The sequence below is a fragment of the Myotis daubentonii genome, chromosome 3, assembly GCF_963259705.1.
Source record: "Myotis daubentonii chromosome 3, mMyoDau2.1, whole genome shotgun sequence".
NCBI classification, from domain to species: domain Eukaryota; kingdom Metazoa; phylum Chordata; class Mammalia; order Chiroptera; family Vespertilionidae; genus Myotis; species Myotis daubentonii.
This window is the reverse complement of record NC_081842.1, coordinates 193,439,940-193,512,028: the sequence shown is the minus strand read 5'-3', so window position 1 is coordinate 193,512,028 and position 72,089 is coordinate 193,439,940. Positions and strand designations below refer to the sequence as shown.

The 72,089-nt window shown below is 43.3% G+C and overlaps 2 protein-coding genes, 1 non-coding gene and 2 pseudogenes across 13 annotated transcripts in view; 1 reads left to right on the top strand and 4 right to left on the bottom strand.

Annotated features, from left to right (window-relative positions):
* The window catches only part of LOC132229517 (activated RNA polymerase II transcriptional coactivator p15-like), a 726-nt pseudogene extending 651 nt beyond the window's left edge, over positions 1-75 (top strand).
* Positions 76-12,830: 12,755 nt separating this feature from the next.
* TRIT1 (tRNA isopentenyltransferase 1) lies at positions 12,831-54,880 on the bottom strand. 10 transcript variants are annotated; one of them, XM_059690097.1, is made up of 12 exons: positions 54,683-54,880; positions 31,353-31,493; positions 25,868-25,966; positions 25,023-25,168; positions 22,859-23,001; positions 20,520-20,631; positions 20,033-20,145; positions 19,705-19,782; positions 16,857-16,966; positions 16,418-16,535; positions 14,269-14,318; positions 13,821-13,958 (listed from the first exon to the last, which is right to left on the bottom strand). In XM_059690097.1, exons 1-11 carry the CDS (start codon positions 54,854-54,856, stop codon positions 14,311-14,313), a joined length of 1,242 nt encoding a protein of 413 aa, XP_059546080.1. In that variant the 5' UTR covers positions 54,857-54,880; the 3' UTR covers positions 13,821-13,958; positions 14,269-14,310. The 10 variants fall into 10 exon arrangements, with proteins under 10 accessions (XP_059546078.1, XP_059546085.1, XP_059546084.1 ...); XM_059690095.1 differs by lacking the exon at positions 14,269-14,318 and having other exon boundaries at positions 12,831-13,958; positions 54,683-54,879; XM_059690102.1 differs by lacking the exons at positions 14,269-14,318; positions 54,683-54,880 and adding an exon at positions 54,592-54,609 and having other exon boundaries at positions 12,831-13,958.
* LOC132232104 (U6 spliceosomal RNA) lies at positions 30,466-30,573 on the bottom strand. Its single transcript, XR_009452261.1, has one exon. It is a non-coding gene; the product is annotated as a U6 spliceosomal RNA (small nuclear RNA).
* A 7,845-nt stretch (positions 54,881-62,725) lies between the features above and the next one.
* Positions 62,726-62,824, bottom strand: LOC132232081 (U6 spliceosomal RNA; annotated as a pseudogene).
* Positions 62,825-68,120: 5,296 nt separating this feature from the next.
* MYCL (MYCL proto-oncogene, bHLH transcription factor) overlaps positions 68,121-72,089 on the bottom strand; it is a 6,736-nt gene continuing 2,767 nt past the window's right edge. For both annotated transcript variants that reach the window (XM_059690056.1, XM_059690055.1), the window contains exon 3: positions 68,121-70,560. In XM_059690056.1, the coding sequence (XP_059546039.1) occupies positions 69,962-70,560 (599 nt within the window). In that variant the 3' untranslated portion in view covers positions 68,121-69,961. The remainder of the gene's footprint in view (positions 70,561-72,089) is intronic.

Genomic DNA, 72,089 nt, shown 5'->3' with positions numbered 1-72,089 from the left:
GAAAACCGTAAAATCTGAGCCATATAAACCTGTACTGTCCTAGTTGTTTTAACCTGTCTTTTTACATTGGCTTTGTTTTTTTGTTTTGTTTTGTTTTTTTAAATTAAATCTTTATTGTTCAGATTATTACATTTGTTCCTCTTTTTCCCCTGGCTTTGTTTTTTAAATGTTGTTTTGCAGGCTATTGTATATTTGGATTGCAGAACAATTTGTAAGAATACTTTTTTTTTTAATGTACATTTTTTTTAATATATTTTATTGATTTTTTACAGAGAGGAAGGGAGAGAGATAGAGAGCTAGAAACATCGATGAGAGAGAAACATCGATCAGCTGCCTCCTGCACATCCCCCACCGGGGATGCGCCTGCAACCCAGGCACATGCCCCCGACCGGAATCGAACCAGGGACCCTCCAGTCCGCAGGCCGACGCTCTATCCACTTAGCCAAACCGGTCTCAGCTTAATGTACATTATTAAAAATGTTCTGAGTGAAGCTAATTGTCAACTTTATTAAGGGGGTTGCTTTGTGACCACCACCTAGTGTAAATTTTTTAAAAAAATCAATAAATAAAAAGAAAAGAAAAAGGATGATATTTAAAAAAATGATATTTAAAAAAAATAATATAGGCAAGAGCATTTGAGATCTTGCTTCCTGCATATGTCATCAGTTTGGCTCAAATAAACTCTTATAAAAATCCTTTAAAAAAAAAAAGATAACATTATAGGCCCATAAAACTAGAAGAAACAAAACCAGGCAGCAAAGCCCTCAGTTGGTGAGGCCACGGGAAACGAGGGCACCACCAACCTCAGAAGACAGCAACAGTGGCCACGAGGGACAGGAGCTATAATAAAGTGCTTGCCCCGGGACAGGGTCCTGGGGCTGCACATAAAAGAGATCCACGTAAGCGAAAACAGGGATTTTGATCAGGAAACAGAGGTATCTCAGGAGCCCACAGAAGCACCTTCAGCCTCAGGAGGGTCAGAAACCAGAAAGTCCACAGGAACCTCTTGCTCTCTCTCCTCCTCGTCTGGACAGACCTCACCCATGGCCTCTTCTCTCCTTCTCTGCAGTCTTTCTGCCGTGCACCCACGTTCACACAACAGAGATTTATTTTGTGTCTGTGCCCAAACAGCAAGCTGCACCCGGCAAAGACTGAGTTGCAATTTGAAATACTCATCCAGGGTCTTCCACTGGCCTCATCTGCAAGGACCCAGCCAGGCAGGGGAGCTCCGACCTCCACGGGGTTGGAATCTGATCCCTTTCCCTCCACAAGAGGACCCTTCATCTTTATGTAAATTTGGGAGTGTGATTAGATAAACAGGAGGAAATGCCCCCGGGTGGAGATCAGAGATCATTAACCTGCCTAAAACTTCTGAGCTCCAGGCCCTGGGTCCAGACAGAACACCCGGTTAAACTTTTTCCTGCTTCCACATTCCACATCCTCATTATGCCTCACAGTCCATTCTGCACCTAGCAGCCAGACTTATCTCTTCATGTAAATCAAGATTACATCCTACCCCTGCTAGCACACTCACACACACACACACACACACACACACACCAATAAAACCCTCTTCCGTTGCAATTAGAATAAAATCCAAAATCCTTACCTCAGCCTATCAGCCCCCCCTGACCCAGCCGAAGGCTGCTTCTGGGACTTTATCTTTTACATCTCAGCGATGTTTCTTTTTTAATGTATTTTTTTATTGATTTCAGAGAGGAAGGGAAAGGGAGAAATGGAAACATCAATGATGAGCATTATCGATTTACTGCCTCTTGCAGGCCCCCTATTGGGGATCGAACCCATCACCTGGGCTTACACCCTGACCAGGAGTCAAACCAGCAACCTCTTGATACATGGACAATGCTCAACCAACTGAACCACACCAGCTGGGCACGCTCTGGTCCTGGTCCCTTCCTCCCTATAAAATCAATAAAAACATATTTTTTAAAAAGTATTTGTTGCAGTCTCCCCATATGCAAAATGGGGAGAAGAGCACCCACGATATTGTTTGAGGATTAAATGAGTTCACACAGGTAAGGGCTTACAAAATGCTTGCCGCAGAGTAAGCACTCAACATGTTTTCATGCATCATTCATTATTGTTAGGCCATTCATTTGAATTTTTAAGATATATTTTTTATTGATTTCAGAGAGGAAGGGAGAGGGAGAGAGAGATAGAAACATCAGTGATGAGAGAGAATAATTGATCGGCTGCCCCTGACCAGGAATTGAACCGTGACCTGCTGGTTCATAGATCGACACTCAACCACTGAGCCACGCTGGCCGGGCTCATTTGAATTCTTAAAACTAACCTGTCACTCTCCTGCCCTCCATATCTCCTTTATTTTCAGGTCTCTATCAGTTCCCTCTGTGCTCTGAGAGTCCATCTCTAGTTTGTTTTCTTTGCTAAATTTAGCCCTGGTGCTCACCTGGCATTTGTTGCTTCCCTGCAGTTTTTTTAAAATATATTTTTATTGATTTTAGAGAGGAAGGGAGAGGAAAAGAGAGATAGAAACATCAATGATGAGGGAATCATTGATTGGCTGCCTCCTGCACACTCCCCACTGGGGATCAAGCCCACAACCCAGGCATGTGCCCTTGGCCGGAGTCGAACCTGGGACCCTTCAGGCCATAGGCCGACACTCCATCCACTGAGCCAAACCAGCTAGGGCTTCCCTGCAGTTTTTATTTTAATTTTTAAAATATGTTCTTACTGATTTTAAAGAGGAAGGAAGAACGATAGAGAGGTAAAAACATCATTGATCAGCTGCCTCTTGCATGCCCCCTACTGGGGATCAAGACCAACACCCGGGCATGTGCCCTGACTGGAATCAACCAGCCAACCTCTTGGTTCACAGGTGCCACTCAACCACTGAGCCACACCAGCTGGGCTCCATACAGTTTTTAATTTAACAGCCGCATTTTAACCTCCTCCACATCTCCTTATCTCAGATTATTGCATTGGCAGGATTGCTGGTTGTAAATGAAATAGGTACCATCTTTTTGAAGCCTATTGCTACACCAATCAGGTAGTGCCTACACTTCCTTCTGTTCCTTGCAACAGGTCTTTTTCTGAGGCAGGCAGCTCCTCCCGGTCTTCAGGGAAATGGTAAATTGCCTTCTGCCACGGTAGACTATTTCTTACTCCTCCTTAGGGAGGAAGTCTACAGGACGTGAACAAACCATCCTGGTTTGCCTGGCCTGAGCGGCTGCCCAGGACAGGGAACTCCAAGTGCTAGAATCAGGAACGTCCCAGACAAAACCAGACGCGTGGTCACCCTCCCTCCTGCTCTAGACAACATCAAGGAGGAGGGCAGCCATATTGGCACAGACGTTCCTCCAAATCTGTCGCAAAAGGAGGAGACCATTTTCTAGTATTTAGCACTACAGCCCTTCCAAGTGGCATTTACACATGTGCAAGTCTCTCAGAAATAAAACAACTTCCTTCAACCCCACGCTTCCCTTTGGCAACCACCCTCTCTCCTTTTCATAACTTAAAGAGCAGGCCACGCTCACTGTGCCTACCCGCCTTCCTCCCACTCACTCTCCAAACCACTGAGATGCGACTTCCACTTGCTACCCACCAACTGAGCCTTCCCTTCCCAAGGCTACCACAATGCTCTCGTCACTAAAATCCACGGAATGTGTCTCTTTCCTTATGGACATGGCCTCTCTGCACAGCCTCCCCCGCTGCTTACTAAAGCTCTTTCCACTCAGCTTTGAGATCCCAGCAGCCTCCTGGTCGCTCCCCTCTCTCTCCTCAGTTTCTGATGCAAGCTCCTCTTCCACAATTGTTGGATGTTCCTCCAGTTCTGTGCTGGACCTTTGCTCTTCTCACTACACCCCCTGCTCAAGTGACCTCATTCTCCACAGCTTCGAATGCCATCAACGCTGATGACTTAGAGATCCCTATCTCTAGCCCAGAATTCTCTCTGGGCTCAACCTGAATACCCAGTTCCTCGCTGTACTCCCCATTAGGATTCTTCACAGACACTTCAAGCTCAACCACTCCCAAACTGAACTCATCCTCTGCCCTCAGCCCACTTCTGCTCTTTCTCCAGTGCTCCCCATCTTGGCCAAAGAAACCACCATCAACCAGTTGCCCAAGTGAGAAACCTGAGCCTGTTCTTGACCCATTATTCTCCCTCACCGTCAATATTTAGCCAATCATTAAGTCCTGTAAATTCTACCTACCCAACACTTCAACCACCGCCCCCCTGCCTCTAGTCTGTTTCAGCTGATTCATTCTCCACACTGAAGCAGGGATCTCCCCAGCAAACATATCTGAGGTTGTTACCTTGGGGTTAATGGTTTACAAGGACCTCTATGACCTGGTTCCTGCAGACCTCTCCAGCCTTTCTCCTAACACTCCCCTACCTGACTCACTCCTGTTTCTTCTAATGTTTTCTTAGATGCCGTTTCTTCAGAAATTCTTCCCAGACTTCCCTGAACTGGGTCAGGAACAACTGTGCACGTTCCCCTCTCTGTTATAGTATCATCACATCCACTGACGTAGCATGGAAGACTTGGAACGCTCTGAGGACAGGAATTGTCTTGTTCACTGATACATATCTCTAGTACCTAGCATGGTAAGAACTAGCAGTAAGCACTCATTAAGTCTGCTGAATAAATTAACAAACGCTCCTAATTATAAAGCTCTTATCTGTTTATTAGATCAGGTTCCCAAAGTCCTCTATTTGCCGTCATCTTTAGTCCAGTTCAAGCTATCATGGACCTGAAGAAAAATGATGAAGTGATCATTCAAAATAGCTAGAAGTTATTGATACAATAGAAAGAACACAGCTCTGAGGCCAGGAGACCAGGACTCAGGTCACAGCTCTAATATTCTTCATGCTGTGAACCACTCAACCTCTGTGGGCCTCAGTTTCTCCATCTGTGAAATCAAATGGCTCATCTAGATCAGTGCCTTTCAAAGGGGAGGAGACAATCAGAAGGCCCAGAGGCCCCTGTGACCTGCCCAGACCCCACACGACTCTGCTTCGATCTATATTATATACTGGAGTTCAGGTAGGACTTTATTTGGAGGAAGGAACAAAAAAGATCCACAGCTAAAACAAGTTGGAGAACTGCCTGGCCGGCATTGTTCAGTGGTTGAGCGTCGACCTGTGAACTAGGAGGTCATGGTTCGATTTCCAGTCAGGGCACATGCCCAGGTTTCGGGCTCGATTCCCAGTGTGGGGCATGCAGGAGGCGGCCAGTCAATGATTCTCTTATCATTGATGTTTCTATCTCTCTCTCCCTCTCTTTTCCTCTCTGAAATCAGTAAAAAATATATTTAAAACATAAATAAATACAAATAAAACAAGTTGGAAAACAACTGAACCAGGTGATCACTGAATTCTCTGCACGCGCTGACATTTAAAACAACCGAAAGCCAGGAGTGCCACTATTAAGGGAATTCCTAAAAAGCATGTGAAGATTCTGACTGTAACGTTCCGCAAGGTGGGCTGGCGCCTCCATCTGCCATCAGGAACGCACTGGTTTTCATGGGATTCTACCTCATTGTGCAGGTCTAGTAGGACACAGAGATATTTTTGAGTCCACAATAACATTTCTATAAAAGTCTTCAGCCCTCAATCCCCTTGATATTAACAAGGAAGCTCAGGAAGAAGACAGCCTAAATGATTTTAAGTCTCACTTTCAGGTGGCTCATCACCCCCATCTGGAGATTCAAAACCTGAATGAGGTCACAGCTGAGAATGCCCTGTCCCGGGCGCTTTGCACAGCAAGGCCTTCCTTTTGTGTGGGAAGTACTCGTAGTTACCAGACGCCACTCAGGGTGCAGTCGGAAGACCTGGGCTTCTCTCTTAACCTGCCAGTAAGGGCTCCGTGTCACTGCTTAGGATGTGTATTGTTTGGTCTATTTAGCATCAATCCCACACTCACCCTTTCTGAAAACGGTTTTTGACCTCAGCCACGTTCTAGTCACATGGCTCTATAGGGAACTGCCATGTTCTTGGGCAACCAGCTTTCCTGCTTAATCCAGGGGGAGCGACAACAGAACTCAGCTCTGCACGGAGTCCTTCCTTAAGATCTTTAAATTTGGGACACAGGCCCACTTTGCGGTGGGGAAGAGCTATGAGAAGCGAGGTGTGGAAAACGCCAATGAGCATTTGAAGAAAACTGGTGTGCATGGAGAAACACATGGAGTCAGCACGCAGAGGAGAGCAAGGAGGGAGAGGCAGTGCCGGTGGTGGCAGGCCTGGTGCCCAGCTGCACCTGCCCTGCCCTTTTGTAAACTGTGGTACAATGCACCTAACAAAATTTATGACCTTAACCATTTTTAAGTGTCAAGTCCAGTAGTATTAAACATTGCACAGTGTTGTGCAACCAATCTCCAGAACCTTTTCTGTCTTGCAAAATTGAAACTCTATACCCATTGAACAACTTCCCATTTCCTTCTCTTTCCTGCCAACCTCAATTCTACTTACTGCCTCTATGAAATTGGTAACTTTACAAAAGTGGAATCATCCAGTAATTGTTGTTTTTTTTACTGGCTTATGTTATTTAGCATATCTGTAGGGTTCGTCCATGTTGCAGGATGTGTCAGAATTTCCTTCCTGAAGATTGGATAATATTGCATTGTACATATAGATCACATTACGTCTATCCATTCATCTGTCGAAGGACGCTTGGGGATTATTTCCACCTTTTGGCTATTGTGAATAATGCTATGAACATGGGTGTACAAGAAGGCCTCCAACATCCTCCTAGCCCTTCTGGATATGTACCCAGAGGTGGAATTACTGGATCATATGGCAATCCTACTTTTAATTTTTTGAGGAATCTCCATATTGGCCTTTTGTTTTGTTTTGTTTTGTTTGCTTGTTAATCCTCACCTGAGGATATTTTTTTCTATTGATTTTTAGAGGGAATGGAAGGGAGGGGGAGAGACTAACATCAATGTAAGAGAGACACATCGATTGGTTGCCTCCTGCTCGCACCCAGATTGGGGCCGGGGATCAAACCTGCAACTGAGGTACGTGCCCTTGACTGGAATCAAACCCAGGACCCTTCCATCTGAGGGCTGACACTCCAACCCCTGAGCCAAACCGGCTAGGGCTCCATACTGTTTATCAGTGGCTTCAGCATTTTACATTTCCACCAAAAGTGCACACGCCTTCCAATTTCTCCACATCCTCATCAACATTTATTACTTCCTGGTTTCTTAATAGGTAGGAGCCATCCTAATGGGTGTGAGATGTCCTTGCACTTTTGAACTTAGAACCAGAGAAAGCATCGCACAATCCCCAAGTGTCCTTTTACACCCCGAGAGGGATGTAAAAGCGCTAAGAGGTAAGGGTTCGGTGCTACTGGCAGCCCTGTCTCCCACCCTCTACAGAAAGTCTGTTTGAGGGAAGGGAGAGAGGAAGTCTCCACAGCGTCAGATTAGGCAGTACCAGTTGTACGTGGGACCTTGATGCCCTCTCACCCTTGAATTTGATGAGACAGCCTATTATCAATTCACCTTTCCGCTGGAGTTTGGTTTGTGGTTTCTGCTTGAGTATGTTTCACTTGTGAGCATGGGTCTTAACATAAACATCTTAGTAGAAGAGCTAATTCTTCAGAAATCTTTCTCTTTTCCTTTTTTTGGGGGGGGGGGTGTCTTGATTCCTTCTTCTAAGGAGATGGACTATAAACACCTCCTATCTTCCCTCCCCACCACCTTTAGAGTGTTAGCACTGGCCCTCAGTCTCCATCAGTCTCTCATTCCCTATAATGTTTTTTAAATTCTCCTCTTTAAGATCTCATCAGACAAGATTTTGTCAATTGAAATATATCAGAGGTCAGCTCCGACAACTCGCTGATTTCACGGCTGGGGACGTGGAGAGATTTGCCCCTAGCAAGCTATTGGAGCTAATTGGTTAAAGCAGCCTGGAATTCGGGCTCTTTCCATGTTACTAACTTAGTGGAGACTGCAAGTTGCCCACCAAGATCTGTTCTCCCATTCTTGCTTGGCACATGGCTAGCCGACATTTCTCAGCCTCCTCTGCAGGTAGGTGCCGTCTGACTGAATTCTTGCCAACAGAAAGTGAGCAGTCCCCACACCACGGCAGGGTCTGGGCAGTACGGCATCAGGGTGTGCCTCCTCCATGCTGTTCCCTTCCCACTGGCTGGAACCACTGATGACCCAGCTTCAACCGTGCAGGTTATGACAATGCTCCCAAGAGATTGCAGGCAACATGATATAAGGAGCCTGTGTCCCTGAATGACCGCTTGGAGCAAAGCTGCCCCACTGACCTGGACTGCTCACTTCAGAAATGTTAACTCCCCTCAGAGTTGTTATGTGAGAAACAAACCTCTTTGTTTTTTAAGCCACTGTTTTGTTGAGTCTGTTACAGCAGCTTAGCTTTTTACCCTAATACAACCATGCAACTTCCTTTGTGTGTATTCAGAATAGCTTTACAAATGGCCAGTTAACCATCTTTTTAGAAAAAAAGCCCTAACCTCCCAAGTATGTGATAATCAAATAATGACATTCCTTCCTGTGGCTACTATCCCAGAATGTCTTCATCTGGTTAAATGCTATTTAACAATTGAAACGGATCATTTATGGAGAGACTCACTTGGTTTTTATGCTTTCATGCAATTAATTCAACAAATATTTGACTTTCTAGATGCTGGGGATATATAGAAAGGTTCCTATATTTATAAAAGCTTGCTTCCGAGTAGTGTTGTTTTTGTTTTGTTTTTAATGTTGTGTTTTGTTTTAAGCAGAAAAATCTTTGTGGAATGTGGAACTGAGTCTAAGAATACAAATAATGACTGAAAGTTACAAAGGATCAAACCATGTGCCTACATTTCAACTGTTTTCTGGTTTAGCCTTAAAAATCAATCAAAATACTTTAAGGACTAAGAATCCAGTTTTCTTTTCAAAGTATTTCCTAACCGCTTAGAACTGCATTGTCTGAACTGTAAGAAGTGTCCAAAGCCTAGTCAAGATTTTTACTTTGTCAATTACATCTCAATAAAACTGGGAAGAAGACTTTACTGACAGGTAGACGGACCTAACAGCTTGCCGAGTGTTGGAATTAATTGCCCAAGCCATTCAGACTGGAGATGCTGAGTACCTGGACTTGCCTGGGGATTAGCTAAGGCCAGATGGTGTGAGATGGCGCTCCTCATCCTCACTATAGGCTGAAACAGCCCAAAGCTAGTCTCTATGGTCTTTCCCTTGCCCACTCTCAAGTGAGATTTGCTGAGATTTAGTAGTTGAATGAGAAGTCTGTCCTGGCTTTGCCACAACTTGCTTCCTGGCTACGGAACATTCATGTTTCGGGCCTCAGGCACCCCATCTGTACAGGTGATATGGCTCCTTCCGTCTCTACATTCATGACAACCACTAGAACTACTTCCCTTCCCTACACTCAACGGCCATGCCATTCAGAGGGAGCAGGCAGAGAAGGGAACGTCTACCTGAGGGCAGTGCCGCAGACCCCGGCACCCAGCAGATCTCTAGTGTTTGACTTCCCCAGGTTCTCTGCTGCTGGTGGCGAAATTCTGAGAACAGGGGCACTGGACACAATCACAGTGCCTTAAACTTTGTAGGTGCTTTCTTAATAGAAATTCATTTCCACTTGCCAAGAGCAGCAATTTTCAACTGATGTGCCACAAGAATTTTCAAAACATGCAATACCTAGTCAGGGACACTGACCCGTTTCTCCCTCAATTATCAAGTTAAAAAATTACAACAGCCAACACAATAGCCATCCGGTGTGAATGAATCCACGTCATACCCTTCTTTTGGTCACACCGGCAAAAAACTGTATCTGGTATGTTGTAGAATTTTAGTAATTAGTTTATGTGCCATGAGACGAAAAAAGCTGAAAATTGCAGCCAGAGATAGCGATGAGTTGAATGGGAAGTTGCTGCACCAGGTATTTCAGATGGAAGGATTAAAGGCTTTTTGAGGGTGAGTTGTTAAAACTAGTTTTTCCTGCTTGTCCACTGAAGCTTTTTAAAAGCTTTAAAACACATTTGGCAACTCGAGTGAAGAGCATTTCAGAAAGACTAAGGTCCCCCCTGAAAACAGCCGGCTTCACACAGCTCCACAGCCTGAGCACTGGAGTCTGCCGGCTCCGCCACTCACTAGCTGCACTCTCTGCCGGGCCTGCTTCCCGTTGGCCAACAGGGACAGACGTGGCATCTCCCTCCCAGAGCTGTGTGAGAAGATAAGTATACAAACTGTGGGTCCTGCTTGACTCACAGTAAGTACATCCCACTTCCAGTGGGAAGATGTGGCTTCCACCATGTTAGCTCCTGAAGTAGTTAACAAACTGCGAAAATTATGCCATGTTTAATGTAAAGGCCAACATGGGGTGAATACGATGCTAATTTCATCTTTGACCTGAGAAAATTTTATTCTTGAGATTCAAATCAGATAAAGGGGGGCGGGGGGGGGGCTAAGGTGCAATAAAACTCAAGGGAGCCAGGACACCCCACAGACTGGGAGAAGAGGGAGAAAAGAAGCCACTGAGGTCAAGTAGCAGAACCCAGCTTCCCAGGTCACATGGTAGCATACCTGCTGCCCTGGCCCCGACTCCTGCCCTGGCATCAAGCCGTGCCACATCAGGTGCCTCGACACAAACCTCCCCCAACACACACTCACTCCCACACACAAAGGTGAGGCAGCTGCTCACACTGCCTGCTCTTGCAGCAAGTGTCCTTCCTTTGCAGACCTTATCACAGATATCCTATCTAATAAGGCGGGAATATGAAAACTGACCATCATGCCATAACAAGGTGCCTGTGCCCACAGAGAGGCCGAGTTCCCATAATGAGCCTTAATGAGCAATCAGCAGGGACCTCAGGCCGCGTCCCCCGCCTGGCAGAGTTTGATGGGGGACCTCAGGCCATGCCGCCCACCCGGCAGGGCTTGACGGGGGACCTCGGGCCGCACCCCTCCACCCCAGCACCAGGCCGGGGGACCTGAGGCCATGCCTCCCACCCGGCAGGGCTTGACGGGGGACCTCGGGCCGCACCCCCCACCCCAGCACCATGCCGGAGGACCTGAGGCCGCGCCCCCCACCCCCGTACCAGGCCAGGGGACCTGAGGCTGCGCCCCCCACCATGCGGGGCTTGACGGGGGACCTCAAGGCGCACCCTCTACCCTGGCCCAGGCTATGGGACCCAAGGCCCCCCCCACCCCACCCCTGCGCTGGGCCAGGCGAGCTGAGGCCGCGCCCCCCCAACTGGCAGGGGGTGGGACCTGCCGGGTCTGGATCTAGCCCAATAGGGGTGGGGCCAGCCGGGTCTGGGTCTCATGTGACTTCGAGGCACACGTGGGTGGGCAGGGACTCAACTCTGGTTCCCCTGGCGGGCCCCAGACTGACAAGAGGAAGATTTTCATGCACATTTTACTAATTTTCTTTCATCTCTGACACTTCTATTACAGAGAAAGGGCAAATAGCAAATTAAAATATTTCCTCTAATTAATTCCCTTTTAATGTGCACGAGTTTTGTGCACCAGGTCACTAGTAATTCTATAATTATATGATCAATGTGGATTTTTTTCATACCATGTATTCCCAGAGCCTAGCATAGCACATGGCACATCATTTCTAAAATGTGTGCTGGCTGAATGAAAGGGCTGGCCATAGCTTGAGAATTTATCAGAGGCTGCTTTCAGCCTAAACTCTGCATCTGAATAAAGATCACTATACAATGGTGAGTACACTGGGAGACCCTAGGGTGGTGGTCAAGGCCAAAAACAGGAGAACTGACAGAGGTGGCAGGAGAAATCCATGTGTACCCAGGTATTGCCAATAGGTAAGGTGACAGATAAACACAGTATGTGCTATATGCCATTTTTTTGGGTAAGGGAAAAAAAAAAAAATATATACATTTGTATTTGTTTGGTTTTGCTTAAAAATTCTTGAGATATGTGAGAAATTAGTAAGTGATTATCTATGGGGGCAGAAGGGCATGGAGGTGGGAGTGAAATTTCTCAATGAATGCCTTTACATCATTTTGATTTCTGAACTATGTAAAAAAAGTCTGGTAAAAAATAAAACCTTAAAAAAATATTCGAAGAAAAAGAAAGGAGTGAAGCTATGGAATTCAGCGCTGTTTAAAAGCTCAATCAAGTTTGATAGTTCTTTTACTTTACCCTCTCCTTATATGCACAGCTAACAATACATTTACTAAGAATTGCTTTTTAGTATATTGTTAACCTAAAAAAAAAAAGAAAAAAAAGAATTGCTTTTTAAGGTCTAGCAAAAGTGATCTTTCTTTCACAATCCCTTCCTCTCCCTCCAAAGTGAAGTTCTACACAGTTCTTAGAGCCTTTGATATTCTCTTACCTAGGTCAGTTGTCTGTGTATATATACGATATTTATAAGCTTCCTGAAAGCAAGAATCACCTCATTTTTAAAAAATACTTTAAAAAAATATTTTTATTTTTGATTTCAGAGAAAGGAGACAGAGAAAGACAGAGAGAGAGAGAGAGAGAGACAATATCGATGATGAGAGAAAAATCATTGACCAGCTGCCTCCTGCACTCCCCACATTGGGGATCGAGCCTGCAACCTGGGCATCTGCCCTTCACCAGAATCAAACCTGAGACCCTTCAGTCCGCAAGCTGACTCTCTATCCATTGAGCCAAATCAGCTAGGGCAATAATCACCTCATTTTATCTCTGTATTCCCTCTTGCCTAGTTCAGGGACTCTCATATAGTAGGCTCTGAACAAATAAAATATTACTTGCGAAGAGAGTTATTGCTTAATGGGTACAGAGTTTCTGCTTGGGGTGATGAAAATGTTTTGGAAATAAATAATGGTGATGGTTGCACAACACTAAGAATGTAATTAATATAAACTTAAAAATGCTTAACTTTATGTTATATGCATACATACATACACGTAACATTGTTGGCAGCTCAGGTCATTCCAAAAAGAGAGCTTCAACTGGTGATAACTTAAATCTCTAATAAAATGAACAGACAGTGTGATCATATGAAGAATGTCAAATTTGAGAAAAAGCCATCTGTTGGTAACAAATCAGACTGTATATAAACTAGATATATACATATATATCTTTTTAAGGACTAAAGAGACTCTTTCAAACTTTTTCTTTATTTAAAATGTAGATTCCTAGAAATAAAAAAACAAAAAATAGATAAAATGTAGATTCCTAACTCAATAGAGACAGTAGTCACAGTAATTACCACACAAGAGGACCTCAATAAATATTGATGCCCTTCGTTTTTCAAATCCCATGTCACAGCCACCTTGGTCTGATTCTCTCCTCTATGGAATTCCAAGAACTGGTTTGGTTCACCTAATCATCTAACTGGGGCCAGTCCTTTCCTGCCATTCACTCAAATCCAAAACTCCTGATTTGTGGGGCGCACAATCCTTTGGTCATCTATAAAAGTGTCTGGAAGTTATCGATATTTTTAGTCAAAGTCAGGGACATAAAACTCATTTTTTAAGGGATATAGTGAATCCTGGCATTCATCAGCAAAAAGAGCCCCTCCAGTGTGAAAAAGTGCAATCTGTCCCTCTTTTAAAAATAGAACCTTTAAGGTTAAAAGAAAAAAATCCCTTCCTGAACTCACATTGCCAGACACATCGGCCACACAGGAGCTGACAAGACCTGCTGTTTCCATGACAGAGAACATGACACTTTGAAACCACACCACTGAATGAAAGAAAATGGCGGGAGCTTTCTGCATAGCGGTCCTCCGCCCAGACTGGGGCACAGACTAACCCTCCCCCTGAACCAGATCCCTGCCACTTTTGCAAAGACCACTGGACATGTCCCTTAAACACTAGATTTCAGGTCTTCATCATTCTGCCCTACGGATCCCTTCTCTTCAAGCTCTTTGTCACGGTCTGGGGAAATACTCTGACTTCCTATGGTGGTGAAGGCATCTGAGTCCAATCGTCTTCTTTTCTTCAGTTGGTGTAAATGGGATTTGGATTTCATATGTGCTAAATAAAACAACAACAACAAACAACTCATTAGGCTTTTCTAGAATTAATCCTAGCAGCATATAAAATTAGCTATGCAAACCTTCTGTTTAATAATAACAAGAACAACACATGTATTGGTATAGCTGCTTAGCAATTTTAAAGGAAGAATAAGTTATATGGCCAGCGAGCTAGCAAACTATAGCAAGCTACCACGTATCACACGCACCCTGCTACGTGCTTTATATCACTAATCCTCCCCAAAATCTTGCAGACAGTACTATGCAGCTCATTTTATACAGGAGGAAACTGAAGCTCAGAGATGTCTTACATTTTGTCCAAGACCACACAGCAGGAGAGCTCCTCAGCTTACCTATAGTTCTAAAAGGGGCCAAATTTTCCAGAATCAGAACTCTTAACTCCATTTTTTTGGTATAGGGCTCCCCTGTTACAGGTACATTTCAACTCACATGACTAAAAAGTTACAAATTCAAATCCTTGTCTGTATTGCAGGACAGCCTGCCACAGGCCTGGGGCACCCAGAGACGCCCTTCCTACTTCTTCCCTGCTCTACAGGTTGCCCCTCCTGCACTGACATCCCTCTGCCTGGGTCAGATAAGCCATCTGAATGACTAACCCACAAGGCTCACATTATGCAGACACACAATGCTCTGGGCAGATAACAAGAAACCTTCTCTGACATCCCTTCTGAGGGTCCACAGAAGCAGTAAAGCTACTATTGCCTGATATCAATTCTGACCTCTCACTCCAGACAGTTCCCACCCTCTGACTAACTCACACAAGCTCCTTTTCACTAGCCTGTTCTTTTTCAAGGAAATCTTATTTGGGAACACCTAAAAAAATAAACAGCTAGATTAAATTCTATTTCTACATATTTAAATAATCATTTTTAAGGGTTTAGAAGCAAAAATAAATAAGGAAGAGGTTAGAAGTCAAAGAAAAGCTTACTTGGGGGGAAAAAGTCAGCTTTGTTCTCCAGCTAGAGGCTAAGGCAAAAAAAAAAAAAGAAAAGGGGGGTGGGGACACTCTGGACTGGCTCTCCATGGCAGCAGGAGATAGGAGCAAGGACTTGACAGATGGCACTATAGAAGGGCTTATACAAGCTAAGCTCACAAAGGCTCACAAATGTTGCTTCTCTACGGCTACCCCTGAAGGACACTGGACAAATCGAACCACTAAGTTTCCTTTAGAAAAAACAATCAGACTCTCTCTCTCTTCCCCTTTCATCATTATAAACCAATGACAATCGAGGCTTCTTCTGCTGCTTGGGCAATCACAGCCATCCCCAGTCTCTGACAATGGAGTTCATTTTGCCAGAGTTACCAGTTAATAGAACTAATCATTCTACTGGTTGGTATGGGGAGAAAAATCAACTTCTAAAAGAATCCCATGCAAAGCAGTACTCTGAACAGAAGGATTCCAGCCATTAGGTAATCCAGCTGTGCATAAAAGGAGTGAGCCTTAAACAAGTTTCTAAATGTGATATAAATTCAAGGCTTGGAGGCTAAGGCCCTTTGGGATTTGACTGGGTGACTACAGAAATCCGACAGGGAGTGCAGTGTGACTCTGGCAGAGGCAGATCCAGGCTCTAGAACAGAGCGGAGCCTCCACGCAGGGCTGATCCCTGGTTGGCCGGAAGTACCTTATAAAGGAGACGTTATCCATAACCACCTTCTTTATACATGACTGATAGCCTTGCTGTCACACTTTGCTAGGTTGAATGTTAAGTCTCCCTTAACACTTTTCATCAGTTTTAACAACCACCACCATTTCAACATTACCTTAAAAATTACTGAAGAGCCCTAGCTGGTTTGGCTCAGTGAATAGAGCGTCGGCCTGCGGACTGAAGGGTCCCAGGTTTGATTCTGGTCAAGGGCACATGCCCGGGTTGCGGGCTCGATCCCCAGTGGAGGGCGTGCAGGAGGCAGCCGATCAATGATTCTCTCTCATTGTTGATGTTTCTATCTCTCTCTCCTTCTCCCTTCCTCTCTGAAATCAATAAAAATATATTAAAAAAAAATCACTGAAGAGACACCACTTCTGAAGAATGTACTCAGGAAGAGTAACTGTACTTCCTGCTCCTTCCACCTTTGTTTGGGTGAGTTACCTGGCTTCCCTTAAAATCCTACCCCATCCCACTGAGGTCTAAACATGAAAGGCCAAGGAACTCCTATAAGGCAAGACCACAAAGGACTCTGGAAAGTTAACTGTAGACCCTTTAGTATAAAATATCTACTCTAGCTGTGGGCATATGATCTTCCTTTGAAATTCAGAATACAGAGATAACTGTCCAATTTGGGAAGATAGCCATGAAATTTGAGTACAGGCTCTCAGAGGAATCTGGCCCTCCCTTTACAAATACGCAGACTCTAGCATTCAACCTAGCAAAGACCTTGAATTTCATGAAGTTCGTGTAACACACCCTTACAGATTTCTCTGTGCCATTCCCCAGACTCTACCTGCCCATTCACGGTCCCCAATGATGATTCGACCACAGAGGTCACACATGTGAGAACTTCTCTTGTTCTCCGTGTTACTGTATGGCATCTTTACTGGAGCAGCGTCAGGCTTACGGCCCTGAAATAACAAAGGGGATGGGGTGGCAGAGAAGCATTCAGTTCAAAGAGACTTGGATATCACTCTCTGATATTAAGGATAGAGGGATAGTCCCAAGATTCTTTTTTCTCATCCCAGAGAGCAGGTGGACTGTGAACAGATTTTAGCAACAACCTTTCTGAATGTGAAAGTAGAAACACAGCCTCCAGGGATCTAAAAGCAGCCAGCCCTTCTGCTCTATTCCACGGAAAAGAAGGCTTGGTTCCCAACACAGCAACAAAGGTATAAGCTAAGGAAGGTGTTTGAAAACCAGACAATAGACAGTACCATGATAATAATCACCTGGATGAAACTTTGCACAATTTCAAGAGCAGGTTCAAGAACAGACTCCTCCCACTTCAAGGTATCAGATACTTCTAAGCCATATATTGGGGGGACACCGGGACCAGGTCCTAAAGATGACAAAGAAAAGCTGTGAGAGGTCAGCCCCCAAGACATAATCTATTCTGCTTCCAGGACTTCAATTCAAGAAAGACCTAGAAGGCTGACTGGTCTGCAGCCAACAAGTCTAGCTATATAATCCAGAGTCTCGAGTGTAGGATCTTCCAAATCAGAAAGCAAAACAATATAGAGCAATAGCTCTCATAACCACTGTGTGGGCTATAATGTAAAGACAGTACAGCAAAGGAGGAAATAAACTAATAGCTTGAAGTACTTCTGAATGGAGATGAGACCAGAGGTAGCCAAGAATACAGCTGTAGGCATTTCATCCATCTGAGCCAACCAGGTTTGGTCTCTGCTGGTAGCTTCCCCAGTTTGTGGACACACTGAATTGCCTTGCGCAGCTAGGTTAAGTCAGTTGCCTAAAGGCAAAGAGCATTGCCCCATGGACAAAACATCAAAGTCCTCAGGATGCCAACGGCAGGCAGGTGCTAGCCTTTTGATTGTGCCAACCACAAATAAGATTCTTCTTAAAATGGACTGGGCTGCACCTGCCACCACACGGAAAGGTGAGACTGGGAGGGTGCAGGCAGCATCCACAGCACACCTGGCCTTGGCTAAGCTCTGCACCTGTTTCCAGGCCACTCTATATTTTCCTTTCCCTCTAAGTCCTTTGTTGGGCTTCTGTGCCCTGTCTAAGCACCTTTCAACAAGTTCTCGGCTCCCAGCTGCTATTCCTGGCTTGAGTCCAAGGCCAAGCTGGGGTGGGGAAGTCCCTCTGGCTTCTTGCCAGAACCATATCCCAGCAGACCAGCCCTGGCCAATCACACACAGCTCCTGATTTGCAGGGCAGCTGTGCCTTTCACACTAGCACCAGGACTGTGCGGGCATATGCATGAATGAGGAATGGGCATATGATGCACTGTGCCATCAACCCCTCCTGACTCGGAGATGGGGGAGTTATTGTGGCTTTACCACAGAAGGAAGCTCCAAATCATTACAGAAAAACATCTTTTGTTACAGACTAATTGTAGCCCTGGGGAGAAGAGAAGCTGCATTAGAAATTCATAGTAGTGAACTTCAATTTCAGCTGACTCAGGCTTCCTCTATCTAACAGGACATGCAAAGAAAGCAGGATAAGTAGAAGAAAGTGTCAAGAGCCTCTTGGCACCATAACAACAATGGAGAGCTCTGTCAGAGAGTGAGAGCTGGGAGAGAACTTCAGCAATCTGGTGGTCAACAACATGAATCAAGGTGTTTATGTTCAGAGGCACTGAGGAGCAGGGTGGAAGGCCTCGCTGCCCTTATCTGAACTGAAAGCAGAAGTAAAAGGTAAACAGGGGATGATTCAGAAGCATATTTTAAAAGTGTCCACAAGATGAAACTGGGGTTTCACTTATGCTTAATCTATATGTATAAAAGGCTAATATGCAAAGTGTCCCCTTGGGAGTTCGACCAGGAGACCAGGAGTTTGATTGCTCGCTATGATGTGCACTGACCACCAGGGGGCGGTATGAAATGAAGGAAGGCCCCGGCTGGCAGCCGGAAGGCCGGCCCTGATTGCCAGCCAAGCCTAGGGACCCTACCCATGCACGAATTTCGTGCACTGGGCCTCTAGTATCTTAATAAGCACACAATTTCTTACCCAAGGCCAATACAAATGCTGTCTAGCTAAAGTTATAGCTAAAGGAAATAAGAAGAATGGTGGAAAAGCAGAGCATGGGCTTCAGAATCAGGTCTGCATTCAATCCTCTATTGCTTAATAGCTAGGGGATTCCTAGCAAGTTATTTAACCTGTCTGAACCTCCATTTCCTTACCTGCAAAAATAAAAGAATAACAACTACCTGGAAGACAGAATAACTTATGTATAGCACCAAATTTAGTACCAAGGATCAAATGAATGAGATTTTCCTTTCCTTTTCCTTAAAAGTGCTATTCAGCCCATGTGTTTAGTGGTTGAGCATCATAGGTTCAATTCCCAGTCAAGGGCACATACCTGGGTTGCAGGCTCAATCCTGGGCCCCAGTCAAAGGGCAGGTGGGAGGCAACCAGTCATGTGTCTCTCTTGCATGGATCTGTCTGTCTCTCCCCCGCCCCCGCTACCCCACCTCCCTCCCTTCCACACGCTCCAAAAAAATTGATGAAAAAAATATCCTCGGGTGAGTATTAACAACAACAAGAAAGTGCCATCTAGGGTGCAGGTGCAGGGCAGAGGGTGTCAATGGGGAAAAGGAAGGGGGACATCTATAATACTTTCAACAACAAAGCTAAAGTTTTAAATAAAATAGTGCTATCCAACTAAAATTAAAGGTGAAGCAGTTTGAAGCACCACATATCTGAACACAGAACACTATGGTGAAGGTTTTATCTTTATATTGCTCATCTGGCCCAAAAACCATTTTAATTAGGAAAGCCTTCCTATAGAAATTTGATTGCTCTTCAAAATTAGAACCTAAAACAACCCTGAGCACCAGCTCTGCTAAGATGTTGCTATTTTGCTCTTCCCAGTTTGCAGCCAGCATGCATATGTTCAAGGCATAAGGCAGACTTCTCATTGGAAAGATTTGTTTTCTGAGACATCACAAGAAAATATCCCTGGACGATCAATTATGCAGTAGACACCCACCCAGGTCATGTCTCCAATCTTAATACAGGTCCAGAAACTGAAGTTCATTTTCTGGGTGAGCTGAGGGCATCTATAGTCTATTGAAAACAGACCCAGGGGATAAGGAAAAACATGAGACTTACTGCTCAAAAAACGATTTTTAACCCATCGGTTTTGCTTCCGGGCATATCTCTTAGTCACTTGTTTCAGGGCCTCAATACCTGAAAGATAAAGTAGATATAAGAACCTCTAAGTACTTTTCACCCTGCCAAAAGGAAGGCCCATCCAGCCCAGCATAAGAGAACATTAGCCACAGCAGCACACTAGGGGACACTTGGTCGACAAAAATCTTAATTCTGAGCTGCAGGCCATTTGGGACTCTTCTAGCCTTAGCTCTTTCTCAGACCATACCGGCAGGGAGCTCTGTCACCCAAGGATGTCCATGGCTAGGTTAAATGGAGAAATTCACACCTTTCTTCAGGAGCTGGTTACTAGTCTCTGGTGTGCATTTTCCCTCAGTGATCAGGTACTCGTGAAATTCCTTGAAGCCAATTGATTGGAAGATACCATGTTGATAGTCCTGGCTGGGAACAGGAGAGCATCAGCAGATGAGCCATTGCATCTGAGCACTAGCAGGGGCCTTGGAGATGATCTAGCTGAGCCATTTCATCCCTCAGATGAGGAAATTGAGATCCTTAGCAGTTATTGCCTCTCTGAACTCCTTCCTCCACCACCCCCACCAACTGCCAGGTTACTTCCCTTGAAAATTAACTCCTGAGAATGTCTGACAGATTAGAAAACTGCAACTGTAACAAGTACACCAAACCTCCTCCAACAAGCCTTGCCAAGGACAAGGGCTAACAAACAAAAAGATCCAAAGCCAGTATTATGTTTATACAGTCTTTTGACCATAAGCAAAGGATGGAGAGTAGGTTAAAGTAGTAAGTCAAATCCTCACCTATTTTCTTCAATTTTCTTCTGATTATAGCGTCTGTGAAAATCCCTCAGTTCATCCAAGAGCCCAGCAGCAAGCATGTCATCCACCCTTTTATCCAAGCGCTCATCTAGAACTTGAATCAAATTAACCCATCACCAGTAAGCCTATTGTAAGTGTGTACTATATACTTACATGATGAATGGACATGCTGCACAAAGAACAGAATTTGTGCAAATGGAAGAAAGAGTTCAAAGTCCAAAGATCTATAATAATAAAGGGTAATATGCTAATTAGACCTTCTGGATGAAGCCGGGTCTGTGAGGGAAGCCTGGGTCCCAGGTGCCAGCAGCCGGAGGGAAACCCAGGTCCTGGGTGCCAGCAGCCCGGGAAAGGAAGGCCTACTCTTGCATGAATTTCGTGCATTGGGCCTCTAGTTATATGATAAATCATTTCATATGACATTTAGTCACGCTAAGACTCTGCAACTCCAATAAAAACAGCCAGAATGAAACACACATCTTATTATTATATAAAGAGAAAGCATACAATTGCACCTTTTAGGGAGAACAAATATTTTTTATTTTATTTCATTTATTTATTTTTTAAATCCTTACCCAAGGATATTTTTCTATTGATTTTCAGAGAATGGAAGAGAGAGGGAAAGACAGAGAGAAATATCAATGTGAGAGAAACACATGAATTGGTTGCCTCCTGCACACGCCCCGGCAGGGCTGGGGAGGAGCCTGCAACCAAGGTACATGCCCTTGACCAAATCGAACCCAGACCCTTCGGTCCGTAGGCCAACGCTCTATCCACTGAACCAAACCAGCTAGGGAAGGGAGAACAAATATTTTATTCTCACATGGAATGTATTTCCATTGTTTATTTCTGAGGCAGCAGAAAGCCCCCTGGTTTACCCTTACTTTTTTTCATCATAGTTGTTACTCTAACGTTGTGTTATTTCACATTTAAGAATTCTCAGATGACTCCTTTGATAGGAACAAGGAACGTTAGTCCAAAGCCATCCTCAGTGTATCCTGAACTACTGCACCAGACAATTGAGTAAGAGGTCATAATCATTCAGATGCGGTGGTCAAACACAACTTTATTATAAATCAGATACTATTATATTATGCTAAATTACAGGACATATTTTAATTTACAAAAATTTAATTATGGCCCTGGTCAGTGTGGCTCAGTTGGTTGGGCGTTGTCCCATGCACCAAAAGATTCAATTCCCAATCAGGGCACATGGTGGGGGATTCAAGCTTGATCCCCCACAAGAGGGAGTGCAGGAGGCAGCTGATGGATGTTTCACTATTGCATCAATGTTTCACTCTCTCTCCATTCCACTCTCTCCAAAAATCAATTTTAAAAAATCTCTTTAAAAACTTTTTTCATTATGAAAACATTATCTTTTTCTATAAACTTATAACTAAAATTCATAATAAATTTTCATCATTTCAGTCATGCTCTTCTACATCTCTGCCATTGCTATTTCATTGCCTGCAATGGAACTAACCCATGTTTCTGTCTTCCTAAAAAATTTGCATGTATTGAGGACTCTAGATGTGTCAGGCACATTCTCAGTACTTTATTTTATTAACTCAACTAATCCTCAACGAAGCAGTGAGATATGTACTGAAACATTATCTCCATTTTGCAGGAGAGAAAATGGGGGGCACGGAAAGGAAAACTAACTTGCTTTAAAACTCACATAGCTAGAAGACGATGGGTCAGGAATCTGAATCCCAAACAGTCCGGCTCAGAGACCGTGCTCTTAAAACCACACTATACTGCCTATTCTCAAATAATCTCACCTTTCCAGACCTAGGTCATAGGTTACCTATACAGACTGGTCCCTGACTCCCCCGCAGAGAATGCTCAGCACTTTCTAGCCAACGTTTATCACAATGTAGTATCTATCTCATTATTTGTTGCCCCACCAGACTAAGAGCAGGCACTGAGTCTCATATTCATCTCTGAAATCCAAGTACCATGCAGAATACTTGACACTTCAACCTCTTCCACAGGAGCCTCCCTTCTCTTTAGCTTTCTCCTTTGGCTCTTCCCTGGATAGCAATCTCTCTTCCATCCCACTCATCCCATCTTATCCCACCCTTGATATCTTATCCTGGTGCCAGGGCTGCCCTTACTCCCTTTCCAGATAGATACTTAGGGGAATGGCCTTACTGTGCCTTACTAAGTCAACAAATAATGGTAAATGAAAATAAAATTAATAAGTAATACTTATTTAGTGTTTATTATGAGCCACTCATGGTTGTAAGCATGTTATATATAGTAATATATTACTGTAAGATCTAACTCGAATGAACTCTAGGGCATCAAAGGGTTTTTACCTGACTGGTCAGCATGAAGCCAGAGGATGCAAGAGTTAGGGTACTTCAGAGGGCCTCCAAGGGGACCACCACCTTCCTCTGCATGTTGACGATGAAGAAATTCACTGTGAGAGATTCCCGTTTCTTCAAACACTTGCAAACTCCTAAGTCATTTGGGGGTGGGGGGAACGAGGGGGTAAAAGCCATAAAAACTATTAGGAAATATTAATTCTCAAGGAGAGAGGGTGTTTATTATAAAACATCTCATTCTCACTTTCACTGCATAAGCCCATGAAGATATGAAAGTCCAGGTTACTGATTCTATAGCTATTCAGAAAGGGGTCCTAAGAAAACTTTAGGTAAAGTAAGAAATAATACTGTTCCTTTAAAAACATATCAATTTTTCTAAAATCAGTTAAACAGGTTTAGAAACAACAGGTTTCTTCTATACATACAAAATGGGACTTACTTTCAGGTAAGCAGTAAAAGAACTTGTTTGGGACACTTTGTTACAAGCTAACAAGTCTGGTCTCGCTAGAATGCCTTTCCCACAGTAGAAAAGTATGTTGTATAGCCAGCTCATCAACTTTCTTTTAAAATATGTCTAAAATTCTGACTAATTCAGTATTCTACTAGTACAAAGACCAATGAAAAAAGAACTCACATACTTACTCTTAAGCCACCATACACTCTGTCAGTATCTGCTATGTTACACAGCACGAGGTAATTTAACTCCCAATTCTATACTCTACCACTCTGGGTGATTGTAAGTTATCAGCGTGAAAGCGATCTTTCCCTTCCTGACCCAATTCTACTTCCTGAAACCCTAGCACAAGAGTAAAGACCCCTTGTTATTTCATATCACTGGTCATTCAAAGAGGATCTATGAGGAAAAAATGTATAGTGACAATATCTCACTTTCTGGAGGTTAGACTACAGGCTCAAACTAAAAGGAAGATGAAAAAGTCCTCCAATCCTCTGTAAAGACAGACTCTAGAGCTCTTACTTAGACTGACTGACTCCTACGAAGACATGGTTCTCAACTCATTACTAGTTTAGAAGTAGAAAATGAGGAGAGGTGATAAGAGAGAACTACTTGATAAAAGGAGAGGAAAATATAAACCAAGCTCCAGAATCATATCATAAAACAATATAAAAATGAATGTTCATCATAATGTTCCTGAGTTTTCAAAAAAATTTTTTTTAAGATTTTTATTAAAATTTTTAAGTAAAATGTTTGGATACTAGAAAATATAACCTTCATTTATCTACTAGACTATGTATTATCAACAGGGTGATATTGCCCTCAAAGAGGCAAAAACAACCCCTACCTAATATAAGGTGTGTGTCCCTCCAAAGGGCAACCATACCCAAAAAACACATAATTCTCAAGTATTAAAATTTCATTGGTGTGAAGAAGGAAGGGGGCATAATTAGGAAAAACAATTCTAAAAAGGCTTCTAGGTGGGGTGGGAGGCAATAATGAAAAAAGAATTCAGTAACATGATCTAGAACATTCATTTGAGTGGAACACTTCATAATCCCTATCAACACCACATGTTGCCATATTTAATCTTTATAACCATCCACATAGTTGGTACTTCGTTAGATCTTCTACTCTGCCAGATACTCCCAACACAGAAAAATACAGCCAACACATGAGGCTGCAATTTCAAAACAACCTAAGAAAACATGACCTTATGAGTTCATGCACCACCTCTCTCTTCCCTTAAGAAAATCTCCATGTGTAAAGGTGAGCTGATCTATGAGACAGTTTATAACTCTGCCTCCCACTGGGAAAGCTGTTGGGGCAGAACTCAGCATTGCACAATCAATTATGAAACCCAAGTCACAATGTAAACCTACTGCATGCCAGAAAAATTTATATGAAAACTGTTATACAAGCAAAGATCAAACAGAAAATGAAGCAAGATTACATAGGCCCTAGGGAAAAACTATACTGTATATGTATTTTAAATGTAACAACAAAGTAGGGTGCAACTATTTATTGAGGGAGTTGGTCTGCGGCAGTAACTCGGGGCCTCCTAACCTTTTAAGCTGTAACTCATCAATCTCCACTAAATACTATTATCAAACCTCTCTCTCATCACCCAGGCACACTGAAGAACTGACTATCCTCTAACTCCAAAGGAACTCAGGGGTCAGTGGGCCCGGGCTTTCTTACCTGGCCACTTTGCGCTTGTCATGTGGGTGTAGCTTGGCAGCCATTTCTGGGTCCACCTGGCTTAGGCGTTTGTGAAGTACATGGCCATCTTCCTTTTCAAGCTCTACTTTCCGGTCAAACTCTTTCTCAGTGCCCATCTCCTGGGGCTATTAAATGAAGATTTATAAGTAAATTTAACTCAACAATTCAATAAGCACCAAGACAGTGTGTGTACCAGGCACTGGGCTAAATGTTAGGAATACAGAATAGAGATGATTCGGAAGGTCTTGGCATACAGTGAGAGGCAGATCATAAACAGAAAATTCCAATACGTCAGGGTAGTGCTGTGCGGCCACAACAAATAAGAGGAAGGGGACATACTCTGGTACCCTGCTTCCTTGTCAGGACTACAAATAGGTACCAGGGCTAACATGTCTATATTAAGACATCCAGGAGTCTAGTGTTCCCAGCAAGTTTGACCAAAGAGTAGATCAGAAAGGCCAGCACACTGTAGTTTGCGAAGTCCCACCCTATGCAATAGCATCTCTGTAAGAAAGGTTAGTATGGGATATCTCGCTGACACATAGATTGCTACGGCCAGGAAATGCTGAATCAGACTAGTGCGCTGCTAACTATACGGAGATGCTAATTAATCCACAGAGGAGCATTTTTCCCACACACAGCCCCTGCCCTTAGGCCTGCCTGGAGGAGCACACTTCACATATGGAGGTGGCATTTGCTTCAGAATATTAAGTTGAAAATTACAGTTGCTGAGTATAAGAAATAGGCAAGAGTCCTTCCACTAAAATTAGCTGGTAAGAAAAAAGAGCCCATTTTCTTGTGACTTACAAGTGAACTAAACATACCTTAGCACTGATAAGAACTTTCCAGAGTAGAGACTCAATGTAATAATTGGTTCCTCCCACGACAATAGGAATTTTGTGTCGGGCAAATATATCTTCAATGTGAATATTAAGAAAGACATCACAATATTTAATTTCAGGAGAGAATCCTGACTCACTCAGAAAGGAGGGTATTAGCAAAAAACCACATTCACTTGGAATTGATACTAGTCTTCACTGTTTCCCATGAGTTCTCAGAATTATTTCCTATCAGTTCTGGAGGGACTTTCATGAACCAGAAACATAAATGACTGTAATTATTTCCAATTCTAGAACTTTCTAGGCCTTGCTGCTAAAATTCAAAGGTTGCTTGGTATTCCAATCAGCTTAATGAGCACAAGTCCAAGGACTCTCACAGAACCAAGTGTCAGCTGCTCAGGAGCCACCAAGGTGATGTCTGACTTTGCTTTCTAAGGCAAAACACAAATTGGTTCTCTGAGACGTGGCTTAGACTCGGTCTTCCCATTATGTGGTGGCAGTGCACATTTCAGCCACTTGAGACTCCACTAGAAAAACTGAGAAGCACTGGTTCTAACGACAAACAGATTTCAATTACCAGTTCCAGTTCTTGGGCATGTTATTCAACCTGAGCTTCAGTTTTCTCACCTGTAAAAATCCTCATGAGTTCTTATGAGGATTAAATGTGACAATGAAAGTGAGTCCCCAGTCACAATGCCTGAAATATCTTTTCAATTGTGTCAGCATTCAATTTATAATTTACTTCAGTCACTATTGTTTTTATGTCTCTGCTACTTTGAATTCTTTTCTTTAGAACTCCGTTGAACAGGTAATTATCTGCTTTAAGAAGGCTTTGCTTCTGAGAATAATTGATAAAAAGAGACTTTCAACCCAAACAAAGACTCATTTACACACTTCTTTCCCTTGCCAGACAGTCAGAGTGCACAAAGATGATCTCTTTTCTATCAGAAGCCCACTAACCTTTAAGAAGTTGGGGTGGGGTGGAAAGATGTTAGCAATCAAGGATCATATAGAAAAAACATGTGTTTTTTTAAAGATAAATTCTATATTGCCCTCCTTAAATTAAGTACAGGAAGTATACAATTACACAGTAGTTGTAATAAAACTTCAAATATATAATTAACAAAAGGAAAAAGGACAAGGAAAACAAAAAGGAAAGGCTAAAAACAGTGAGATAGCAGCAGTGGGGGAGAGTGGAAAAGAGGGAGGGAAATAGGTAGTAGGAGACATGGAGTGAAAAAGTTTAACGTGTTTGCACAAGCCATGAAACTACTGTGATCCTGGGCAAAACCCTCTGTCTGGGCCTCAGTATCTAGTACCTTCATCTGTCTAATCAAGAAGGCTGACTGGCCCTGACCGGTTTGGTTCAGTGGCTAGAGCGTTGGCCTGTGGACTGAAGGGTCCCAGGTTTGATTCCGGTCAAGGGCATGCACCTCGGTTGCGGGCACATCCCCAGTAGGGGGTGTGCAGGAGGCAGCTGATGGATGTTTCTCCCTCATGGATGTTTCTAACCCTCTATCCCTCTCCCTTTCTCTCTGTAAAAAATCAATAAAATATATTTTTAAAAAAAGAGAAGGCTGACTGGCTACTTCTGAAGATACTTTCAATTTTGAACTCTGCTTGTAGGTTCTTACCTAAATTCACTACATTGCCAATCCTATAAATGACCTGATTAAATTAAATCATCCCCATTGTTGCTGCCCTTTGGAAATTTTAATTCTCTCTCCATTTTCTTTAAGTTCTTCCTGAACAACCAAATTGTCCTATAGCAACAATATACTTTGGTGATTTATTTTAATTTCCAAAGGGCTTTCATATAATTTATCTCATCTGATACAACTGCCTTGTAGAGCAGGTAGGGCAAGAATTACTATCCACATTTAAATCTCTGCTCTTTGAGAGGAAAAAAAAAAAACAACAACAACAACAAAAACCCTCATTATTTTTATTTGCATGGTCCTGATTAACAATAAGGACAAACCCCTTTTCATGTTTATCACCATTTCTATTTTTTCTTTGTGAATTAGTACTCATGACCTTTAATTTTTGTACTGATTCATAAGAGTTCTTCATATTTAAGTATATTAACATCTTACCTTTCCTGTGTTACAATATTTTCCCCCTGGTTTGTAGTCTGTTTTGGGGTTTTTTGTTGTTTTTTTAAATATTCTTATTGAAAAAATATTTTTATTGATTTCAGAGAGGAAGGGAGAGGGAGAGAGAGAGAAACATCAATGATGAGAGCAAACCATTGATCGCCTGCCTCCTGCACACCCCCTACTGGGGATCGAGCCTGGAACCCAGGCATGTGCCCTTGACTGGAATCAAACCTGGGACCCTTCAGTCCGCAGGCTGACGCTCTATCCACTGAGCCAAACCGGCCAGGCTGTAGTGTGTTTTTTAATTTTATTTATGGTGGGCTGTTTTCCCCATTTAAATACACACACACACACACACACACACACACACACACACGCACACACGCACACACTTCAGAGAGGAAGGGAGAGGGAGGGAGATAAAAACATCAACGAGAGAGAATCATTGATCGGCTGCCTCCAGCATCCCTCCACTGGGGATCGAGCCTGCAACCCAGGCATGTGCCCTTGACCGAATTGAACCGGGGACCCTTCAAGTCCACAGGATGACGCCCTATCTACTAAGCCAAACCAGCTAGGGCTCCCCCCTTTTTTTAAAATATATTTTTTATTGACTTTTTACAGAGAAGAAGGGAGAGGGACAGAGAGTTAGAAACATCGATGAGAGAAATCAACCAGCTGCCTCCTGCACACCCCCCACCAGGGATGCGCCCACAACCAAGGTACATGCCCTTGACTGGAATCGAACCTGGGACCCTTCAGTCCACAGGCTGACGCTCTATCCACTGAGCCAAACCGGTTTGGCTCCCCCTTTTTATTTTAATTATAAGATATCCAATATATACACAAGAACATTTTGACATATGTAAATTATGAAGCCCAGTAATAAACAAATACTAATGAACCCAATGTAAGAAAAGGAATGTTAGTCATTCCTTTGAAGTTTCTGTGTATTCATTCCCATCTCAACCCCCAACTTCTCCTCTCTCTGAGGGAACCACTATCTTGAGTTATTTCAGGGAAAAGAAGGGTATTTGTTTTTCATCATTCCCTTGTTTTTCTCTACATTACTACTGATGTGTATATATTAACACATTAATATATAAAATAATAGTCAATATATAACAATATATAATTATGATCAGTTTTGTTTGCCTTTTAACCTTTATAATGGTATGAACATGTATGTATCCTTCTATAATTTTTCATATTTTATGTTGTTTTTGAGATTCTTCCACATTGATTGATGCAGGTACTGATAATTTATTCATTTTCACTGCTGAAAAAGTAAACTTATATGGACAAAGCAAATGTTATACATTCTTCTATAAGTAGGAATTACAGTGTTTATATGTTTTTGCTGCTTAGAGGAATGCTATTATAGAATGAGATCTACCACATACCTCTGGGTATACTTGTGACAAGGTTTCTCTAAGTAGATACCTAGGAGTTCTAGCTGATACACATTCTTGCCAATACAAATTCTTAATCCTTACATATTCAACTCTAACAATTTTCCTTTTCTGCCCAGCCGGTGTGGCTCAATGACTGAGCCTCAACCCATGAACCAGGTCATGGTTCAATTCCCAATCAGGGCACATGCCTGAGTTACAGGCTCAATCCCCAAGAGGGGGCATGCAAGAGGCAGCCAATCAATGATTCTCATCATTGATGTTTCTATCTCTCTCTCCCTCTCCCTTCCTCTCTCTGAAATAAAAAAGTATATATCTTAAATACACACACACACACACACACACACACACATACATACACACTAGAGGCCTGGTGCATGAAATTTTGTGCAGGGGGGGGGGGGTCTCCCTTAGACCAGCCTGCACCCTTCCAATCCTGGGATCAGGCCTAAACTAGCAGTCGGACATCCCTCTCACAATCCAGGACCACTGGCTCCTAACTGCTCACCTACCTGTCTGCCTGACTGCCCCTAACTCGCCCCCCTGCCACCCTGATCACCCCTAACCACCTCTGCTGTCGACCTGATCACCCCTAACTGCGCCCCCCCCACTGGCCTGATTGCCCCTCACTTCCCCCTCTGCTGGCCTGGTCGCCCCTCACTATCCCCCCTGCCGGCCTGGTCACCCCTCACTGTCCCCCCTGCTGGCCTGGTTGCCCCTCACTGCCCCCTCTGCTGGCCTGGTTGCCCCTCACTGCCCCCTCTGCCAGCCTGGTTGCCCCTCACTGTCCCCCCTGCTGGCCTGGTCACCCCACGCAGCCTGGTGTTCAGTCGTTTGGTCGTCCCTCACTGACCCCCCTGCCGGCCTGGTTGCCCCACGCAGCCTGTTCGGTCATCTGTTCAGTTGTATTTGATGTGACGGCCCCTAGCTCTTTATATATATAGATATAGATATTTAACTCTGAAATCATGTCATATATAAAGAGGACTTGGTTTTATTTTTTTCCAAAACAATGAACTGTCTCAGGAATAATTATTAACTACTGCATTATTTCTTCATTTATTTTATTTTATTAGATATAGACTGTTTCACAAATTTGCATGTCATCCTTGTGTAGAGGCCATGCTAATCTCTGTATCATTCTAATTTCAGTACCTATATATACTGCCGAAGTGAGCACTCTTCACTATTTTTAAATGCTATCTTAATAAGCTAATATATATGTCCATTTGAATTTGTATCTGAATTTTCTATTCTGTGCCATAATTTCCATGCTATTTTAATTATTATGAATTTTTAATGTCTTAGTATCTGGCACTCCAGATGTTAAATGCAGTCTGGACATTAAAATATATGGACAGCTCCCCGCCCCGCCCCCCCCCTTATACTATTCCTTTTTCAGAAATTGCTGGTATTACCCAGAACAATTTTTTTCCTGTCCCATTATTCCTACTCCAAATATCCCTTTGAAATTCTAACTGGAAGTCCATTATATTTTTAAATTAATTAAGGGTGGAAAACTGAAGCTCAGTGAGGTAAATACTTTAACCAATAAAATTCACATGATCAAAAGAGGTGGCTCTAAGGCTGGAACACAGATTTTTCTGGTCCTAAATCAATGTTCTCTCCACTAAAACAGTGCTTCTCAAATTTTAATGTGCATATAAATCACCTGGTACTCTTGTTAAATGCAGGTTCTGATTCATATGAAGTGAGGCCCAAATTCAGCATTTCTAACAAGCTCTCGAGGGATGCTGATGTTGCAGTCTGAGGACAAGACTTGAGTAACAAGGACACCATATCTTTCAATCCACATAGTGCTGATGGGATGCTCCCTATTGGTAGTGAGGTCTTGCGTGCCCTTGCTTAGCAGAAACTGTCACTAGAAAGAAAACTTCTTTCTTGGCTTGGGCTGCCTTGCCATCCGTCAAGCCTAGTTGCTGTCTTTCCTAAGGATATCACAGCAGTTGCCTTGTTCCTGAAGTCCACCACTGTGTAATTTGTCACAAGAGGATCCACAAAGCTGATCATGTGGTGCTGGCATAGTCTCTGCTCTTGGGTAGAAACCTTGTTGGTGATGATGTCTAGGCCTTCATAAACCTAGGAGAGAGAAAATTAGCATGAGAATGTCGTAGGCCTCCTTTACTGTACACTTGATGGGTGGAAATGGTGATCTGCTCCTCCCTCCAGCCAAACACTTGACTGACCTAAAGCACCAGAGTAAATGTGATCTAACCAGAGCATACCCAGATCCACAAAACCCAAGGCAAAGGAAGCAGAATATAGAACACCAGCTTTCTTATCAAATATAGGTTTTCCCCACTTCCCCAAAGTACAGTGATCCTATGAAACTTTCCATAAGATAAAATGGGGTAAAGCAAAGAAGCAATTATCATTAATTTACATGAGAACCATTTTGATCTTTCCCAAACCCCAAATTCAATCTATATACAATGTCTTTATTTTGTTCACCACAATTGAAATGCTTACTTCCATCCAGTTTTACACTAAGCATAACACCCTTACAAGCTCTTTTAGGCTTTGCTGACACCTTAGGACACATCTTACTAATGGATACACAAAATAAATTGAGATAAAGCACAGATGCTCACAGACACTGTTCGAAGCTATGAGGGCTCGACACTGAACTGGTAGGCGTATTTCCCAGGGAAAGGGTTGGTGCTATCTTTATAACAACTTGCTGCAAAACAAATGATGAACGCTATTTTCACTTTTTGCCTTTTTTCATAAAAACAAAAATTCTCTTTGGATTTCTTATAGTAAACAAAAATAGTACAGGTTTCCCACACTATCCAAAAGAAGAGCATTTCTATGAAGCCTTTCATAAAATTAAATGGTGTAAGGCAAAGAAGCAATTACCATTAATTTAAAAACCTCTTAATTAATTAAAAATCCTCTTCAGATTTCGTTTGGTTACCAAAAACAGGTATTAATGTAGATCTTACTTGTAAAAGTGAAGTGGCTTTACTGAAAACTTTTGAAAAGTAGGAATACCTGTCATGGCTATTAGCTCAGACTTAAAAATGAAAAGGTTATGTAAATCAGTGTCCAAATGAGAATTAATTCTGCAAGATTAACCAGAGGTTCTTTGGCCTGAACTTTAAGCTTCTAAACATGGATAGGCTGTTTTATTTATTCTATTTATCACAAGTCTCCAGAAAGGTAACATTTTGCATTGCTCATAGTTCTACTTCAAATGCTTACACATCTTGGGATTTAAGTGGCTCTGAAAGGTTTTTAGAATCTGTATTAGATTGGCTATCTACAAGAATCTACACTAATAAAGAGAAAAATGGTAATTGGCGTACGACGATACCCTTTTCATTGGCTAATCAGGGCTATATGCAAATTAACTGCCAACTAAGATTGGCAGTTAACTGCCAACAAGATGGCGGTTAATTTGCATATGTAGGCACAATGCAGGGAGGCGAAAGGGAAAGCAGGAAGAAGCCCCCTGCCACTGACAGTGATCGGAAACCCAGGGGGGAGCTAAGAGCTGGGGGGCAGGGCAGCCATGATTGGAGAATCAGGTGCCTTTGCCGCCCTGGCCAGTGATAGCAGGAAGTAGGGGTGGAGCCAGCGATGGGAGGTGGGCACGGTCGAAGCTGGCAGTCCCAGGAGCTAGGGGCCCCTTGCCTAGGCCTAAAGCGAAGCCCACGATCGCGGGGCCGCTGCAGCTGTGGGTCCCCGCTGCCCGGGCCAGATGCCTAGGCCAGAGGCGTCAGGCCTGGGCAAGGGGCCGATCCTGCGATTGGAGGGTGATGGGGGTCAATGCCTGAGGGCTCCCAGTATGTGAGAGGGGGCAGGCTGGGCTGAGGGACACTCCCCCCCGCCCCACACCCAGTGCACGAATTTCGTGCACCGGGCCCCTAGTATATATATAAAACACACAAAGTCAACTATTCTTTAATAATAAATAAATAAAACACATAAACACTTTGAAGTCAGACCCCTAATACTGCTGTACTCCGTTGAAAACATAGTGATAACCAAATTTCTGCTTGGCACACCATAAATGCTACATAAGAATTCTTATATAACAGTCTAAACACTCAAAGGCAAGCCCAGCAAGTGTGGCTCAGTGGCTGAGCATTGACCCATGCATGACCCAGGAGGTCACATTTCCATTCCCAGTCAGGGTACATGCCCAGGTTGCGGGCTCAATCCTCAGTAGGAGGCAGTCGATCAATGATTCTCTCTCATCACTGACATTTCTATCTTTCTCTCCCTCTCCAAAACATATTTTTAAATAAATAAATAAATACTGAAAGGCAATATATCCTATCTGCAAGCTCTTGATCTGCCAATTGAACTAAAACGTTCAAGTGTACTTTTTCTAAATGCAAGTTCTCAGATGGAGAACAAATCTGAAAATACTAGTTTGAAAGGAGGGATGAATGCTCTGAAATTAAATGTTCTCTCTGTAATCACTGATTCTACAGGGAGCACTGAATGAACAAATAATAAGTTCCATAGAGCCCACAATGATGTTAAAAGCATTTTTTATCTCACATTTCCCTTTACTTATATGGGTGTCATATAAGTACAGTACAGTAAAATAGTTAGAAGGAAAGACCCTGGCGCCAGACTGCCTCAGATCAATTCCTAGCCCTGCCACTTACTAGTTATTTGTACTTGGAGTGGTCACTTACTAACCTCCCTGTGATTCAATCTCTCATCAGTAAAATGAGGATGATAGTATCTATCTCAGAGGGCTGTTATATGGATTAAATGAGTTAATATATGTAAAGCACTTATTTTGCTTGGCACACCGTAAATGCTACATAAGAGTTCTTATATAACTACTTATATTAAGACCACTACCACTACTATTATCAAAACAGCATAGGGAGAATGGGAAATAATTTTAGTGTCACTATTTACTGAACTGTACAGTTATGAATTAACTATTCATGTTATGGTATACATTATCTATCAATTAAAATCAATGCTCAGCCAAAAAGCAAAAACACAGCAATATTTTACACATTTGCACTAAGAGTAAATATGTAAACAAACCAAAAAAACCCCAATCAATTTTGTAAATGTTACTTTTGGTCTATAAAGATACTTATATTGTAGATGCCACAATTGGGCTTATAATTTCATTAGCTGCCTAGAAAACATTCATCCAATAAAATAGGTTAGATTTGTAGCTGATTGTTTTACATTTACCCTATTTTCCAGCTTCAATTATATATGTATTTTAAAATATATTTTTATTGATTTCAGAGAGAAAGAGAGAGAAACATCAATGATGAAAGAGAATCATGGATCGGCTGCCTCCTGCATGCCCCCCACCGGAGATTGAGTCCACAACCCGGGCATGTGCCCTTGACCAGAATCAAACCTGGGACCCTTCAGTCCACAGGCCGACACTATCCACTAAGCCAAACCAGCTAGGGCTTCAATTATATTTTTCAGTGTGACTCTACCTATAGAACAGTCAGCCCTGGGTGCCAGGTAGAGCTAAAAGGACCTGTGGTATCTTTCAAAAGGCAGCAAGTCATTCTGTTCCATTTCCCATTCTTCCAGAAGACACCTGAGATCTGTGTACATAGAAATTACTGGATACAATAATTCTCTCTGCACAAATCAGAATTTGACAATATTAAGGGAACTCTGGCCTCTTTGTGAGGCTTGATAACTGAGACACTGAAAAATTATAGGTTTAAGCTACTTAGCTAATTATCAACATAACTGACATTTCAGCAAACATTCACTGAGCATCTACTATGTGCCAGGCACCCTGCAAGATGTTTGGTATGCAAAGATTAAGAAAGGATCCCTGTCCTCAAGGAGTCCAGGCTAGTAAGAAACACAGATACAAATAACGTAGTACAAGGAGATAAGGGATATAAAAGTTTATGAGAGTTATTAAAGTTTGACTATACACTCTTTTCTAAATACCACAACCCCAAAACATTTAATTTAATGGTTTAGGTATCCAACTGGCTACTTACTTATAGGGAAATATACCTCTTTGTATCACCTGTAGTGAGGGTTTATTTCCAGCCTGAAAATTTTTTGGGAAAAGGTCACAAGGCTGAAATAACTCAACTCTCCAAGCCAACCGAGGTGAAGTGCCTAGAGGGGCTAATGAAGGTGAGAGGAATCTATAAAAGACCTAGAGGAAAACCAGAAGAATCTAGAGTTGTGATTGTAAACCAGAAGTGAATCTATTCACCAGGGGATATCTGCAATGTCTGGAAACATTTCTGGCTGTCACAACTACGGAAGTGGGGACACTGCTGGCCTCCAATGGGTAGAGGCCAGGGATGCCACTCAACAACCTACAATGCATAGGACAACTTCCCATGCCCACACCAAAGAATTATCCAGCCCAAAACTGTCAACAGCCCCAAAGTTGAAAAACCCTGATCCAAAGAAATTTCACCCTGGAAAAACTCACCAAAATTTTTATGTATACAGCCAAGATCCAACTCATGCTGTAGCGTGGCCCTAATGAGTGTGCTAATTAACAGCATCCTGGGCACTGGGCAGATCAGAGAGCTCTGTCTGAGTGCTGGCTGGCTCTGATACCCCAATACAGCCTTTTACAAGCAAGAGTACAGTCAAACCTCGTTTCTTGAACATCTCCCATCTCGAACAATTGGGTTCTCGACCAAGTGGTTCACAGAAAAAATGTTTTCGGTTGACTAAAACTTCAGTTTTCCACCTGACAACCCAAACGTTTCATGTTGATACCTCAGCATCACAAAAAGCATCTCTCAGGCAACAAAGGAGAGAATGCTTTTGTTGCTGGCTAAATCAATGATTAGCACAATTTTAAGACATAATGTTGCTAAGGGTGTGAAAGTGCTCACAAAACAAGAATCATATGCAAATGAATAGGTAGAAAAACTGTTGTTTGGATAAACAAAAAGTAGCTAGCCAGTGATAGCATCTCAGAGGCAGTGATATATTAAAAATTCATTTAAGGCTAGCAGGGGATGGTTCTATAAAGGTAAGAAGTTTTTATTTATAGACTAAACAGTACATTAGATATGTACTGTATATAAGAAAGGTTAAAAAAGAATCGTTTGGGGGTCTGGAATGGATTAATTCAATTTATATTATTTCTAATGGGGAAAATTATTCGGTTTTAGAACAATTCACTTCTCAAACAGCCTTTCTGAACGAATTAAGTTTGAGAACCACTGGTTCCACTATAAAAGCAGCTTCCCCCATTCTCCCCCCAGTTTGGTTCCTTCCCTCCAAGTTATCTTCCTCTTTTGACTTCATTTCCTTCCCAACCAAATTAGATCCTGAAGTCCTTCAATCACTTTCTTACCTCTATGGATTACAACTGCATTGAAACCACAATCTTGGATTATGGATCAATACAATCATAGCTGCCTACCCCCAGCTCCATTGATATCACACTCTCTGAGATCACTAATGAATCTGACTGCCAAATATAACACTTTTCCACTAAGCTCCCAAAACATGTCATGAAAAGGAAAACACAATCTGGTACTATTGAGCTCCCTCTCCTTCATAAATCCTTCTCCTTTGGGGCTTCAACTGCACTAATCTCTCTAGCTTTTCCTCCTATCTCACTAGCCCTTCCTCAGTTTCCTTTACTGAGGCCAGCCACTGCTCAATTAGTAATGTCTGTCATGGGAACAATATGCATTAACTGGTGCCCTATGGGCAGTAACACAATCTCATATGAAGTAACCTTAGCCATCATTCTCTTATCAATTTTACTTATAAACAGCTCCTTTACATTATCAACATTGATCACTACTCAAGAATATATTTGACTAATTTTTAGGGCATCTACCTGCCATTTCTATACTATAAACTTTCTCTGGGTGACATTCATGGCTTCTACTTGTGCTCATAACTCCCCAAATCCATATTTGCAACCTAGTTCTCTCTCATGTTGCCATGCCAGGCCTGAATATTTAACTGCCTAATGAACATTCCCATCATCAATGAGAGGCATATAATATAGTGAAGTGGTTAACAGTAAGGACTCAAGAATCAGGTTTCCTGGATTTAAGTTCTGGCTAAACCACTTACTAGCTATGGAAACTTGGTCAATGTAACTTATTTAATCTCTGTGCCTCAGATTTCTTATTTATAAAGTGAGGATAATCTTAAATATAACCTCAAAAGGTAACTGTGAAAATTAAATAATTAATACATGCAAAGCATATGGTATAGGGCCTGCCCTATAAGAAACAGTCAATAAATGTTAGCTAGCTAGCACCATCATCATCATCATCATCACTCCAAACAGGCACCTGAAACCTGATATGCCCAAAATTGAATTCCTTACCTTCCCAGCCATACTTGAGTGAACCACCCAGATCCCTGGTTGGCATACTGCGGCTCGTGAGCCACATGCGGCTCTTTGGCCCCTTGAGTGTGGCTCTTCCACAAAATACCACGTGCAGGCACGCGTACTGTGTGACTGAAACTTCGTGGCCCATGCACAGAAGTCGGTTTTCGGCCTGGGCGAGTCTATTTTGAAGAAGTACTGTTGCTATCTGGCTCTGTTGACTAATGAGTTTGCCGACCACTGACCTAGATAATCAAACTAAATACTCTGAAGTGATCCTAGTATCTGTCTCCCTCATCCCAGTTCCAATCTGTCTCAACTTCTACCTATACTAGTTCCTAAAATTATCTCAAAGTTTATCACATCACCATTACCACATTTCCCACTGCCACTAAATCAAGTGAAGGCTTCATGATTTCTCAACTAGACTATCCTATCAGCTTCCTCATTGATCTTCTTACCTTTAGAGTATAACCACTCAAATTTATGTCCACTACAGCCTGATCTCAACCAGTCCCACACTCTTTAGCATTACTTCCCAACGAAAGCCTGCCTTGAGATGACTCCCCAGCTGTACTTGCCCTCTGTTTGCCATAGTAGCCTGCATTTACCTCTATCACAGAACTTATTGTACAAAACTTTAAAATATTTCTATCTCCCCCACTCGACTACAAGCTCTGAATGAAGAAATGGTGTATTTTATCTCTAGTCTCAGCACAGAGCCTCATACATAGAATATACTCAACGAATACTGGGTACAGATTGCTAGATCCTATGCTGAGTTTCACATCCTATGAAGTTACATTGCCCTTGTTTTATCAATGAGGAAATAGAAATTAGACACATTAGGTAACCTGCCCAAATTCACACAGCTAGTTAGTGGCAAAGGCAAACTATGAATCAATTTTACAGTCACTGTTCTTTTTCCACTATATTACTTATCTCTGTTCTGTACAAATCAGCTTGTGACTTTGGGAAGTCAACTTTCTCTCCTGAAACCTCAATGTCCTCACATCTAACATCCCTTCTAATAGTCCAAGCTTCAGAACAAAACTTTTGGCAAAGGAGGGTAAAAGAAACAATTATTTGTTTAAAGGATGTTGGCACTTCCCAGAAAGTTGATTTTCCTTTTTGATTAAAGAAATTTGAATTTGATTATTCAACTGAAGAGAAATTGAAGAGTAGGGAAAAGGTCAGTGTCTTGGCTTTTATTTCTTAATAAAAGGATGTGTTTTGTAAAAATTTACGCTTTATTATGTTAGAATGAATTAGCTGCAGGAACATCATGACAAGCAACTACTCCTTTTTAGCTCTGTTTGGCAAAAATTCAACTGCAGACCTGCTGAATATATCAGACAGATTAAGATGCTCAATAAGTGGGAGAACCTGTACCTGACTTGTTCAGTCAGTCTGGTGAGAGGAGTGGTTTGGAATTTATAGTGCAGATCATGGCCTGTATTCTTCCTATGCCTGTCTCTAAGGGGAAAGGGACTACAATCATAATATAAGGCCATGCTTCTCAAATTGAGAAGTGCATACATAAGATGTATGTGATGCATTCTTCCAGAGCATAAATCTTACCAAGTGGTAAAAGGAATTTGCAACATTTTTACATCTAAATAAGATGTAGGGTAGAGAATGCAAAATTGGCACATTTTTCAGAAATTCAGAAATCATCCATCTAGTCCAGTGATGGCGAACCTATGACACGCGTGTCAGAGGTGACACATGAACTCATTTTTTTGGTTGATTTTCCTTTGTTAAATGGCATTTAAATATATAAAATAAATATCAAAAATAATCATCTTTGTTTTACTATGGTTGCAAATATCAAAAAATTTCTATATGTGACACGGCACCAGAGTTAAGTTAGGGTTTTTCAAAATGCTGACACGCCGAGCTCAAAAGGTTCGCCATTACTGATCTAGTCCAATCCCCTGAAATTTTATACTTGATAATACTAAGGCTGAGAGGGCTCCCCTGTCCATATAATTGACTGGTGGTAGAGACAGGACTAAAGCCTGGATGCTCTCCCTATAATACAAACTGTTGCAGCAGCCTCATACCAACAGAATTTATACCTCTTTTACTCTGATCTATTTGCTCGCTTGAAGTACTGAATTCCTACTAAGATGAAATTAAATTCCAGTGACTGAGAATACAGTTACCATACACCGGACCCCTTTTAAGGTTCTCAAGAGTTAGTATGACAAAAGGCAAAACAAACACAAACTCATAGTCACAGACAACAGAAAGGTGGTTACTGGAGGGAAAGAGGGTGAGGGTGGTGTAGTAAAGGGTAAAGGGGGTCAAATATACAGTGATGGAAGAAGGTCTGAGTGTCTGAGGTACAGATTGCTAGATCCTATGCTAAGGATAACAATATACAGATAATGTATCATACAACTGTATACTTGAAACCTTTCTAATTTTATTAACCAATGTTACCCCAATAAGTTTAATAAAAAAGAGTAAATGTAATAGAAAGATGGAAATATACACATAGATAATGCTATGTGTTCAATGAATGCATAAATAAGTAGAACAAATCAATGTTTCTGTTTCTCTCTCTTTCTCCCCGCTTCCTCTATCTAAAATTAAAATTTTAAACAATAATAATGTTTCTATTCTATGGACATCTTTACAGCCTCATGATTGCCCATTTTTGATGGTTTCAGTGATATTTTATCTTATGATACCTGTGATAGAGTATAATAGCTGAGGTGCTCCATTATTTGGAGGTCTACGTCTAAGTTAGGGAGAGGCAGTAGAGTATAATGAAGGCAGAATGCCTGGGTTCAAATTCTGGCTCTCCTATCCAACTATAGCCATTATCTGGCAAGTTATTTAAGTATCTAATTTTTCTTTGCCTCAAGTTTTCTTACCTATAATCTTCACTGGGTTACTCTGAGACTTAAGGCTTTTAGAATAGTGTCAAGCAGATGGTAGGCACTATATGAGTGCTTGATATTATCTATATTTAATTGGTGGAGGCTAACCAAGATTTTCCTTGGCTCTTTGTATTGAGACCCCTGCCTAGGGTTTAAAAGAGAACCACAAAAAACCAGAGCTGAAAGGAGCTTTAGACACAGTGACAGACAAACAGCGTATGGCCCACAAAGCCTAAATTATTTACTACCTGGACCTTAACAGAAAGTCTGCCCATCCCTGAACTAATCCAATCAGTTTCCCCTATCTAAGATATCCGAAGAGGGAACTAAAGCCCAGAGAGGATAACCTGTCCACAGTTATATATTCAGTGAGTTAGTGGGAAAGCTGGGACTCAAACCTAGTAAATAAGAATAAAGATTAACTATAAACTAGGAAAAATACTGGCAGCTGAAGAGTTAAATAAATCATCTATTTCTAATGGATATTTACTGAATATTATAAGCCTTGGCATCAATGTGTGTGTGTGTGTGTGTGTGTGTGTGTATAATTTTATTTTTGCATCAGTGTTTTTTAATGCTTTCCAGGTGAATCCAATGTGCAGCTGGAGGCGAGAACCATTGTGACAAGCATTGTGCTGTGCAAACAAGATATAAACTAATCACCTTCCCCCCTCAAAAAAATCAAGGAAACTGACTGGGTAGTTAACCAAAGGTACCCATACCTATAGAATCCCATATTTCACTTGCAATTACCTACACGTTTGTGTAAGGAACTCCACAAAGAAGAGCAACAGGAATGCACAGTGAAGACAAAGAGGCCCTGGGTATATCTTCATTTACACTAGAGAAGAGAACCAACATCAGTTTTTATTTACATTTGTACGTTCCAACAGTTAAATGAATTATAAATTTCAGACAAGAACTCTTTCTGAAAGAATGTTAAAATAACTTGTACTCCTAAAAACTGGACAAGAATATACTAATTTAAAACTTTTATATGGCAAAAAGGATCATAAAAGTCAAAAGACAAGTGACCAACTAAAAAAATACTTCTGATACATGAGATTATACAAAGGGTTATTACTTGCAATACACAAAAAGCTCTTCCAAATCAATAAATACAAGAATAAAAACGATTATATACAAGTGGACACAACAGGAATGAACAGGATATTCAAAACATAAAATACACAAATGGTCAATGTGCCCTTAAAAAAAACAATTAACCTAAGAAATGAAACCCATTTCTTGTTTACCAGACTGACAATGAAAGAGACAGGTAATACACAAATTGCAAGGGTGAGGGGAAACAGACATACAGCTGGTTCAAACCTTTTTTAAAGCAGTCTGGCAATATGTATCAAAATATGTGTGCATCTCAACAACAAAAAACAAACCCCAGTTTAAAAACGAGCAAAGGACCTAGTCTCCAAAGAAAATATACATATGGCCAACAAACACATGAAAAGATGCCCAACATCATTTGTCATTAAGGAAATGTAAATGAAAACCACAATGAGACACCACTTTCCAACCCAATAGGATGGTTATAATTTTTTTTTAAAGGAAAATAAGTGTTGGAAAAGATGTGGAGAAATTGGTATCTTCATAGATTGCTGGTGGGGATGTAAAATGGTGTAGCCACTGTGTAAAAAGAGTTTGGCAGTTTCTCAAAAAGTTAAACATATGACCCAGCAATTCCATTCGTAGGCATAGGCCAAAAATAACTGAAAAGAAATACATGTACACATGTTCACAGCAGCACTATGCACAACGGCCTAAAGGTGTTAATCTCCATCATTAGATGGACAAATTGTGTTCTATATACAATGACATATTCAACCATAAAAAAGAATGAAGTACAAATAACTACAAGTGAAGAAGCCAGATGAAAGGTTGTATATTGTATGATCCCATTTATATTAAATATCCAAAATAGGTAAAAACAAAAAACAAAAACAAACAAACAAAACAAACCAGAAAGCAGATTGGTGGTTGCTAGGGGCTGAAGAGAAAGGGGACTAGGGAGTAACTGCTTAATAGCTACAGGGTTTTCTTTTGGGGTGATGGACACATTTTGGAACTAGATAGAGGTAGTGGTTGTACAACATTGTGGATGCACTAAATACCACTGAATTGTTCATTTTAAAATGGTTAGTTATGTAGAGCACTTCCAGCACCAGGTAGATGGTAACCATAAAGTTCAACCCTTTGGTCACCTCGGACGGCACCAAAAACTGCAAACACGCTTCAATGTCCCCTCACACATGCACTAGAACAGCCGTGGGCAAACTACGGCCCGTGGGCCGGATCCGCCCGTTTGAAATGAATAAAACTATTGAAAAAAAAGACTGTACCCTTCTATGTAATGATGTTTACTTTGAATTTATATTAGTTCACACAAACACTCCATCCATGCTTTTGTTCCGGCCCTCTGGTCCAGTTTAAGAACCCATTGTGGCCCTCGAGTCAAAAAGTTTGACCCCTGCACTAGAAGATGATCATGTTGTCCCCGCTCTCCAAGGAGCTGTGGCAGAAGTACAACGTCTGCTCCTTGCCCATCCACAAGGATGAGGAGGTCCAGGTGGTTTGAGGACACTACAAAGGCCAGCCTGGAGTAAGGGTGTACAGAAAGAAATAGGTCATCTACATCGAGCGGGTGCAGCGTGAGAAGGCTAACAACACACTGTCCACGTGGGCATTCATCTGAGCAAGGTGGTTATCACCAGGCTAAAACTGGACAAAAATCAGGAAAAAATTCTTGAACGAAAAGCCAAATCTCGACAAGTTGGAAAAGAGAAAGGCAAATATAAAGAAGAACTCATTTAGAAAATGCAGGAATAAATGTAACCTCTTGTACAACCACAGTTTAGCTGTAGATTTTTAGCCTGGTGTATATTCCTTTGAGACTTTTCAAGATGTCTCTAGAATATTTCATTTCCTTCCTGTTCTGTTATTGATATGTACCTCTGTAAACCTACTGTTGCTGTTTTAATTTTATGAATAAAAATTGGAAAAGTTGAATTCCTAAAAAATAAAAAAGTTAACCCTGGCCTGTGTGCCCAGTGATTAGAGCATTAACCTGCATACCAGAGTCGAGGTTCAATTCCCAGGCAAAGGCACATATCTGGGTTGCAGATTGGATCCCAAGTACAGGAGGCAACCAATCGATGTGTCTCTCTCACATCAATGTTTTTCTCTCTCACATCGATGTTTCTCTCTTTCCCCCTTCCACTCTATTTAAAATCAATGGAAAAATATCATCAGGTGAGGATTAACCAAAAAGGAAAAAAAAAGTATACCCTCTAATAAATGCCTTAGAAAAGTGGAAGAAAAAATAAGTATACATCCTCTCATCCTATGAATTTACCCTGAAGAGAATCATACAAAAAGATGTACGTGCAAAGATGTTCATCTTAGCATCATTTATTACAGCAAAAAACAGAAGAACCCTCTAAATGTCCTTCAGTAGAAATCTGGTTACATGAATTATGATACACCTGAATTCTACACAAAAATTAAAAACAATAATGTAGATAGAGAGCTTTGCTATCCAATTTCAAGACTTATTATAAAGCTATAGTAATCAAGAAAACGTGATATTGGCAAAAAAAATAGACATAGGTCAATGGAACAGAATAGAAATAGCCCCACACAAATACAGTCAATTGGTTTTTAACAAAGGCGCAAAGGTAATTCAATGGAAAAAGGATAGTCTTTCAAAAACAGTGCTGGTATGCCCTGGCCAAGTAGCTCAGTTGGTTAGAGAATCATCCTAATTGACCAAAGTTGTGGGTTCGATCTAAGTGTTCCCTGAATGGCAAAATTAACCCAGATTGAGACCACTGATGTAGACTTGTATACATTAATACATAAAGATATCTATAACATACTGCTAAGAGGGGGAAAAATAAACAAGACACAGAATAGCATGAAATATATGTATCAATTTACATAAAAACACATACACATGGACAAAACTTAGGGACATTATGCTAAGTGAAATAAGCCAGTCATAAAAGACACAAATACTGTATCATTCCACTTATATGAAGTACTTTAAGAGTAGTCAAAATCATAGAGAAAGTTGTATGGTGGTTGCCAAGGGCTGGAAGAAAGGAAAATGGAGAGTTGCCCTATATAATAAAAGGCTAACATGCAAACAAACCGAATGGCGGAACAACCAAACAACTGCTCTCTATGACTTGTGCTGACCACCAGGGGGCCCGCGCAAAACATGGCGGGCATCAGCCACGGCAGGATAGTGGAGCAGGTGAGCAAGGGTGCCAGACCAAGGCGGGGCACCAATCACTGTCATCAGGGTCAGCCTCTGGTGGTTACAGAAAATTCTTTGCTCCCGCAGGTCGAGGTCCCACTCGGCGCTCGCACCTGCTGCCGGCATCAACCCCGCTCACACCCACATCCACTGCTGGCACCAGCCCCGCTTGCACCTGCAGCCGGAGCTGAAGCTGCTGCTCACACCCACTGCCAGCACCCAGCGCCAGGTCCCGATCGCTCAGCTCCATCAGCAGGTGCGAGAAGCAGCTGCTGGCCCCGATTGCCCCTGAGGGCTTCTCCACCTCCCCTGCTCCTGAGGGGCAATAAGGGTAGCAGCCACCGCTCACACCCGCTGCTGGCACAGTCCGCGAAAGTGAGCAGGGCTGGCCCCATCAGAGCATGGGAGCAGTGGCAGCGGGAGTGGGGCTTCTGGCAGAGAGGAGATCAGGGGCCATGGCAGGAGGGGCCGGGCGGGGGCGCAGAGGATGGGCCGAGACCCACCTCTGTGCCCACTGCAGCCTCTCAGCCCACAGTTCCTTTCAAGGTGCACGAATTCATGCACTAGGCCCCTAGTTGTTTAATAAGTATAGAGTTTCAGTTTACAACATGAAAAAAGTTATGAAGATGGATGGTGGAGATGGCTACACAACATTATGAATGCATTTAATACCACTGACCTGTATACTTAAAAATAGTAAGAGAGTAAATTTTATGTGTATATTTCAACTAAAAATTAGGGAGAAAAACACACATACACATGTGCATATAAATACATAGATAAATGTCTGGAAGGATGTGCATCAAAATATTAAAATGATTATCTCTGGATGCAAAGACTATAGTGATATTTCCTTTGTACTTTTTAGTGTTATCTGGATTTTTTTCCAATAAGCATGTATCCTTTTTTCCAAACATAAAAAAGGCTTTTGTGCCCAGTTGGTGTGGCTCAGTGGTTGAGCATCGACCTATAAACCAGGAAGTCACCATTAGATTCCCAGTCAGGGCACATGCCCGGGTTGCAGACTCGATCCCCAGTGTGGGGCATGCAGGAGGCAGCAGATTGAGGGTTCTCTCTCATCATTGATGTTTTTATCCCTCTCTCCATCGCCCTTCCTCTCTGAACTCAATAAAAATATTTTTAAAAGGCTTTTGTTCTCTATCATTTTGTTTCAAAATGCTCCCATTTCAATTACCAAAATCCTATTAGTCTGTCTCCAAAATGACAAAATGGTTACCTGCTATCCTTAGCCACAACCCAACTCCAGCCTCTTTCACACCCAGGCTAACATAACAGAATCCTAAACTGTTCATCTCTCCACCCAGCCAGTGGAGTTACCTTATAACACAGATTTACTATCACTTCCCTATTTAAAACCCAAAATTCCATAGCATGCTTTCAATGGCCTCTAAAATTTGTTCTAAGAGTCTATATTTTTAGTTTGGCCTCCTACAGCTGTCTCTCAAGTATCCTAGATGCCAGATAGTTGCTGGTCACTCCTTGGAAACATACCATGCATTTTTTTTTACTCTTTTTACTTTGCTCATGCTGTTCTTTTGTCAAGAGTATTCTTCTCCCGCCCTGGCTGGTTTGGCTCAGTGGATGGGGCACTGGCCTGGGAACTGACAGGTCCGGGGCTAGATCTCCGGCCCCAGTCGAGCATGTGCGTAAGGCAACCAATTGATGTGTCTCTCTCACATTAATGTTTCTCTCTGCTCTCCCCCTCCCTTCCACTCTCTCTAAAATGGAAAGCTATTCTTGGGTGAGGATTAACCAAAAAGAGAGAGAGAGAGAGAGAGAGAGAGAGAGAGAGAGAGAGAGAGAGAGAATATTTTTCTTCCTTCTCTACCTGATGAAAGGTATACAGTGGAATAAAGGAAAAGAATGGAATGAAGGACAAATGGATAAACAAATAGGAGGAGGTGGAGAAAAAAAACATAGAATAGCATGGAGATGACAGTTCAAGAAAGCAATTTTTGGTAGGGATGAGATTATTATAGTGCCTACCTCATAAAGGTTATGGTGAGAATATTAAATGAGATAATATATGTCAAACTTTTAGAACAGTGTCTGTTATCTATAATAATCTATAACAATAAGAGCATAATATGCTAATTAGACCAGATGTCCTTCCAGACGAAGCCACGGTGGGGGCCGAGGCAGCTGCTGTGGCAGCAGGGGACCTTGCACAACTTACGTGCATCGGGCCTGTAGTATGTGTGTGTGTGTGTGTGTGTGTGTGTGTGTGTGTGTGTGCGCGCGCGCGCGCACGCGCATTACTGCTATTTTCAGTATTGTTATTATTATTCATGATACGGTGCTAAGAGCTTGAACTCCTGCTGCCACAATGAGGACGGAGCAGTGGTGAGGCTCCAGCAGGGCTCCAAAGGTAACCAAAGAGACAAACGGGGCACTGGTCTGATTCAACAGACTATACGCAAACCCAAAACCAACTAGGTTAAGCCATACTAGAGTACATACAGAGCATATAGGTGAATTCCTATACACCTCAAATAACTTTTACTCCTCAAACATATATCCTTTTTAGAAGTGGAGCTGTTTCAAGTGAAACATGAGAACAGCACTCATGCTCACAAATGTGAATCTGCAAGTCTTATCTATGCTCCCCAATAGTTTTCCATTTGGCCAGGAGTCATTTCTCCCTCCTTACATAACACAGGAGGTTTGACTACAAAGTTCTTCTCATAGCTGCAAAAAAAGTGAATATATATGTAAAAACCACCCACACTTAATACTGTAGCAAAGGAAAATTAAATTCACTCACAATAGAGGTGAGTCAAGAAACCTTAGAAACTCATCCTATATAATAAAGAGGCAATATGCAAATTGACCATCACTCCAACACACAAGATGGCCACCACCATGTGATCAAAGATGGCCTGCAGGGTAGGGCAGTTGGGGGGGACCAGGCCTGCAGGGGAGGACAGTTAGGGGCAACCAGGCCAGCAGGGTAGGGCAGTTGGGGGCGACCAGGCCTGCAGGGAAGGGCAGTTGGGGGGGGACCAGGCCAGCAGGGGAGGGCAGTTAGGGGTGACCGGGCTGGCAGGGGAGTGGTTAGGGGGTGATCAGGCTGGCAGGCAGGCGAACGGTTGGGAGCCAGCAGTCCTGGATTGTGAGAGGGATTCCCAGATTGGAGAGGGTGCAGACTGGGCTGAGGGACACACACACACACACACACACACACACACACACACACCCATGCATGAATTTCATGCACTGGGCCTCTAGTACATACATAATTTTAGATGAGTCAAAAATTTGAGATTTCCTTCTTTGCCTCTTATCAGGCTCAGTCCTATTAAAAGATTGCCTCCAGAGAGGTCAGAGTGGGACCATCCAGTTTGCAGCTCCGTGGAACCATAAAAGACACACTCAGGGGGAAGACTCAGTGAGCACCAAAGCCCCATTGAAGCAAGTCTAGCCCCAGAGGGGTGTCTCTAGCACAGAAGTTCTCCCACTGCAGACACAGCTGATTCTCACAGCCAATAGGCCTGGAGGTCAATTCCTCACAGTGATAACTACAACAATCAAGACTTAATTACAACAAGACTGTGCACAAAGCCCACAAGGGGGTGCACCAAGAGTGTTTACCTCAGGTAAATGGGACACTTAGCACAGAAAGGCACTCTATCAACAGAGCGAAGCATAAAAAATGCCGAGACAAAGAAACAAGACACAAACGACAGAATGGGAGGAAAGGAAACTGCTGGATATAGAGTTCAAAACCACACTTTTAAGGTCTTTAAAGAACTGTCTAGAAGCCGCCAATAAATTTAATAAGGCCCTCAAAAAGACTGGTGAGACAGCCGATAAATGTAGTGAGATCTTCAAGAAGACTGGTGAGACCGCCGATAAATACAGTGAGATCCTCAAGAAATCTAATGAGACCCTCGATGTTGTGATAAAGGACCAATTAGAAATTAAGCATACACTGACTGAAATAAAGAACATTATACAGACTCCCAACAGCAGACCAGAGGATCGCAAGAATCAAGTCAAAGATTTGAAATACGAAGAAGCAAAAAACACCCAACCGGAAAAGCAAAATGAAAAAAGAATCCAAAAATATGAAGATAGTGTAAGGAGCCTCTGGGACAGCTTCAAGCGTATCAACATCCGAATTATAGGGGTGTCAGAAGAAGAGAGAGAGCAAGATATTGAAAACCTCTTTGAAGAAATAATGACAGAAAACTTCCTCTACCTGGTGAAAGAAATAGACTTACAGGTCCAAGAAGCGCGGAGAACCCCAAACAAAAGGAATCCAAAGAGGACCACACCAAGACACATCATAATTAAAATGCCAAGAGCAAAAGACAAAGAGAGAATCCTAAAAGCAGCAAGAGAAAGAAAATCAGTTACCTACAAGGGAGTACCCATACAACTGTCAGCTGATTTCTCAACAGAAACTTTGCAGGCCAGAAGGGAGTGGCAAGAAATATTCAAAGTGATGAATAGCAAGAACCTACAACCAAGATTACTTTATTCAGCAAAGCTATCATTCAGGATTGAAGGTCAGATAAAGAGCTTCACAGATGAGAAAAAGCTAAAGGAGTTCATCACCACCAAACCAGTATTATATGAAATGCTGAAAGGTATCCTTTAAGAAGAGGAAGAAGAAGAAAAAGGTAAAGATACAAATTATGAACAACAAATACACATCTATCAACAAGTGAATCTAAAAATCAAGTGAATAAATAATCTGATAAACAGTAAAAAAAAAAAAAAAAAGATTGCCTCCAGATAGCCCCCATCTCTTTTGGTTACCAGGTTTTCATGACTTTTATTTCATATCCTAGTAATAATCCACTGTGATCCACTATCCCATCTCTCCTTCATATCCCTCCCCGATGCATCCCAGACCTCCCTTGACAGTAGGCCTTTAGTTTAAAAACAAAAAAAAAGCAAAACACTGCTCCTAAATTATGTCCCAAAGCAGACAAAAAGAACGTAGAACTCCACATCTATTAAATGGCACATAGCCTGCTTACTAGTCAGACTGCCAAAAATCATTTGCTTCTCCTCTTGTAGGTTTAGACAAACACAAAGGGAACTATGCTCCTATGTATGACTACTACTTCTCCATAGGACCTGAAGGACTAAGGCATTAGAGATACTTCCTCTCTATAAACCCAAATAGAACACTGTTTATTTTCTCTTGGCATACAGTTAGTGGTCTGTATTTCCAGACAGTCATTGTACATCTTTTGGCAAGTGCCTTCAAGTTTCTCAGTACAATGTTTCATCCAGTCACTGAAGGCAATGCATTGTACTTGAATTTACATGCCAAGAAAAGACAGACTGAAAAGAAGACCTTCAGTATCACCTTCCTGCAATATATGAGACACTACAGGAGTTAGAAAGCCCAGATCCAATTCCCAGGTGTGCAAGTGTCTTGCAGTATGATCTCCAGTCTGCTCTTTAATCTTTCTGTACTTCAGTTTTTCCATCCTGGAAAACAAGGATTGTATTACCTTCCCCTCCCTGAATTTAGACTCTTACTGCTGACTGAGAATATTTATGTTTCTATAATTTGTGAAACTGGGGTTTGGAAAACTCAGAAAATTAAGCACAAATGTCATTTCTCACTTTTGTCAGATCTACCATGCAGAATCCACAGAAAGTGGATTTAGCAGGAGTCTCTAAATAAGTAATCCCTTAGAGAGTAGTTCTGACTTCCCACTCAACAAGTAACACACATGAGAATGGGAGGCAAGAGGCCAGGGAGGACCTTCAGATGCTACATGGCTAGCACCAGAAGCAAGTCATTACACATCAGGCTCCATTACAGTATTATCACCCTAGACATGCTATCCTTAACACCCCATTGTAGTTTTACCTCAAAGAAACTACCTCAATATTTAAAGCACTTACTTAATTCAATGTTTACCAAAAACAAGCACTTTCCCTGGATGGTAACTGCCCTGGTAAGGGTTGCCTTGGGGTGACCCTACAATTACGGCAGGACAAAGGGATGACACCCCAAGTATGAGGTGCAAGACAATTTAAGATTTAAGGCAGTATTTTACAGTCCTTTTTGAGTTACTAGTACACTTTTTTTAAAACTGTTAAATGACGTTTTTAAATTAAGTTTTATTGTCGAAAGTATTCTATATGTCCCCCTTTCTTCCCCATTGAGCCTTTCTAGCCTGTCCCCAGGCCTTCACTACGTATGGTCTGACTAGTACACTTCTGAAATACAAAATTCTGGACAGGATTCCAAAAAATTATTAAAATGCAAATGTTGGTTTTTAAAAAGATAAACTTGGACCCTAGCCAGTGTGGTTTGGCTGACTGGGCGTCGTCCTGTGTACCAAACGGTTGCCAGTTCGATTCCGGGGTGCGCAGGAAGCATCCAACTAATGTTTAGCTCTCACATCAATGTTTCTCTCTCTGTGTCTCTCTGTCTCTCTGTCTCTCTGTCTCTCTGTCTCTCTGTCTCTCTCTCTCTCTCTCCTTCTCCCTTCCTCTCCCTCTAAAAAAATAAAAAAATAAATAAATAAATAAATAATTTTAAAACAATTTTTTTAGCCCTAGCCGGTTTGGCTCAGTGGATAGAGTGTCAGCTTCGGACTGAAGGGTCCTGGGTTCAATTCCAGTCAAGGGCATATACCTTGGTTGTGGGCACATCCCCAGTAGGGGGTGCGTAGGAGGCAGCTGATCGATTTTTCTAGCTCTCTATTCCTCTCCCTTCCTCTCTGTAAAAAAATCAATGATTTTATTAAAAGAAAAAAGAATATCACTTTGTGCCCTAGCTGGTTTGACTCATTAGATAGAGCGCTGGCCCAAGGACTAAAGGGTCTCCAGTTCGATTCCGGTCAAGGGTACGGCCAAAGTTGCACTTCATGAGTGTGTCCAGCACCATGTGGATATGGCTGGACACTAGTTAGAGTGTCGCTGGGCACTCTAAATAGCAAAAGCTCTAGAATAACTGGGAGGCAACCAATGGATATGTCTTTCTCACACTGATGTTTCTCTCTCACTGTCTCTCCCCATATCTTCCACTCTAAGAATCACTGGAAAAGTATCCTCAGGATAGGATTAATAAATAACAAGAAATTTTAAAAAAGAATGTCACTTGGTTCATATGCTTACAAAAAATTTTCTGACTCAACCTCAAGTCACTGAAAAGCATCACCTCCTTCCATTAGCTAAAAAACAAGCAAAGCAGCACTACCCTAACAGGGGGGCATGGTAAGCAGATATTGAAATGAAGAACTGAATATTCACAGTGAATGGGGCAGAGATACTTTATTTTATTATTCAGACTGAAAAGTAAAATCAAAGGTCAAAGTTTTTCAATGGGACCAAGAGGAAATTTTATGAATATCCAAGATATAATCAAAATTAAATACAACCTATACCCAATTCAGAAAGCTCAATAATCATTAAAGTATTTTTCATATATTAATTAATCCTCATGGCATCTTGAAGAAGTTTGATTCTCATATTCTAATTACTTATAACCACAGGAAAAATCTGAATGGACCAAGATGCACCATTTTAACAAAACAAGTCAACAAATATTTTCTTCTTTCTTATCTATCTATTTATCCAAACTTCACCTACCTTTTAAGTCCCTTTTCAGAGAGATGTCCATGACTATGCCATCCTTCACTGATTTCTCCCATCTCAGGAATTATTTAATTTATAATAAAATCTAACACTTGTAGCCTCTCTTCTCCCTACCTGTCCACCTTACAAAGCATCATTAATATCTCAGTTCAAACACTTATTAACTCTATTTTGTTTCATGTTCAGCTGAAATAAAACTTCTTGAGGACAGGGATTATGGTTTTGTCTCTCCAAAAGGACACTTCAGAATAGTACCTACCAGTCCTAGCTGGTTTGGCTCAGTGGATAGAGTGTCGGCCTGTGGACTGAAGGGTCCCGGGTTCAATTCTGATCAAGGGCACATGCCCAGGTGCGGGCTTGATCCCCAGTGTGGGGTGTGCAGGAGGCAGCCGATCAATCATGCTCTCATTATTGATGCTTCTACTTCTCTCCCTCTCCCTTCCTTTCTGAAATCAATAAAAATATTTTTTTGAAAAGAATAGTACCTACTATATTTTTACCACTTACTATGTGCCATATGTTGTATTAAGTGCTTTACATACTTTATCTCCTTTAATCAGTACAATAATGTTGTGTTGTTGTTATTATTCTGCCTATTTTACAGAAGAAAAAACAACAGTATGAAGAGGTTGGGCTGAAGTTGCATATCTTAGAAAAGATAGGGCTGAGATTTGAGTCTCAGCCCTAAAGTCTAGCTCTAGAGGTTGGCACAAAGTAGAGATCACAAACAAATATTTGCTGAATTATCCTAATCATCTCATGTGTGTTGATGGTTGTATCACCCCAAATGAACTAATGAGGGCAGAAACCTTGCCCAGAGGTTTATAAGGTAGAGTGGGGAGCGCTGCCCCTCCAGGCCCCGAACCTAGGTGGAATTTCACATCAAGCACCTCATTTACTCCATAAAAACGTCTATTTGTAAGTTCTCTTCAACAAATAGCACCTGTAATTCTTTCATCAGAGATTTACCCCAAAAGTCACCCTCTCTCAGTCCGAACACCAATGCTTCCAGGTGCCAAGTGTGCTGCATGCCTTCCGGGCCTCCCTCTGACTCAAGGAAGAGGACAGAGCCTCCTGCTCCCCCGCTGCCAGCAGCTTAGGAAGTTCAGCTCCTGCCCGGCCAGCCTGGCTCAGGAGGTCGCCCATCGGTCCCCCTGTGTGGGTCATTTGGGAGGCAGCTGATCAATGATTCTCTCATCATCCATGTTTCTATCTGTCTCTCCCTCTCTCTTCCTCCCTGAAATCAATAAAAATATGTATACTTTTTATTTTTTTAAATATATTTAATTGATTTTTTACAGAGAGGAAGGGAGAGAGCTAGAGAGTTAGAAACATCGACGAGAGAGAAACATCGATCAGCCGCCTCCTGCACATCCCCTACTGGGGATGTGCCCGCAACCAAGGTACATGCCCTTGACCGGAATCGAACCTGGGACCTTTCAGTCCGCAGGCCGACGCTCTATCCACTGAGCCAAACCGGTTTCGGCCAAAATATGTATACTTTATAAATTTCAGCTTTTTTAAACAAGCATTTACCAAGTGCCTGGTCTTCTTCAGAAAAGGCCACCCTGCTCTTCATTCTAACTCTATTTTAACCCCAGTTATTAATCACGACAGCCCTGTGAGGTAGGTAGTGTTTTCTCCACTTTAGAGATACAGAACGTCCCCCCAAAACTACATTATGAAGGTCACGAGGCCGGTGGCCGATCAGGGGCTGGAATCCAGGTCTCCTGCCGATCCAGCGTGTTCCGTTCCCTCGGCAGAAACTCACAGATGGCAACCGACGCATCCTGGCGTCGCTGGGCACTCTAAAGAGCAAAAGCTCTAGAATAACTTTCATGCAAAAGCTATTTATCGGACACGTATATGTCAGCCTTGTGGGTTCAAGTACTAACTCCTCTACGTACCTGCTACGGGGCACGGAGAAAGTGTATGGCACCTCCTTCGGTGAGTTCCCTCGTCTATAAATGGAGATAATAGTGCCGACCGAACAGTAATGTCGGGAGAAGCAAATGAGATGAAAGTGAAACGCCTGCAACTGTGTCTGACAGGCGGTGGGCGGCGAGTAATGATGGGCTCCCTTCCCCTACCCGCTCCGCCCCGCAGGCCTCGGGGTTCACTCACTCTCCCGCGCTCCGGGGCATCCCCCTGGCCCGAGGCCTGCACGCGCGCGGCCTCCGGCTTCCGCGGGCCGGGGCCGGCCGCACCGTCATACCTGCATGGAGTCGGCGCTGACGACCTCGCCGCCCAGCCGCTGGCCGAGCTGCAACGCCAGGGTGGACTTGCCGGTGCCCGTGGCCCCGAGAATCACTACAAGCGGCAGTGTCCGCTGCACGCCCCGGAGCCCCGGGCCCACAGACACGGCGCGTGCGGCCGCCGCCGCCGCCATCTTGAAGACATCTGCGCTTGCGCGGGAGCAGCTGTCCCCATGGCAACCGTCAGTGCGCTTGTGCCAGCCTGGGGCTCAGCAGGGAGGGGGAGCCGGGAGGAGGGAGCTGCGGAGCCAAGGTCCCCGGGCTCCCGCCGTGAACGCCGCAGACTAAGTGGTGTCACAGCTCCAACTACCAACTCTCCTACATAGGGGCTGGCAGTCCTATCTAAAATAGAGTTATCCCCATCTTTCTTTTCCAGCACCTAGTTCTTCATAGCACTGATTACAATATAAAATTATAAATTGACCTCTTGTCTATTGTCTGACTTTCCACTCCAGGCTGCTGGTTCCATCAAAGCAAAGAACAGCTCCTGCCCAGGTCATTGTTGTATTTCCAGTACCTAGCACAGTACCTGATACCGAGTAGGCTCCCAATATTGTTGTTGTTTTAAATATATTTTTATTGATTTCAGAGAGGAAGGGAGAGGGAGAAAGAAACATCAATGATGAGAGAGAATTATTAATAGGCTGCCTCCCTCACGCCCCACACTGGGGAGAGAGCCCAGAACCCGGGCATGTGTCCTGACCTGGGATCCCACGGTGACCTCCTGGTTCACAGGTCAACGCTCAACCACTGAGCCAAGTCACCAGAGTTTGTTGGGTTTTTTTGTGTGTTTTTTTTAAATATATTTTATTGATTTTTTACAGAGAGGAAGGGAGAGAGATAGAGAGTTAGAAACATCGATTAGCTGCCTCCTGCACACTTCCCACTGGGGATGTGCCCCCAACCCAGGTACATGCCCTTGACCGGAATCGAACCTGGGACCCCTCAGTCCGCAGGCCGACGCTCTATCCGCTGAGCCAGACCGGTTTCGGCGGTTGTTTTTTTTTTTAATGAAGCACTTTACAAGTGTCAGACTTTTTAAAAATAATGAGTCACCCTTTTTTATTTTTATTTTTTTTATTGGTGTGTGTGAGAGAGAGAGAGAGAGAGAGAGAGAGAGAGAGAGAGAGGAAGGCAGAGGGAGAGAAAAAGAGAAACATCAATTTCTGTTGTTTCACTTGTTTATGCATTCATTAGTTGTTTTCTTATATGTGACCTGCCTGGGGATCAAACTCGGCAACCCTCTAACCAACTGAGCTGGGAGGCCAGGGCCCAATATTGTTAAATAGAGAGGAGAATGGCTTGCCTATCTAGTGCTGGAGCCAGTCAGCTCAGAGGTGTGGCATTCTCCAGGATCAAATCTGCCCTGTTATCAGGCCAGGGTGGCTGCACTAACGTTTTCATCCCACAATGCAAACTCAGACACAATCAGAAGACAGGGAAAAACTCTCCATCTCTTTGGGGAGAAGATGCAAGAGATGGAGTGAGAAAAAAGAACAACAAGCAAACTACCCACACAATATGAAGAAGAAAAGTAAAGCAGGCAGAAAGGATGAAGTAGTAGCAATCCTCCCATGTGGCTCAGTGGTCGGAGTGCAGTCCTGTACACTGAAAGGTCAGGGGTTTGATTCCCAGTCAGGGCCCATGTCTAGGTTGTGGGTTCGATCCCCGACCTGGTCAGGGCACATGCAGGAGGCAACCGATGGATATTTCTCTCTCACATCAATCAATCTCCCCCCCCTCTTGCAAAATCAATGAAAATGTCCTTGGATGAGAATTTTAAAAAAAAAGTAGGTGAGGAGAATTAGAACAAGAGAAGACCAAAATCCAGGGACTCCACCATCTTTAAGAAAGGGCTTTGGGATCAGATGGACTAGGTTCAAATCCTTTGCTCTGTCACTTATCATCTGTGTGGCCTCATACAATTAGCCTCAGTTTTTGTATCATTAAATACCTCTCAAGATTATCATAGGGAGAAAATGAAGTAATGTCTGAAAAGTGTCTGCTACAATGCCCTGGCACAGAACAACCATTTTTTGAACACTTTGTATTATCAGAGTAACACTCCATCTGCCTCACTAAAGAGGTAAGAGCAGCAGCCTAAAGGTCCAAAATTTTCAGTAATGTGTAAAAGTGTCTAAATGCCTACTGTACTAACCCCTTCTTAGCCAATTTAACAGTTAATTTTTTTCTCCCTGAGAGTACTTGTCTCTGTCTAGCTCTCAGATCACGTCACCAGGATCCCCTGGGCCACAGGAATTACTCCTGGAAGTTTAGAGCGTATGTGAGAATATCCGCCAATATGTGCCCTGCCTGGAATAACTATGAATGCATTTCTTAATCACTTGGATCACCCCCGGCATAATGGCCACTCTTATAGCCACATGTATTGTTTGGAGAACACCAGATCCCAGGGTCCCCATACCTCCTTTCTCAATCCAATCTGCTTTGATCAAAAGCCTTGTTCTCTCCAATTTGTGGTACCTGCCTGGGGCTGGAATTAAAATCAAGATGGGAGGCCACATATTGGCAGACACTCTCAACATGATGGTTGTTAACTGTAGAGCCTTTGCCTGGAGACTTTCAGAGGGTACAGTTACCATGACAACCAACAGAAAGATGACAGGCTGGAGAAATGATGCAAATAAAGCAAAAGGGAGGCTAATTTCATGATGACAATCTGACCATGACAGAGTATGCTCACTCACAGATGGGAAAGCATTGTCCAAGTCCTGACCAGGTGACTGTTACTAGAGAGAGGAAAAGAAGGGGGTGGAATTTACCACCGAGAGACCAGAAGAGGGAGAGGCTGGTTGCCAAGGCAACTGGGAAGAAAGGAATGAAAAAATGGAGCTTTACCACAGCAGCAGAAAATTGCTTCTAGCCAAGCAACACAGGACTGTTGCTATAGAAACAAAGAGAACAGGGATCCTGTAGACCACGGGGAGAATTATCACTAAAATGCTGAGCAGGGAAGACTCCTAAATCAGAATGGAGTCCAGGGTCCAAAACAAATGAGAAGTGAGAAAAACATGGTACCGTTTCCATTCATTGTAATTCTACCAGCCCTACCAAAAGGGAATGGGAACATATTTTGTAATACCTTTATAGTATTTTATTTGTACATCTGTCTCCCTAATGATCCTCTAAACTCTACTAAGAATAGTTCCTGCAGTTAATCTGTAATTTGAAATCCTAATTGGAGAGATTAAGTTCAAGGGAAAATCAGGAAATTGAAGTCTACGACCAAGAGTTAATAAGTATTTCTGAAAACAACATAAAACCCTCTAGGGCAGCGGTTCTCAACCTGTGGGTCGCGAGCCTTTGGGGGTCGAATGACCCTTTCACAGGAGCCGCCTAAGACCATCGGAAAACACATATATAATTACATATTGTTTTTGTGATTAATCACTATGCTTTAATTATGTTCAATTTGTAACAATGCAAATACCTGCATATCAGATATTTACATTAGGATTCGTAACAGTAGCAAAATAACAGTTATGAAGTAGCAACGAAAATAATTTTATGGTTGGGGGTCACCACAACATGAGGAACTGTATTAAAGGGTCGCAGCATTAGGAAGGTTGAGAACCACTGCTCTAGGGAGAAGCTTTGCAGGATAATAAGGAGACAAAAGGTTACAAAAGGAAGTCAGAAAAGCTACATGTAGTCATGCCCAGGTATTAGCTTTGACCCTCTCTCCACCTTTTATGAGGCCAGATGGGATGTAACTCCATCTTTTCTGTAAAATAGCTCAAGAGGAAAGGGAGCCTTTCACTTAAAGTATCTATATATATAAAAGCCTAAGTGACCATTACGATGGGATGACTGGAACGACGGGAATGACCGGAACGACCGGTCACTATAACATGCATTGACCACCTCGGGGCATACACTCAATGCAGGAGATGTCTCCAGCCCGCAGTCCCCGGTCACCAACGGGGTCTGCTGGCCAACCTCCCGGTCCCTCCCCCAAGCCGGCAGGCCCCAATCGCCTGATCAGGGCTGGGCCCCTGGACTGGGATGGGGATCTGGGGATGGATGGCGACAGAGGCATCCCCTTTCCCAGGGTGTCCAAGGGCTGGCTTCCTCCTCGAGGCCAGCGGCCAACCTCCTGGGTCTTTCACCTTGTTTCTCTCCTGGCCGGCAGGCCCAAATCAGCCTGCTGCCCACCCTCCGCGGTGGCAGTTGGCCCCTCCCCACCTGGCCGGCAGGCCCTGATGGCCTGATTGGGGCCGAGCCCCAAGCTGGGACAGGGAACTGGGGGTGGGTGGTGGTGGACGCCGGCTGCAACAGAAGGAGGGGGAGGAGGTGGAGGGGGCGAGGAGGTGGGGAGGCGGGGAAACTGATGGGCCCTGATCACCGGCCAGGCCTAGGGACCCAAGCCGTGCACAAATTTTGTGCACCAGGCCTCTAGTATGTATATATGTAGAGGTGAAGGATGCAGAGTTTATCTCCAACATACTCCACTGCTTACAGATTGTTTGGGGTAAAGAAAATGGCCCAGCTGGTGTGGCTCAGCAATTGAGCATTGACTTATGAACCAGGAAGGAGGTTACAGTTCGATTCCAAGTCAGAGGGGCCCAGCCTGACTATACAGAGCACATGCCCGGCTTGCGGGCTCCATCCCCAATTGGAAGGCAGCCAATCAATGATTCTCTCTCAACATTAATGTTTCTAGCTCTTTCTCCCTCTCCCTCCCTCTCTGAAATCAATATATATATATATATATATATATATATATATATATATATATATATATACTAATAAAAGAGAAAAATGGTAATTGGCGTACGACGATACCCTTTTCATTGGCTAATCAGGGCTATATGCAAATTAACTGCCAACTAAGATTGGCAGTTAACTGCCAACAAGATGGTGGTTAATTTGCATATGTAGGCACAATGCAGGGAGGCGAAAGGGAAAGCAGGAAGAAGCCCCCTGCCACTGACAGTGATCAGAAACCCAGGGGGGAGCTAAGAGATGGGGGGCAGGGCAAAGGCGGCCCTGGGGCCACCTTTGCCCTGCCCCCCAGCCATGATCGGAGAATCAGGTGCCTTTTCCGCCCTGGCCAGTGATAGCAGGAAGTAGGGGTGGAGCCAGTGATGGGAGCTGGGCACGGTCGAAGCTGGCAGTCCCGGGAGCTAGGGGTCCCTTGCCTGGGCCTAAAGCAAAGCCCACGATCGCGGGGCCGCTGCAGCTGTGGGTCCCCGCTGCCCGGGCCAGACGCCTCAGCCAGAGGCTTCCTGCAGGGGCAGGGGCGGAGCCCGCGTGATCGCGGCACCCCCCGCTGCCACTGCAGGTCCCCGCTGCCCGGGCCGGATGCCTAGGCCAGAGGCGTCAGGCCTGGGCAAGGGGCCGATCCTGCGATTGGAGGGTGATGGGGGTCAACGCCTGAGGGCTTCCCAGAATGTGAGAGGGGGCAGGCTAGGCTGAGGGACGCTCCCCCCCCCACACACACACACACCCAGTGCATGAATTTCATGCACCGGGCCCCTAGTATATATATATATATATATATATATATATATATATATATATATATATATATATATACACACACACACACACACACACACACACACACACACACACACACACACTGAGTGGCCAGATTATTATGACCGGCCAGATTATTATTATTTTTTTTATATATATTTTATTGATTTATTACAGAGAGGAAGGGAGAGAGAGAGAGAGAGTCAGAAACATCGATGAGAGAGAAACATCGATTAGCTGCCTCCTGCACATCTCCTACTGGGGATGTGCCCGCAACCCAGGTACATGCCCTTGACCGGAATCGAACCCGGGACCCTTCAGTCCGCAGGCCAACGCTCCATCCACTGAGCCAAACCGTTTTTGGCGACCGGCCAGATTATTAAGACCACCCCATCAGTACTTCATTGACACTTCCAAAAATACTGAATATTGAAAACTTCCTAAACAAATACTCTCAAGGTTTTATTATTAGTATTATTTGCATAACTAATTCACTTCATTGTACTGATGGGGTGGTCATAATAATCTGGCCACTCCGTGTATGTTATATATTTTAAAGGCAAAAATGTTGGGATAGGTTCAGTCTGGAAGGGCATATCTAAAATGCAGGAATGAGGTACTAGGGATGCTCAAATTACTTGGAGGGTAATAATTCCTTGCCTGCCCTTCTGAAAGTCCACAGCATCCACTAATTGTCACCTACAGTGTGTGAGTGTTGTACCCTAGGAGCAGATGTATAGTCAGGCTGGGCCCCTCTACCTACCTCCTGTTCTTTAGGAAACTGGGAGCAGAACATTGGGTTGGATGCACATGGGAACATGATAGAAAAGGAGAAAGAGAGAAGTGCAGAAAGATAGAAGGGAAAGAAAAAAAGAGAGAGAAGGGAAATTTGGGTGATGACTCGTTATTATTTAGTATGTTACTTTCTATCCTCTGTATATTTTAAATAATTTATTTTAAAAATTTTTGGAAAAAGAAAGAAACTTGAGAAGGCTAAAGGTGAAACCATTAGAGTGGAAGGTCCATTCAAAGTGAAGCATCTAGCCGTAACCGGTTTGGCTCAGTGGATAGAGCGTCGGCCTGCGGACTGAAAGGTCCCAGGTTCGATTCTGGTCAAGGGCATGTACCTTGGTTGTGGGCACATCCCCAGTGGGGGGTGTGCAGGAGGCAGCTGATCGATGTTTCTCTCTCATTGATGTTTCTAATTCTCTATCCCTCTCCTTTCCTCTCTGTAAAAAATCAATAAAAAATAAAAAAAAATAAAAAATTCAAAGTGAAGCGTCTGGAATGGGATTCTGGAGGATGCTGTGACGGTCTGGACAGAAGGAAGAAGGTGGGAGGACTGAAGCATCCGTTTCCAAGGTAAAAGAAGAAAGTTGGGTCAAAGACAAACACCAGTTTTTTTGGTAAAACTCAAGGTGCCTTTGCAACCTAACCCCATACTAATTAGGTATCGTAAGTAAAAAATATTTCCTGCCGGAGTATTTCATGGTGAACTTGGTACTTGTATTAGTTTCCCAGAGCTGCCATGCTGCCATAACAGATTACCACGGAGGGGGTGGCTTAAAACAATGGAACTGCACTTTCTCACAGTTCTGGGCCCGAAGTTCAAAATCAAGGTGTAGACAGGCCATACTCCCAGGCTTCCATCTATGGAAGAATCCTTCCTTGCCTCTTCTAGCTTCTGGTGGTTGCTGGCAATCCTTGGCATTACTTGGTCTGTGGCAGCATGACTCCAGTTCTGCCTCTGTCTTCACATGGCCCTCTTCTCTGTCCGAATTTTTCTCTTTTTTTCCCTTGTTTTTTTTTTTTTAAATTGATTTGAGAGAGAGAAACATGGGTTTGTTGTTCCGTTTACTTATGCATTCATTGGTTACTTCTTGTATGTGCCGTGACCGGGGATTGAACACACAACCTTGGTGTATCACGATGATGCTCTAACCAACTGAACTACCCTACCAGGTCCTGAATTTCTCTCTCTTTAGGATACTAGTCATTGGATTAGGGCCCAGCCTAATCCAGTCTGACCTCATTTTAGCTTGATTACATCTGCAAAGATTCTATTTCCAAATAAGTTCACATTCACAGGTTCTGGATAAACCTGAATTTGGTGGGGGATATTATACAACCCAGTACAGTGTCTGTCAGTAATCACAACACATCCCATTGGTTTGGTGAATTGCTGTTTCCAGTGGTGATTGGTTAATTCAAATTTGGGAGCATCAGAATTGCGCAAAACAGGCAAGAAGAAGAGAGTAGAGCTCACCGTGTTATACCTAAAGTTACAGGGTTTGCTTTAGAGCACAACGGAATATTTTCAAAAGATGCTTCACTTTGGACCTTCCGGGCTCCCTAAGAGAGCCCGCATATCCGCAGGGCATCCCTGAAGGCTGCAATATCAGAGTGGGGAAGGTGCAAAAGGAAAAAGAAGCAGAGGCCCTTGCCAGTTCTAATCTCAGGGCTCTTTTTTCTTTTCTTTCTTTCTTTCTTTTTTTTTTTTTTTTAATATGAAATGCTTCATGAATATGTGTGTCATCCTTGCGCAAGGGTGATGCTAATCTTCTCTGTATCGGTCCAATTTTCATTTATTTATTTATTATCCTTTCAATTTTAGGATATGTGCTGCCAAAACGAGCACCTCACGACTCTTTTAAACTTTATCCTGTACTCCTCGGCGCTCCTCTTTCTCATGGCGTGGCATTCTGGACCTTCATCATCTTTATATCTTGAGTTCCAAGCCTGTGTCTTCAGTTCAAACCCTTTCTAAAGCTTCAGTGTCACATTTCCCACTTCCCCTGTTTTGGATGACCCCATCACTTCAATCTCTGTGTACCCAACCACAATCAGTTTCTTTTTTCCCTGACTTCCCTATTTCAAAGAATCACAGAGGATGTTTGCTATTGAAAGGATCCTCTTAGAAATCTAGTGCAAACCCTCTTGTTTTGTAAAAATGAGACCAGTCAACCAAGCACACCAGATTTTTGCCCTTCCCCTAGGTTCCACATAACCTTCCCGACCCCCTTTCCCCAAAGCTATTCCCTTAGTCTAGAACGCATTCTCCTCTTCATTTAGCCAAACACTACTGGTACTTCTACTTCCAATATCCTCCACAGGAACTTTCTTAATGACTCCAAACAAAGTGCTCTTCCCCTTCTGAGGCTTGTAACCCTTGTCTGAGACACAGACTGCCTTAGCTTGTAATCATGTTTGCACGCTCATAAACTTTCATAAGGAACTATCGTAGCTTTATCTTCATTGCTCTTAACTACGTGGGGTGGGAGCTACTATTCCAGGAACTTTTCATATAATAACTTATTTACTCTTCACAACAGTTATTGAGGCAGGTGTTAATATTATATCCATTTTAGAGGAGAAGGAACTCACTTGGGGCGGTGATTTGCCCAACATCACATAGGCAGTAACCTCAAGTCCCTGTCTTTAACCTTATACCGGGTGGAGCAAAAAAGGCTTACAGCTGTTCTTATGGAAAGTAGTACAATAATTAATACGAATAATACAAGAATAAACTGTTTCGCATACTCGCAACTGAAAAACTACTTTTGCCAAACCCTATACTCTGCCATCTATACCACCTTCTGTGAATATTTTTGTATCTTTGCATCTCTGCAGGTCTTGGCTCGAAACCCTTATTCCAATGTTTTTCTAAGTGTGACCTCAGGATTCCACCTCCCTGTTTGCTCATCAGCAACGTAGATTTCTGGCCCTGGCCTCCTGCATCAGGGTTTTGGAGGTAAACTCTAAAAACACCCTCAGGTTTGAAAATCTCTGCCTGAACAAAATAGGCGTTAGAGGATTTAATGACTGAATGGAGTCAGTTGACTCCAGCTCAGACTGAAGGTATTGCAGTACCAAGTAAGGACAAATGGAGGACACATATGTGCACTGGCATCATAGACTTGCAGCTCCTGCCTGCCATGGGTCATGGGATGCTGTGGACCCATCAGAGATTCAGATCTTTGCTCTCTTCCTCCTCTGCCTATCTCAGTCTCTCCAAACCCCGGCTACTCCTTCCTGGATAATATACTGCCTCTTGAGGCATCAATATGTGTACTCAGATTACTTCAAAGTAGTCCACTTGGGAAGCTTTCTTCTTTTATCAATCCCTCCTGTCTGTCACCTTTCAATAGGATGAATCTGTACCCTAGGTGTGGCTTGTTAAATGGCTTAAATAACAGTAGTCATTTGGGGAGAAAATACTTGCAAATTACATATCTGATAAGGTTAATATACAGAATATATAGAGAACTCCTAAAAAAATCCAATTAAAAACTGGGCAAAGAACTTGAACAGCCATTTCTCCAAAGAAAAAATACAAATGGCCAATAAGCACATGAAAAGATGCTCAATATCACTAATCATTAGATTTGGTGCCAAAACCACAACAACTACTACCTCACATCTGTTAGGATAATTACTATTAAAAAAAAAAAAAAAGTGGCCCTGGCCAGGAAGCTCAGTTGGTTAGAGAGTCATCCTGATATGCCAAGGTTGCAGGTTCAGCCCCCAGTCAGGGCATATACAAGAAGCAACTGACGAAGGCACGAATGCATGAGTGGGTGGAAAAACAAATCAATGTCTCTCGAAAAACCAATACCTTTTAAAAAATGGTAAAGATAATAAATTAAGATAACTTATGTATATTTTACTACAATAAAAATAATTGGGGGAAAACGATAACAGCTAACATGCTCATAGAATGCTTACCATGTGGCAAGCACGGGTCTAAACACTCCACATGTGATAACTCACTACAAAAAAACACTAATCATTTACTGAGCACTTACTATTGCTCGCAACAATCCAACGAAGCAGGTGCTACTATTTTCCCCTATTTTACAGATACGCAGGCGAGGAGAGGTTAAAATTTGCCCATGGTCACAGAGCTGGAAAATGCAGAGCCAGAGTTAGAACTGAAACCTGTTGGGTGTGAGAGCCCACTTAACCATATTGCTTCCCACAGTTTAAAGGTGATCCATCACTTCCTGGGCACCGAGTCTCATTGGACGCCTGGCACTGAGTCTCATTGTTTTTAATAACTCACCTGATTAGAGACTTTAAGAACATATTTACATTTCTTCCGCAAAAGAATGGTAACATTAATACAGTGGATTCCTTTGGCAGCAATTCTAAATAAAGACATTAACAAGAGCTACCCACCGGACTTAAAGTAGAAATGCCCACACCCCAAGGCAACTTCAGCAGACACATTTAGATACCTCCCCTTCATTCCTCATCAATTATCTCCCAACTGGTTATCTTATCCTTAGAAAGGAACCTCTCTCCTCTCCCTCCCTCCCATCACCTTCCAGATCTACAAGGCATCCATCCCCATGCCCCTTTTCTTCCTAAAGTGAATCTTCTGCAACATCCTGACCCAAGGAGCACTTTAGACAAATTCAGTGTCTAAGATAACTCAAGCTGTCTCAGTCCCCCTGCCCCCCAGATAGCTGCCAATAGAGGCAGGAGTTAAGCACATGCATTAACCTTTTCACGTCTAAGAGGACAACTTTCTTTTCTACACCAAGGATTGCTTCTTGGCTGCCCCTTATTGTCCGTGCCCACATCCCCAAGTTGGGCGTATATTCTCCGAAATTCAGGAATAAAATCCTAGCTATTTCCAGACAAAGATAGAGGTAGGAGTCTATAGAAACGAGCTAGGAAGGAGCTTAAAATACTTCACATTCCAGAAACACCCTCCCTTCCCCCCAGGAGATGGCTTTATTCCCACTCCTTTCTCAGCAGAGTTAGACTCAAAGGAGCTGAAGCTTGGAGTCAGGCAGCTGGTGCTAGCTGTGTGGGCTTAGATAAATGACTGAAATGTCTCAGCTTCAGTTTGCTTATCTGTGAAATGGGGTGACACCATCCTGTTCTCCAGGTTACCATGAGGATTAAGATACGGAAAACAACTGGCATCTTATTGAGGGCCTGGAATTCATTCAAGATCTAGTAAAGGGAGAGAACTCCTACAAATGAGTCTCTTGACAAATGTCCTCAAAAAAGGATGGGAAGTCTGGCTGGTGTGGCTCAGTGGGTGAGCACCGATCTATGAACCAGGTCATGGTTCAATTCCCAGTCAGGGCACCTTCCCTGGGTTGCAGGCTCGATCCCCAGTGTGGGGTGTGCAGGAGGCAGCCAATCAAAATGATTCTCTCTCATCATTGATATTTCTCTCTCTCTCCCCCTTCCTCTCTGAAATCAACTATATATATATTTTTAAAAGGATGGGAACAGCCCTAGCCAGTTTGGCTCCGTGAATAGAACTTCAGCCCACGGACTGAAGGGTCTTGGGTTCTATTATGGTCAAGGACACATACCACATTTGCAGGCTTGGTCCGGCCCTGGTCTGGGTGCGTGTAGAAGGCAACCAATTGATGTGTCTTTTTCACATCGATATTTCTGTCTCTCCCCTTCCCTTCCACTCTCTAAAAATCAATGGGAAAATATCCTTTGGCGAGGATTAACATCTAAAAGGATGGGAACAGAGTTGACATTAACTAAAAGGAAAATTAAATTTTAAGACAAGAGTCCCAGCAATCCAAGTCTGTTTTTATCAAACAGCTACTTATAAACTGGGTTTGGTGATGTAGGGGCAGTGGAGGTAGAATGCAGTTTACCTGACAGGAGTCTGGGTTTGGGATTCTGATTTTGTTATGTGACCTTAACCCCTCCAGGCTCCAGTACCATGTGGCAGATATTGCCTACTTACCAGGTAGTGATGACGGTCACTGGCTAAATGCCAGGAATTTATAGGTTTTTTTTTTTACTCTACTCAGGCTCCATAGGAGTGCAGGCAGGCAATACCAACTCAGGTTTTAGCCGTAAGGCAGGAGTAGCTCAAGCAAGGTGGCCTTCTCCCACCATGCTGCTCGTGGCCCTTCGAAACAGCAGCCGCTTCCCTTTCCACCCCACTGATGGGCAAAGGGGCTGGTTATGGAACATATGCATCACTTCATCCCAGTAAGTGGCAGGCACAATGCCCCCCGCCCCACCCCGAGTTCCAAGCAGCAGTTAAGCGATGGAATTTCATGTTTACCTCCTCCACACAACCCATGCTAACAAAACAAGCTGATCATTACTATGCTGTGGGGAAGACTTCTGGCTGCGGAGATATTCAGAGGTGGTTTCGAATCCCAACTCATTGACTTACCAGCTGTGTAACTTTGGGCAGATTTGTTTCACTCTTAGAACCCGTTTCCTCTTCTGTAGTCCTGGTGGGTGTGGCATAATATGGAGAAGTAAGCTCAGGCATAGGCAGTACTCTATCAGGAAGAGCTATTATTAAGTTCTCTCCTCTTGCATTTACAGCAACTTTATAAGAACTATGGGAGGAAAAGGGAGTCTTCATTCTCCTTCATTAAATCCAGGAAAAAAAGGGGGGGGGGGATCACATTACATCACAAATTCACTGAGAATTTCTAAAAAGACATCCTGCCATGGGTCATCAGACCACTAACGTAAGAACAGTACCACCCTAAATACAAGGCTTTACAGTTTAGAAAGTGGTTTATCATCTACTACTTCACTGAATACCTGCCAAATCCCTGTGAAGTAGCATTTATCCCCATTTTACAGATAAGGAAACTAGGACTCAGAAAGATTAGGCTAAAGGCACAGAACAAGTGGTGGAACCTGGATTTCAAGCCTTCTGAAGTACAAATTCAGCATGCTTTGCAATTCACAAGGGAATTTCGTGTTCACCAAGTGCCGAGCCTACGTTGTTTAGACATGTCTGAAATGGCATTTCAGCAACCCAAAGTGGAATGACCAGGTGAGCAATGCGGTTAGAGAAATGCAACCCTCTGGCTCCTTTGTAGCTACCCTGAAACAGTCTTCCTTGGTTCAGGGAGACTCAGTTGGCATAAGCTGCCCCCACTCTGACATGTTTGAGAAAGTTTTATTAGCTGTCCCAGAAGGCAACATTTTTAAATCAGGCGATCAATAATTACAACTAAATACATAATTTCAGATAAACTTGCCTTTCAAAATAAGTCAAGACTCTCACAACAGGATAATTGCCCAAGAGCTTTTTTCTTGTACAAAAACGCCACCACTTTGCAAAAGGCATACAAAAATACAGTATTAAAAAAAACACACACACAAAAACTGCTTTCGGTATAATACCCAAAAGCAGCTCATAAAACACAAGCTATTCAGGTGAGACATCAGTAACCTATTTCCCACTCATTCTCCAAAGACAGTTCCAGAAGTCACTTGGCTCCAGAAAACCATTATCCAAAAGGTAGAGAGACTTTTCTCCAAACTTCCACTGGGGTTTTCTCTAGGGCCAAGAAGCAACCTCAGAAACAGACGCTCGTGCATAACAGGTTTAGAAGTAGCAGGTGGCTTTCCAGAGCCACATACAGCTCTCAACCATCCTTCCCTCCCCCACTTTCAAACCCACAGCCAGCAGAGTCCTGGAAGGGGGGTCGATCCTTTTTTCAGAATAGGCTTGGGGGCTCCTGAGGTTGCCCACAAGACACTATAGGGTTGGGTTTTTTTACAGACTGGAGGTTGCACCTGGAAGCCACTTGGAGGTGCCGAGTCCAGCTGGGGCAAAATGCACCATGGTCCACTGAGCAGAGCCCCCACCCCGGGAAGCCAGGCCGCCTTCTGGAGCACTGGATGAGTCCCAGCAGCTCTCCCAGGAAGACCTTCAGTAAGGCCCAAGTTCTGAGACAGAGATCTGACTCATGGCAGGCTGGCAGGTGGCCCAAGGGTGGCTGCAGAGACACAAGCTCCTTGGAGCTGCACGAGGACAGGTTTGCACGGTTCTAGTAGAACTTCAAACTTATCAGTCAGGGCTTGAGATGAGAGGAAGCTGCGAAAGAGGAAATGGTACAGTTCTCACTCCTGATGTGCCTGACGACCGCCTTGAGAAAAGATTCCAAGATGGAAGACACCCAAGCCTTCCCTCGGTTAGGACCCATGTCCCTGCATCTTGGGGAAATATTTCTGACCTCTGGGAAAGGGGTGCTCTAACGCCCATTGCTAACAAAGGCAGAAGGAAACAAAAAAGTCCCTTGTGAGGACAGAATGGTCTTTCCCTCAGAGGAAAGGGCCCAGAGGGCTTTGAGACAAAGAATCTAGAGGCCAAGCTCTTTAAATGTTCTCAAGGCAGCAGCATTGAGTGGAAGGAGGGGTGTCATCGAACAATATATATGTATATATTAAAGGTTTCCAACTCCTCAGCTACTGTAAAGTGTCTGACAGTGAGGTAACGGTCCATGTTGATCAAGTCTGCGAGCTGTCTTCACCCAAGACAGCTCGTATGTCTCCTGGAAAAAGGAGCCTCAGGGAGTGCATCCAGGCCCAGCTGTCCCAGCATCACCCCAGAGACACCAGGGGGAGCATCCCTTCCCAGCCTAAAGCTCATCCGGAGTGTGAGATTTCATGCAGGCTGGAGGCCCCGAGAACGTCCACCACCTGTTGCATAGCATCTGTCAGGCTTTTCTTCAGAGCTAGTGAGCGAGGCAGACCCCAAGGCTCCTCAGTCAGCTGCCCGCCTGAGAAGCCAAAGGCGCCAGAGAAGACACAGTGCTCTGTGAGTCAGGGAAGAGGGAGAGCTGGGTTTCCAGGGTGCACCAGCTGCAAAGCATCCTGGGATCTACCGTCCAGACTGTCCCGCCGTAACCAAAATGTGCAAATTACTAAAGGGGAGAGGGACGGTTAAAAAATTAACGCAGGTCTTTGTAAGAGCAGTCAGGCGTTTTGGTCAGTTAGTAGCCACTGAGATACGCGATTCTTTTCTGCAGTTGCTGCTGCCGGCATCGAAGCTGCCTTTTCTCGGTAGCCATCCTCTTCTCCGCCCCCACCAGGGCCTGCAAGTATTCCAACGCCTTGCTCAGGATCACCACTTTAGGGGCCTTGGAGCAGCTGGCCAGGGTGGGCACCTGGTCCCTCAGGGCCAAGAACCTTGAACGGAGGTCATTTCGCCTTTTGCGCTCCAGGAAGTTGTGGTTCTTCCTCTTGGTCACATCCTCAGTGTCAGAGCTGACAGGTCTGGGGTGGCAGGACTGGGGAGCCTCACTTTCTATCGGCAGGGGGCTCCCAACCTCTTCATGTACCTCATCTTCCTTTTCCTCTGGAGCATCTGTCTCCAGAGCCTCTTCTTGAGGACCTCTCTCTGGAGGCCCTTCTTGGGAACAGCTCTCAGGAGGAAAACGGGCGGCATAGTTGTGTTGTTGCTGGTGGATGGAGATGTGGAAGTGTTTCATGCAGGGGTCCAAAGGGTCTGCTCGCACTGTGATGGTGACTGGCTTCCGCACACCCAGGGACTGTCTCTTCTCCACTGTCACAACATCAATTTCTTCACCCTCTGTCCAAGAAGAGAGATCAAGAGAAAAACACTCCCCATGAGAAACATATACAAGGATCCTACGCTGGGAAAGGAAGCGACATTTTTCTAATTTAGATATAAGCACACTGAAGTGAAGGGAAAGACAGCTGATTCATTTGTAATGGGTAAGGGCAGTGTGAAGGAAAGGAAGGGAAAGAAGCAAGAAGGGAAATATTCTCCAATTTCCTTTTGCACAGCAAGGCTTAGATAAGAACAAAAGGCAGGCCCAAGCCAACAGCCCCCAGTCTGCACAGGCTCTCCCCTCCCCCACTGAGAGGATGGAGAGAAAGAGCTATCAGCCTGGGACAAAGTTTAGCTATAAAGATCTTCCCCAGTCGGGTTCTTTCATGCCCCATCAGAATTGTAAATGAGGGGTCTGTGGGCAGAGTTGCCCTTTGTTCCTGCCCAGCACAGCCTGCACTTGGGGAATTGTTACTTTTCACAAGTTATAAATCCTATTATTCCCCCACCTCTCTATTCTACTATCCCTTTCAGACGAAGATTCAGAGAAGGGAGGGCTGCAAGGCATCTCTCATCTCTCCACACCCACAGAGGGGAAGGAAAGGTTTCCGTTAGGGGCATTTTGCTATCGGGTTCAATGGGTTTCTAAAGTCATCCATCATTTATAGGTTGCCTGCCCCACCCCCTTCCCTGGACCAGAATAGGGTTTGATTTGTAATTGCAGGTCGGCAAAAGCTGCAGGAACTTCACAAAGGTACAAGCGACCATTTCCACGCTACCTGTGCCAGGGGTAAGAACCAAGCAGAATATCCCCATGCAAGGGCTGAAACACCAGGGACCTGGACATGCCCCATCATTCCCTGGCTTGAGGGTCTCTTAGGTTACCCCAACCAGGAGAGGGGCATTTAGGGGAAAACCTTCCTACTCCACACGTTTTTCAGACCTCCACATAGAAGACCACCTAATGCATTTCAGCCTGACAACAGAAGAGCTCAGTTCTCCGTCTCTTTTGCATATCAGGAAGCTTGAGCCCCTTTGTCAGGAAGGCTTCCATTGTGTGGACAATCGCATTACTTCTCCATTAATAAAACCTGACCATTCAGCCCTCCTGGCCCCAAGGCCTGTGATTGGCTGGCTAAGCTGTGTTTGGAATGCTGTTTTACCCAGCCCCTACCGGCTATTGGCTGAGCTTTGCCATCAGTCACTCTCCCCACCCCCCTCATTGTTTGCAATCTGTTGCATTTTGTTCTGAGCCATGTGGCCTGTGAACCAGGAGCTTGCAAACAGGTTCAGGTTAAAGGGCAGGTCAGAAGATTATTCAGCAGGCTCCCCCGCATCCCAAACTTTAATATTTCAATGTTAAACCTGGTGGCTGGGAAGGCTCGGCCTAAGGAAGAAATAATGTAAGACCACTATTCCCCTTTTCAGACAGCAGTGTCTAACTCTACCTAGACAAGGAAATGCCCTCAGCTGGACAATCAAGGCCAAGACCCTCATATGCCAAGGGAGAAACAGACCTAGATCGTCCAAATCCACACATCACTTTT

Bases quoted from the DNA above. Each gene is read 5' to 3' on its own strand.
- TRIT1 (XM_059690095.1), bottom strand. From the start codon at position 54,856: ATGGCGGCGGCGGCGGCCGCACGCGCCGTGTCTGTGGGCCCGGGGCTC. The intron at 20,146-20,519 runs GTGAGGATTTGA...TCCTGTTCCCAG, and splicing joins AAGAAAATTGAAGAAAATAG to CCAGGACTATCAACATGGTA. The intron at 16,536-16,856 runs GTGATTATTATC...TTGTTATTTCAG, and splicing joins TTGTGCAAAGTTTCATCCAG to GGCCGTAAGCCTGACGCTGC.